The sequence below is a fragment of the Amyelois transitella genome, chromosome 20 (assembly GCF_032362555.1).
Source record: "Amyelois transitella isolate CPQ chromosome 20, ilAmyTran1.1, whole genome shotgun sequence".
Classification (NCBI taxonomy): Eukaryota; Metazoa; Arthropoda; class Insecta; order Lepidoptera; family Pyralidae; genus Amyelois; species Amyelois transitella.
This window is the reverse complement of record NC_083523.1, coordinates 8,901,405-8,973,493: the sequence shown is the minus strand read 5'-3', so window position 1 is coordinate 8,973,493 and position 72,089 is coordinate 8,901,405. Positions and strand designations below refer to the sequence as shown.

Below are 72,089 nucleotides of genomic sequence, written 5' to 3'. Positions count from 1 at the left end.
TAATCGCCATTGTTTTTCTTACCAATGTACAGAGACACTTTAGGGAGTGGCAGGTTTTGTTGATTTTATATAGTGAATTGTGTCTTACAACCATACATATGTTCACGTCTATATCCCTTGCGGGGTAGACAGAGCCAGCAGTCTTGAAAAGACTGATAGGCCACGTTCAGCTGTTTGGCTTTATGATGGAATTGAGATTCAAATAGTGACAGGTTGCTAGCCCATCGCCTAAAAGAAGAATCCCAAGTTTATAAGCCTATCCCTTAGTCGCGCTTAATATAACAACAGTGATAACAATAAAAGACACAAATCAAAATCTCAACTCTATCATCCCACGCTTACACCGAATTAACTTTAAAATAACTACATTTAAATAATGACACATCCAATATCCCCATGTTTTGTAGTAATAAACATCCTGTATGTAGTAGTGATACTAGTGATACGATGTGGAATCAATTGAGTGTTAGAAAAACCATTAAACATTGCTTAATATATATTTGACAACGCCCTCTAGTTTATACTATTTCAAATTATTCTGCAAGCGATTTTGAATTCTATTAGTAAAGGAATTAGGAGGGACAATTGATTGTATTACGGTAGATTTTTTTTTTAATTTTTCGCACGCGTATCTTCACACTAGAGTGGATTTGAGTCGTTTGTCATCATTATAATATTGTTGCCAGTTTAAAGTCAAAATTGTTTGTTAATCTCGTGAGAAAATATTGTCGAAATTGTTTCGAGTTAATTTTTTTTTTTTAACTGTGACATTTTTATTTGGGAAATAAATTTAGAAAATGTTATCTTATACACGACTTTTTTTATTTGTTTGTTTATAATATTTTTATTTCACAGAAACTTTTATTTTACGCGACCTATCAGTCTTTTCAAGATTTGTTGGCTCTATCTACCCCGCAGGAGATATAGACGTGACAACATTCATGTATGCATACATACATTGTCATATAAACATACATACATAAAATCACGCCTTTTTCCCGGAGGTGTAGGCAGAGATTACATCTTTCCACGGAAAAAGATGTGATTTTATGTATGTTTATTCCTTACATTTGCGACTAGGATTTAACTCAAATCCAGAACTAAACGATATCATGCTGATTTAAATAGCAACAAATCGGATTGTAATTAGTGTAACTCTGACAGCCCCGCAAAGCCGCGCTCTGAGCGGGACATCCAAATCCTTTGGCTTAGTTTGACACAAGCGCATTTGTACTCAATGTTTTGTTACATCTCAAATAGGCTTTATTAATTACATACATTATAATCACGTCTTTATCCTTTACAGGGTAGACAGAGCCAACAGTCACGCAAAAACTTAAAAGCCACGTTTATCGGTATGGATTGCTGATAGAATTGAGATTCCAATAGTGACATGTTTCAACCTGATAATACCTGGGATTCTTCTTTTATTTAATTTATTTATTTATATATTTATGCACATCAAAGAAAATAAAAATAAAACTTAAAATAAAGAGAAATTCAGCACAAGGGCTTACTTATTTCTAGAGAAATTTCTTCCAGCAGGCCCACGACAGGAAAGTGTAAAGAAAGGCATTGGCTTGTGTACATAATAATTAAGATATAAACTAACATAAACTTACTGATATTAATAAACCTAAAATATATTATCATAAAATAACAAATATCAAATAAATAAACATACATGAATACAATATAAAACAATATAAATGAATAGTGCATGCGTCACAACGATAGGTAGTGTTCTATCACTCCCCTTTTAGCCTATCTCAGTCGTCTTTTACGACATCCTTGAGAAGGAGAGAGTGTGGTTCTATTCGAAAGTGTCGTTATTCATACTACACAAAACCAAATGTAAATAAATCCTACAAATATTATAAATGCGAAAGTTTGTATGTCAGGATATCAGTATGGATGTTTGTTACTCTTTCACGCAAAAACTACTGAACCGATTACGATGAAATTTGGTATTAGGTAGCTGAAGACCAAGAATAACAAATAGGCTACTTTTTACCCCGGAGTTCCCGGACGAAGTCGCGGGCGGCCTCTTTTATTACATACATATGGTCACGTCTATATCCCTTGCGGGGTAGACAGAGCCAACAGTCTTCAAAAGACTGATAGGCAACGCACAGCTATTTGGCTTAATGATAGAATTGAGATTCAAATAATGACAGGTTGCTAGCCCATCGCCTGCATCGTACGCCTATCCCTTAGTCGCATTTTACGACATCAATGGGAAAGAGATGGAGTGGTCCTATTCTTTTTTGTATTGGTGCCGGGAACCACACGGCGGCGCTGTGGTTCCCGGTAATAAATCCCAGTAATACAATAGGTAATATTAAACTAAACTTAACAATCATGACACAAGATTAAAGACCTTTGCAATTTACCAAATTGCAATGTCACTTCCAGTCGACCGTCGCATCGAAGATTTGCTTTGTACCAATCAGATTTCACAGGATTATGAGCTTTGAACACATGCGATACGGTCGCATATCCTTTATGCACTTTTAATGGTTCAGCTGTCTGTCTGTATAAGTTCGAAATGGATTACCTTGTATTGTTGCAATTGCTGATACCAATATTATGCAGTTATTCTTTCTTGGCATATTATTTGGAATTTGAATTCAAAATGTTTTGTTCAAAGTAATAGTGTTTCGAACTTCTTGTACGTAGGTATGATTATTTTATATTTATATTTTTATATTTATGGTTCCCGGCATCAATATAATGGGACCACTCCATGGATGTCGTAAAAGGTGACTAAAGGATAAGCTTGTAAACATGAGATTCTTATTTTAGGCGATGGGCTAACAACCTGCAACTTGGCTGACAACCTGCCACTATTTGAATCTCAATCCCATCATAAAGCCAAACAGCTTAACTTGGCCTATCAGTCTTTTCAAGACTGTTGGCTCTGTCTACCCCGCAAGGGATATAGACGTGACCATATGTACATATGTATGTATGTTACAAATAAAAACCAGAAACCTAGTAGGAACGTTGAGCTAGATAATGAGACGACTATGTCATGACCACTCATCCAATCACGTTACGGATTTCTCAAAAAAATATCTACAACGAATTGAATTTCCCAAATGCAATCAAGATGAATTAAATTTTTGATGGATGGTGCGCACACGCGCTGATTCACTTCCGAATTGATGAGTGATCATTATTTGTTCAATTTTATATTGTGTATCTGTTATTTGATATTGCGTATTTGTTATTTCATTAATTTTAAAATATGATTTATTTATTTCATTATTAACAAACATTATATATTAACTCGTAAAATTATGCTAGTTATTTACAATTTTGTTTTTTAAAAAAACATTTCCACTTTATATCAATTTGTCAGCATCAAAAGTCGACAAAAAGCGCAGGTAAATTAATTTTCAATACGCCGTGTCAATAAAACAAAATAATTTTGCAGTTTATTTAAAAAAAACTCTATTTTTTAAATAAAAAAAAAACTCTTTATTTTATAAACATTTTTGCAAAGTTCGCAACATTATTTTTCTTTTTTAATTATTCGCTCTGCAAATAATGTTGCCATTTTACTCCAAAATAAATAGATACGTTTCAAAATATCTCTATCATATATATCCATCGAAACTATTTACTCACTAAATTAACTAACTTCAATCCGCTATTCATCTCCCAACAATGGAATATAGAGCGTTACTCCTAAACTGTCAAACATTTAAAACGTATGCTAATGTACAGAGCCCTTCGGATTATTGTTATGGCAAGACGCCTGAAACTCAAAAGTACAAGACGTTTGTAACACACTGTTTGTTAAAATTGCATACATACATATATATATAGCCACGCCTATATCCCTTGCGGGGTAGACAGAGCCAACTGTCTTGAAAAGACTGAAATGACCACGTTCAGCTATTTGGCTTAACGATAGAATTGAGATTCAAATAGTGACAGGTTGCTAGACCATCGCCTAAAAAAGAATCCCGAGTTTGTAAGCCTATCCCTCAGTCGCCTTTTACAACATTCATGGGAAAGAGATGGAGTGATACTTGACAACGTTTTAATGGTAAAAATAATAAAATACCCTATGTTTTCTTTACACAATTAAACACCCTTCCAGGTGTTTAATTGTTAAATATTCAATCTTTTCTATGAAGTTTGATCTCGTGATAATATTGAAATGGATATATACGTAACATTTGACATCTATAACAAATATTTTTTGACACGTTTTTACACTAATTAAAATTTATCTTTTGTCTATTCTAACTATGTGCCAAATTTCATTATAATATTTGTAAAAAAAAAAGAATTTTTTTTTCTTAAAAACTAAATTATAATTATTGTACGTCCTTCTTAACAGTGTGTCGCAAACCACCGAACCGTATCTAAGTGCGGGAGGCTCGGAGGCGAATGTAACAGAAATTCAAAACAGGCTGTTTGTCAGCGGAGCCCGAGGGCGCGATTTATTGTACCGGGATCAAAGGGAATTCCTGGATATTCGCGATTTTATAGAGCGTTGTTTACGATAATGAGTTAGACTGCTCCAAAAATTGGTATATGAAGTGTTTAATAATATTTTTATTAGACAGCCTTATCCTACATAACTTACATACATACATACATAAAATCACGCCTCTTTCCCGGAGGGGTAGGCAGAGACTACCTCTTTCCACTTGCCACGATCTCTGCATACTTCCTTAGCTTCATCCACATTCATAACTCTCTTCATGCAAGCTCGGCGGTTTCGGGTACTTTTGACTTGATCCTTTACCAGGACGTCCTTAATTTGATCAAGATACGTTCGTCTAGGCCTTCCCACTCCGACCTTTCCCTCCACACTCTCCTTGTATAGAGACAACATATAACATTCTCTCTAAAAAGGTGACTAAAGTAATGGGCACATTTATCTAGTGCAGCGTTTACTATGATCCAATATCGCTAAGGTGCTTCAGGCTCTACAGCTCCACAGCATGACATGCGCGACGACATTTTTATCGCGTGAAAAACTGTCACTGTTTAGCTTTTTGTTATAACGTGAAACGGGATAGCGATAGTTTGACGAGCTATATAAACGGCGTCGCGCTTGTCATGCTACGGGGACAGAAAAGATCGCTAAGGTCAGACACGAGTAAAGACGGTCAAACGGAAAATTGGGAAAATTCCCAATAAATGCCCAGACAAATGCCCAAAGGGAAGGAATATATCTATTGCGAATTTTCCCAATTTTGCTTCGGGAGTCGCTTCGTGGCAAGGTAACAGACATTACCAAATGAACCATGGTGAACAGTACATGGTCCAAATTACCTAAATTAAAAATTAAAAAATAAAGATGAATCATAGATAATCATTGTATTCCTCCCAATAAATCCTTCCATTTAGTATCAAAGATGGCCGACTACACAAATGGAAAGTACACTAAAACAATTCCCTGACAGCGCTCAAAGGCTTCTAAAACAATTGATTCCGAGTTGAGAAATGTCGAAACGTTACTAGCAAACTGTTCCATTAGTCAAATTAATTATTTACCATCCAGACATTTGTCGCTTTGACCAGGAGTTCTCATTTCTGTAATAGGTAAGTCTTGAAGGTATTGTTGTAAGGCTGTGGTTTGACCACGGCGTTTGATAGTAAAATATATCAGCTAGGATCAAAGTAAGTTGCAGTATTGGTTTAAAAAAAATTTGGTTGACTTAGTTTACTTAAAATATGATTCAAATTTTACTAAAAGAAATTTGTCTAAAGAGTCCTAAAATTCTTAAAAAGTATTATTTTAACCTGCTTTGACGCCATATAATTCATAAGTCTTTATTGTTCACTAAAGGAGTACATTACAAATATAAAACTAAAGAAAACTTAAAGATGAATCTACAAGTAGGCCTTAATATAAAACTAACACTTATTTACAAAAATGCAAGTCCCGGCAGAGAGTCTTGAGTCTTGTCCAGAAGGCTGGCAGCATTGCCACGTTGAAAGGAAATGCTTATCTTTTGAGCGTGATAAAGACCAGCTTAAGACCTGCTTTAAATGTAATAACTAATTTCACCAATTAATTCATAATGCTAGCCCATCACCTAAAAAGAATCCCAAGTTTGTAAGCCTATCCCTAAGTCGCCTTTTACGACATCCATGGGAAAGAGATGGTGAGTGGTGGAGTGGTCCTATTCTTTTTTGTATTGGTGCCGGGAACCACACACACCATTTAAAATGTATGATTTTATAAAAATGGAGTGGACTATATACTTTTCTATAGACGAAATAGCCACTTCACGCTCGTCGCGTGAAATCAAACCTCTGCCTTAGGGTCCACAAGTTTAGAGGTAAGATGACACAATAATCGCTTGAGAACTACTTGATAATTTAGCTTTGGGGTACCCTATAAATTATATGGAGTATTGTTGTGTTACAATACATTATTAAGTGGTTTGTCAGGTTACTATTTAGACATACAAACATTATAATATAATCACGTCTATATCCCTTGCGGGGTAGACAGAGCCAACAGACCGATAAGCCACGTTCAATTGTTTGGCTTGATGATAGAATTGAGATTCAAATAGTGACAGGTTGCTAGCCCATTGCCTGAAAGATTATATGTATGTATGTATGTATGTTGAATATGTTTAAGCGGTCCATATTTAATGATCGTGTAGACAAGAGAGTCCACGTAAAGCCGGAATTATTTAGTGTACAAGTTGATGTCAGACACTGAATTCGTGATTAGATTTACATGTTTCAGTACAGCTGAATTAGCTTTGTTTATTATTTACTAGCGACCCGCCCCGGCTTCGCACGGGTGCAAAATTCGGAAAAAATTATACATAAAAACCTTCCTCTTAAATCACTCTAACTGTTACAAAAAACCGCATCAAAATCCGTTGCGTAATTTTAAAGATTTAAGCATACAGGTCTCTGCCTACCCCTCCGGGAAAGAGGCGTGATTTTAAGTATGTATGTATTATTATTACGTAATAATATCTAGGTGGTCTCTGTCTTCCTCTCCGGAAAATAGATGTGATTTTATGTAAGTTTGTAATTTCAGGAAAGAAAGTTTAAAATGTATTACAAGAGTTTTCTCATCCCAATCAATACCGTTCCCGAGAATATCACAAATAACATATATACAACCACGTCATTATGCCCTACGGGGTAGACATAGCTTCGAGAGGGTCGCTGGTCGAATCGGTAAGGTGCCTGGTTAAAACGCGTGTTGAGCATAAAGTCACCGGTTCGAATCCCACCGCGGCATTTATATGGATATCAGAATATTATGATAAGCGTTATTACCCATCTATTTAAGTATTTAACTATCTGACATACCAATAAAAAAATTAATGACTTTATAAGCATCGAAAAACTTAAATCGCTTTGATTTGATATAGATTTGATTGGGTGTTTTATAATTTTGGTTAAAAAAAACAGTACGTCAAAAATTTGTTTATACAAAAATACATTTATGATAACACCTTGTACAGCATACAACGGAGAATAACCACGTGCGACTCTTCTACGCGTACGAAGTCGCGGGCAACAGCTAGTAAAGAAATATTATAATATACGCCAAAAATCCAGAATTTCGATCCATAACTCAGTTCCATATAATTAATCCCCCTATAAAAGTAGATTAACGGACACTCGGACAAATTGTGTATTAATATTTTATGTTCCCGTTCACACCAAGCTCCTGTGATGTCGTAAACCTGCCACGGATGCTGTAACTCTATACTTATGGGTGATTTACTGTGGATTAGTTAACGGATAACGTGTGGGGTAAGAAATGAATTTTGGCTCAAAGAAGGAAATCTTGTATTTATATCAATTGGAAATTGTCTTGTTTAATTTTATTCATACGTATTATCACGTCTATATCCCTTACGGGGTAGACAGAGCCAACAGTCTTGAAAAGACTGATAGGGCCACGTTCAGCTATTTGGCTTAATGATAGAATTGAGATTCAAATAGTGACGGGTTGCTAGCCCATCGCCTAGAAGAAGAATCCCAAGTTTATAAGGCTATCCCTTAGTCACCTTTTACGACATCCATGGGAACGAGATGGAGTGGTCCTATTCTTTTTTTTTATTGGTGGCGGGAACCATACGGCACCCGTTTAATTTTATACATACATATTATCACGCCTATATCCCTTGCGGGGTGGACAAAGTCAACAGTTTTGAAAACACTAAAAGCCACGTTCAGCTGTATGGTTTAATGATAGAATTGAGACTCAAATAGTGACAGGTTGCTAGTCCATTGCGTACAAGAAGAATATCAAGTTGTACATGTATTCACGTCTATATCCCTTGCGGTGTAGACAGAGCCAACGGTTTTAAAAAACATTGAAACGCCACGTTCAGCTGTATGGCTTAATGATCGAATTGAGACTCAAATAGTGACAGATTGCTAGCCCATTGCTTACAAGAAGAATGCCAAGTCCATAAGCTTATCCCTTAGTCGCCTTTTACGATATTAATGGGAAACGTAGTCTCATACTTTAGTGCCAGGAACCACACGGCCTTTGTTATACTTATATAAGTTAGTTATCATTTTAATTTAGATCTATAATATAATTATTACAAACCACATAGTTCTTAAAGGACGGCATTACCAAGTTAGGCAATGCATTATATAAACATAACATAAAATCACGCCTCTTTCCCGGAGGGGTAGGCAGAGACTACTTCTTTCCACTTGCCACGATCTCTGCATACTTCCTTCGCTTCATCCACATTCATAACTCTCGTCATGCAAGCTCAGCGGTTTCGGGTACTCTCGACCTGACCCTTTGCCAGGACGTCCTTAATTTGTCCATAATGCATTATATATAGGACTGATACATTCTATGCTCAAAGCGTGGAAAACAATTAGCACACTGCACATAATGCAATTCCCAATTGCACCAATGACTGTAAATCTTCAATTAATGGGGCCCTGTCACTCAACGTACAATTGATGGTTCAACACATTACTACATACACTATTTGGATACGATTACATTCTAAACCGTGCCGTGTGGTTCCCGGCACTAGTACAAAAAAGAATAGGACCACTCCATCTCTTACCGTTAAAGGCGACTAAGGGATAGGCTTATAAACTGTCACTATTTAAATCTTAATTCTATATTAATAGCCAAACAGCTGAACGTGGTCCATCAAGTCTGTTGGCTCTGTCTACCCCGCAAGGGACGTGATTATATGTATGTATGTATGTACTTTTAATCTAAAAAATAGAACTTAATATTCACTTGAATCAAATAGAAATTTAAACTCTTTATTATTTTACTTTTCATAATGATTATAGGAACCTATGGATGTCATAGAAGGCGACCAAGGAAAAGGCTACAAAGTAGGTTTGGAACCTGTCACTATTTGAATCTCAATATCTTCATTAAGCCAAACAGCTGAACGTGGCCTTTCAGTCTTTTCGAGACTGTTAGCTCTGTATACGCGCGTATATACTTAACATATATAACCAATCCTTATCTTTCCCATGGATATCGTTAAAGGCGGCTAAGGGACTGGCAAATAAACTTGTGATTCATCTTGTAGACGATGGACTAGCAACCTGTCACTATTTGAATCTCAATTCCATCTTAGGTCAATTCGCTTGGGTGCAATAAAGTTTATAATTATAGCTTACAATTCATACTTACTCGTATTAACACGTTTTTCGTTATGACTACTTTTAATCTAAACAGTATAACTTAATATTCACTTGAATCAAATAATATTTTTTCTTTGATTCAAGTGAATATATATTGTTTCACTTTTCAAAGCTATTTTGTGTTTTGTTTCCGGCACTATAGAATAGGACTACACCTTACCTTCCCCATGGATGTCGTAAAAGACGACCAAGGAAAATATTAATAAACTTAGGATTCTTATGGCAGGTGAATCTGTCATTATTTGAATCTCAATACCATCATTAAGCCAAACAGCTGAACGTGGCCTTTCAGTCTTTTCGAGACCGTTAGCTCTGTGTACGCGCGTATATACCTAACAAATATAACCAATCCTTCTCTTTCCCATGGATATCGTAAAAGGCGACTAGGGGATAGGCTTATGAACTTGGGATTCTTCTTTTAGGCGATGGGCTGGCAACCTGTCATTATTTTGAATCTAAATTCTATCAGCTAGATATTCTATTTCATTAAGCCAAACAGCTGAACGCTTTCAGTATTTTCGAGAGCTAGCTCTGTACGCGTGTATACCTATAACTAACATATATAACGAATATATTCAGCATTTGTCACCCTATCTATTGACAATCTATCACACGCAATGTGCATCCACGCAGCCGCCGGCAATGAATCTAATCAAATGCCCTTGCATACCATTGAAGAGTGGATTTGTACGTTCAGATGACTGGACTACCGATTGATATCATCCATTTGTTTATTTATGGCATTAACCTGATTTGGGTGTGGATTCCCGATTGATTGATTGATTGATTAACCGGACTAAAGTGACCGGTATTTTTTATTGACTGCCTAGCAATAATCTTTTATGGGTAAATGATACATACATACTTACATAAAATCGCGTCTTTTTCGCCGGTTGGGAAGGCAGTGGCTACACCTTTCCACTTGCCACGATCTCTGCAAAGTTCTTTCGCTTCATCCACATTCATAACTCTCCACGTACAAGTTAAAAGTGATTTTGATGGAAAATATAGTAAAAACAAATTTTAAAGTCTATAATCCCTTGCCGGGTGGACAGAGCCAATAGTCTTAGAAAAACTGATAAGCCAAGTTTAGCTTTTTTGCTTAATCATAGAAAAAATAATGACAGGTGCTATCGCACATCGCCTTAACGAAGAATTTTAAGTTCATAAGCCTGTCCCCTAATCGCCTTTTACGACATCCATGGGAAAGAGAAGGATTAATCCTATTCTTTCTTTTTATTTATGCCGAGAACCACACGGCACTATTTTAAGTAGATAGATTTACATATGTCACACTATGTGAATTGTATCCTACTGACATAGTATATGTACATTTGTGAGCGAAACAGAATTTAATTAAACAGATTAGTGATTTGGTATTTGACGCGACATCTGGTGGCCAAGGTGTAATGAATGGTACTGGAATGTTGTGTCGGTAATGAGATGAGTAAATACATACATACACACACATACTATACGGGATAAACAGAGCTAATAACTATTATATATGTATAACTATACAACAACACTAGAAGGCCATGTTGTGATTGGATGACTTTATAATGAATTTTATTTATTACTTTATTTAATGGATTTTGTAAAAGACGGCATTCTACTTTTAGGCGACGGACTAGCAACATGTCACTATTTTAATCTCAATTCTATCATTAAGCCAAATAGCTCAATGTGGCCTATCAGTCTTTACAAGACTGTTGGCTCTGTCTACCCCGCAAGGGATATAGACGTGATTACATGTATGTATGTATGTACCGTGTGGTATAAAGACTTAAGTTTATTTTCGTAAAAGTAGCAATTAAATGAAAATTGATTGAACAATTTGGTATTAAAACGGAGATTTCTATTAAGTATTACACGCATATCATACAAACATATCATCTATATATTAGTTTGTGTGATAACTGATAACCCAATGGTTGACTGATAGATAATATACATACATACATATAATCACGTCTATATCCCTTGCGGGATAGACAGAGGCGACAGTCTTGAAAAGACTGATAGGCCACATTGAGCTATTTGGCTTAATGATAGAATTGAGATTAAAATAGTGACATGTTGCTAGTCCGTCGCCTAAAAGTAGAATGCCGTCTTTTACAAAATCCATTAAATAAAGTAATAAATAAAATTCATTATAAAGTCATCCAATCACAACATGGCCTTCTAGTGTTGTTGTATAGTTATACATATATAATAGTTATTAGCTCTGTTTATCCCGTATAGTATGTGTGTGTATGTGTTGCGGGTCGAGGTGACAGTATAACCCTGACTAGGTACCTGCCTCCCCTAGCCTCCCCTTCACTTATAGGGAGTCCCGAATTCCGCTCCAGTAGAAGTCCGCCCCCCCCCGCTGGTATATGACGTCAACGGCTGCGGACGCGGCAGTGAGGCCAACAAAGAATCCTCGGATGGTAGGTTGTGTAGAAATGGGGTCATCAACCTCTTCCAAAAGCCTATGTCTAATTTCACTTGATTGTTAATAAAACTACTATACGTGGGGTCATTGACCTTACTCACTGAGTGTCTATTCACTATATGATCACTAAATATTGAGTCTCTCTCTCTAACCAAAGTCTATGTCACTTAATAAAGTCTGAATTACTCACGGTTTAATGGTTCAGTCACTGAAATCCAATAGCACTATCACTAATTGGAATACCTACTCACTATGTTCAAGTCTTATTAGAAACCACTAAACTAATTGAAGAATTAAAAAACGAAAACAATACACACAATTTGTCCGTCCACTAACCACGCACAACACCTTATACTAATTTCCTAACACTATTAAACTATTACACTAAGAGGTATTATTCCGACTTAATTTCTTGAAGACTTTTTCTTTCTTGAAGACTTTTTCTTCCTTGAGGACTTTTTCTTTCTTGAGGTCTTCTTTTTCTTGATTTTTCACTTTAAACTGGAACAATTGCACTACGACGCCCTCTGCCGCCGATTTTACTATTGTAAGTCGGAGTAATACCTTAACGCGAACCTCAAATTTCGTGACGATTTCTGGTGTTGTGCATAGCTTCGCTTAGGTGATATTTATTTACTTTTCTCAATTTTACATGAATAAAACATAACAATTTCCATTTTCCAAATAAAGTAACAAAAATTCTCATCATATAACATAATTTTCACATATGACAATTTCTTTCTCAAAGAGATTTTAACAAAAGTTTGTCTTCAACCTATGCTTTCATCAAAATTTCTTGTCAACTTTTAAATATTTCTCGAATATACAATATAAGATTCTAATAAATTCTAAGTTATACAAAAATACATATATCATACTTTCTTATTACAATACTTTCGTTTCTATAAACAATATACTTTTCGAGAAATTTACTTACATTTGTTGACATCAAAAAACATAATCCAATTATTGACCTCGTGTCCTTGACTTTTATAAAAATAGCGTTATCACTTGGCTATGACGGTCTGCGTTATCGTTTATCAATTAGGTTTCATAAATAATAATAACAATATCTAAAATATGCCTCTAAAGTGCTCATTCGCTTTCTAGTGTACTATCTAATGCAATTGACCGTCGTGGTGGGGGTATTGTTTGATCTCGCTTCTTTTGTTCTATACAATACAATACTTAATGAGTGTGCTACAATATGACAATGTTTATTGAGTGTGCGCTATGTTAAATTTAATGTGTCGCTAACAAACTCTCCCTCGTGCTGCGCACAAACTCTTGAAGCGACATCAAACGTTTCTTATTCTACTTATGCTATTACATCTTTGCTATAATGTCCATGCACTTTTATTTTCACTAAATTTCACTTTTGTTCTGCTTTGTTTTCACTATTCACTGGCACTATCACTACTAGCTTCGAAGCTGGCCGTCGCAGAATGCCACCACCGGTAGCCACATCAACGACTCTGGTCCGGTCGTCGGGGCCCGGCAGCGTGCGCACTACCCTCCCGCGAGGCCACGTGCCTCGCGGTAAGGCAGGATCCAGGACTGCTACGATGTCCCCACATCGGATGTCTCGGGTTGGCTGGCCGACGTTCCTCCGTGGCAGCAAGCCAGGAAGATATTCTTTCAGCCAGCGAGACCAGAAGTGGTCCGCTAGCCGCTGCGAAGTCTTCCACGAAGGTTTTCCGACAAGATCGGAATCGGAGAACGCGCCCAGCCTAGGCGCGCCGCAGGATCGCCCAATGAGGAAGTGGTTGGGCGTGAGTGACTCTGGATTGGTGCAGTCTTCCAGTTCTGTGAGAGGTCGAGAGTTGATAATGTGCTCGACCTCAAGCAGAAGAGTGTGTAGCGTCTCTTCTGAAGGATTCTTCTCTTTGAGCACGGCCGTCAGTGAAGTCTTAACGGACCGTACCAGTCTCTCCCACGCTCCTCCCATGTTCGGAGCACCAGGCGGTATGAATTTCCACCTGACGCCAATGTTGTCCGCGGCTGCCTCTACCTCTTCTCGCGGCGAATCTTCTCAGGGCCATGATCATGGAGTCGGTTGACAGCGATGTAGCCAACTCTACGTGCACTGCTCTGGTTGTGAGACAGGTGAACAGTGCGCCCCATCGTTTTTCATGTCTTCTCCCAATGGTAATGGTCATCGGTCCGAAGTAATCTACAGCTGTGCAAGTGAACGGGTGACTGTTGTGAGACAGTCTTTCTGGAGGCAGATCTCCCATCGGTATCGTCGTCGGCATGGACTTTCTTACTTTGCACCATTGACAGAGGTGCGCGATTGATCGTACTGCTGCTCTTATTCCCACGATCCAGTATCTTTGTCTTAATTCATTGATGACAGTAGCGTGGTTTCCGTGATGGAACACATTGTGGTAATGTTGGATTAGCAGTCGTGTTATCCAATCCCGTTTATCTAAAACTATCGGGTTCTTCTCTTGTTGTGTTCCTTCGACGGCGTTAATTCTTCCTTTCAATCGAAGTATTCCGTCGATTTCGACTATATCTAAATTATGCAGCTTCTGACTTTTCGTTAAATGTTGACCTTTTCTCAACGTATCTATTTCGGCTTTGAAACTTTCGTCTTGACTTCGTCGCATCAATAGTGCCTCTGCTTTCGCTAACTGATGCGTTTCCAACGGAATAAAGAGTTTTTGTTGCTCTTTTGAAATCTTTTTTAGAACAATTGGAGTCTTCTTCCTTTTTCTGTTCTTCCTCCATGGTTCATCTTTCTTAGTCGCGTTGACTTTCTCTTTTTCTTGCTTATTATTTCTTAATATTTCGACGAATTGAACCACTCTTGCCGTGGACCTCAGGAGTCTATTCCAACTTGAAAATCTTTTCGGATCTGGCGTAGAAAACTCTTTCTGTCTCGTTGTTGCTACTTTTTCAATCTTCTTGTCCTCTTCGTGCGGTTCTCTCTTGATTTCTTTCGGCTTCGGCCAATGTTCCTCAGATTGTTTTAAGAATTCAGGCCCTTCAAACCATCTGTGTCTTTCGTTAAAGTTTTCGGGCACATCCCTGGTTGCATCGTCAGCCGGGTTTTGGTTTGTCGGTACCCATCTCCAATCTTGTGGTTTCGAAAGTTCTTCGATTTCAGCCAAGCGATGTGCCACGAACGTCTTAAATGTCCTCGGGTCTGATTTGATCCATGAAAGAACCGTCGTTGAATCTGTCCAAAAAGTCTTTTTTACTACCGTCAGATCCATTTCTTTTTCAATTGCGCGCGCTAGTCTGCAACCTAACAATGCTGCTTGAAGTTCCAGTCTTGGAACGGATATCGGTTTTAGAGGAGTTACCCTGTTCTTTGCTGCGATCAACGAGGTTTTCGTATCTTCTTCTATCGTTTTCCAATATGCTGAGGCTGCATAGGACGTTTCGCTTGCATCCGTGAAGACGTGTAGCTCTCCCTCGGTGTGGTGAGGAGAGATGCATCGTGGTATTGTGAGCTCTTCTATTGTCTTCATGTGTTGTAGGTATTTACGCCATTCGTCTTCTTCTGATGCCAAAATTTCGGTGTCCCATCCAACTCCGCTTCTCCAGATATTCTGCATTAGTTTCTTACCTTGAATAAGAACTGGAGCTATTAATCCCAAGGGATCAAATGTTGACATGATTGCGCTGACCACTTGTCTTTTCGTAGGGGTCTTTTCTCCTCGTAAAATTTCCCTTGGTACGTTTCTCATTGCTACTCGAAATGAAAAGCAGTCTTCTTGCACTTTCCATTTCATTCCGAGCGTTTTCTCTTCTTGCTGACCAAGTTCTAATTCCTTTTCCAAACTATTGTCTCCGTTGATCCTTTTCAATACGTTAGGACGGTTGGATGCCCATCCTCTTAAATGGAAACTTGCTTTCTTATGTATTTCGTCGACTGTCGTGGCGACTTCTACCGCATGTTCTTCTTCCCAAAAACTTTGTAGATAATCGTCCATGTAATGATTCTTTTCTATCGCTTTGATGGCCTCCTGATGCCCTTGTCCATTGTCTTTCGCGTTTTTGTTTTTCACAAATATTGCTGTACTGGGTGAAGAGGCCGCTCCGAATATCACAGTTTTAAGACGATACTCCTTCATTGGTCCTGTCCTGTCGCCTCCTCTCCATAAGAATCGCAAACTATCTCTGTCGTCTTCTCTCATAAGGATTTGCAGGAACATCTCTTTAATGTCAGCTACGACTGCTATAGGACCTTGACGAAAGCGTATTAACACACCCCATAATGATTGTAGCAGATCCGGTCCAGATAAGAGCGCGTCGTTCAGACACTTCCCATTGGATCTTGCTGCTGCATCAAATACTATCCTTCTTTTCTTTTTCGTTGGGTGAGTGACGGCGAAGTGCGGTAAGTACCACAATCTCGTGGATGTACTATATTTCGGAGCTTCTTCTGCGTAGTCTGAATCCAATAAATGTTGTATCTGTTTCTCATAGTCGGCTTTCAGTTCAGGATCTTTATCCAGCTTTTTCTCTAAGTTTCTCATTCTGCTTTCCGCAGTTGATCGATTGTCTGGAAGAGTTTCGTCTTCCGCTTTCCAGATTAATCCCGCTTCGTATTTATCGACAGCAACTTTTCGCACGACTTCTTCCAATTTCTTTGTTGCTCTCTCTTCAATGTCAGACGATGGCTTCCTTTCAGTGACACCTAGTGCTTCTATTGCGAAGTGTTCTTTAATTATGGCATCCAAATTGTCGTCTTGACTTTTCAGATGCGCACATCTCATAAACTGTACTTGTTTCGTTATCCCACCATCGCAACCGTGTAATACCCATCCCAGCTTCGTGAATGAAGCAACGGGTTCGTCCTTCTTGCGTTTCCTAGTGTGTCTCGATACGATCAGTTCCCAATTGTCCTGACCTATTAACATTTTCGGAGGCATGTCTTCGTAACATATTTTGTCGATAAGAGGCTTCAGGTGTGGACAGGCTTCCAATCTCGCCCTATCCACTGTTTGCGGTGACAACTGGATTTCTTTAATTGTTCTCACGTTATTTATGTTCATTTTCTTCCGTTGGTGGACGCCTTTAATCTTCAAATTGATTCTTTCAGAATCCGTGTTTCTTATCGTATTTCCACCAACTGTTTCTAGAGCAAGGATTTCTTTCGGTCCTGTGGCTCCTATTTCTTTTGCTGTAGCTTCGTCCAGCAATGTGACTGTCGAACCTTCATCCAGAAGTGCTAATACTTTCACAGATTTCGTTGGCCCGTATAGCTGTACGGGCATTATTTTCAATAGCGCTTGTGGTGTTTTCAAAGTGTTGACAGTTCCAGTAACACTAGCTTCTTCTTTCCTCTTTTCATCTGTACTGTTTTCTTTCTTATATTCCTTATGAAGAAGCGCATGGTGTAATCTCTTACATTGTCGGCAGGGTCTAGACCTGCAATCATCTTTTCGATGTCGTCCTCTTAGGCAATTGAAGCAAACTTTTAACTTTTTTACCATTTCCCACCTTTCGTCGATACTTGCGTTTTTCAATTCTTTGCATTCCGAAAAATAGTGATCTCCTTTGCATTGAATACATTGAATTCCCCTTCTCATGGGTTGTTCAACTGCTACGTGTGCTGACTGCCTCTTTGGTTGTATCACTTTCTTCTTTTCGTTTGATAGCAGCACAACACTTCTATCGGCTTCTTTGTTCAGGAAGTTAGCTAATATTTCGAGATCAGGTTCATCTTCGTCGTATTGTGCGATATAATCACACCATCTAAATTGAATAAACGCTGGTAATTTTTCTGTGATTTGTTTCACTATTTCCGGTGAGTGTAGGTACTTGTTTTTCTTTAACCCTTTGATACTTGTCACACTGTTGTTGACTTTACATGAGAATGCACTAAGTTCTTGTACATTTTCACTTACACGAGGAAGCGCCCTTAATTTGTCTAATTCGGCTGTGACTAATAAGTCCGCTCTACCGAATCTTCTCCTTAATGCTTCCATGACGTCATTGGGTTGAGAATCCGAATATAATATATTTTTCACTGCTTCTCTTGCTTGTCCCACGATGCTTTTTCTTAGTCGAGCCATATTCTGAACTGCCGAAAACATAGTAGATGTTTCGGTGTATACTGTTAGGAAAGCTAGCCATTCTGCACTATCTCCATTAAATGTTGGTAACTCAAACATGTACTTCGGTGGCAACGGTTTGTGTTTCGAAGTAGCTTTTTCGAATGCCGCTGCTATAGCTGAAGCGAGGTTGTTCATTGGTAGATCTTCATTTCTGTTGAATGGAACTTCCATACATGACGCGTTGTCTTGTGTGCCAGCCATCCAACTTCGTACACGATCCGCCCTGTCCTCTGGTTCCTCTAGGTCGGAATCAGATTCTTCCTCAAGAAGTTTCGCCTCTGCTTCCCTTTTCGCGGTTTCTGCTTTTATTTGTTCCAATTTGAGTTCCGCAATTTCTTTTTCCAATTGAAGTTTCCTTCTTGTTTTCACTGACTTGCTTGTTCCTGCTCTCTTGCTCCTAGATGGGGAGCGCGTTGTCTGCGTAGGCTCGCTATCTCTCGGTTCCATTGGAACTAATGTCATCGTGCTTCCCGGTAGTGCTTGTTCTCGCGTTCCAGTTTGCATGCTTGTGTTTGTGGAGTCCTCAGTTCCACTTGTAGTTCCTCGACTTGTAGGAGTTCTATGTGTTGTGCCTGTTTCTTCACTTGTTGTAGTAGGTGGACGTAATGGTTCCATTTTGCCTTTCTGGCTTCTCGTTACTGGCATTTTGAAAGGTATTGAAGATCCGGCTCGAAGGACCACGCCTTTGTTGCGGGTCGAGGTGACAGTATAACCCTGACTAGGTACCTGCCTCCCCTAGCCTCCCCTTCACTTATAGGGAGTCCCGAATTCCGCTCCAGTAGAAGTCCGCCCCCCCCCGCTGGTATATGACGTCAACGGCTGCGGACGCGGCAGTGAGGCCAACAAAGAATCCTCGGATGGTAGGTTGTGTAGAAATGGGGTCATCAACCTCTTCCAAAAGCCTATGTCTAATTTCACTTGATTGTTAATAAAACTACTATACGTGGGGTCATTGACCTTACTCACTGAGTGTCTATTCACTATATGATCACTAAATATTGAGTCTCTCTCTCTAACCAAAGTCTATGTCACTTAATAAAGTCTGAATTACTCACGGTTTAATGGTTCAGTCACTGAAATCCAATAGCACTATCACTAATTGGAATACCTACTCACTATGTTCAAGTCTTATTAGAAACCACTAAACTAATTGAAGAATTAAAAAACGAAAACAATACACACAATTTGTCCGTCCACTAACCACGCACAACACCTTATACTAATTTCCTAACACTATTAAACTATTACACTAAGAGGTATTATTCCGACTTAATTTCTTGAAGACTTTTTCTTTCTTGAAGACTTTTTCTTCCTTGAGGACTTTTTCTTTCTTGAGGTCTTCTTTTTCTTGATTTTTCACTTTAAACTGGAACAATTGCACTACGACGCCCTCTGCCGCCGATTTTACTATTGTAAGTCGGAGTAATACCTTAACGCGAACCTCAAATTTCGTGACGATTTCTGGTGTTGTGCATAGCTTCGCTTAGGTGATATTTATTTACTTTTCTCAATTTTACATGAATAAAACATAACAATTTCCATTTTCCAAATAAAGTAACAAAAATTCTCATCATATAACATAATTTTCACATATGACAATTTCTTTCTCAAAGAGATTTTAACAAAAGTTTGTCTTCAACCTATGCTTTCATCAAAATTTCTTGTCAACTTTTAAATATTTCTCGAATATACAATATAAGATTCTAATAAATTCTAAGTTATACAAAAATACATATATCATACTTTCTTATTACAATACTTTCGTTTCTATAAACAATATACTTTTCGAGAAATTTACTTACATTTGTTGACATCAAAAAACATAATCCAATTATTGACCTCGTGTCCTTGACTTTTATAAAAATAGCGTTATCACTTGGCTATGACGGTCTGCGTTATCGTTTATCAATTAGGTTTCATAAATAATAATAACAATATCTAAAATATGCCTCTAAAGTGCTCATTCGCTTTCTAGTGTACTATCTAATGCAATTGACCGTCGTGGTGGGGGTATTGTTTGATCTCGCTTCTTTTGTTCTATACAATACAATACTTAATGAGTGTGCTACAATATGACAATGTTTATTGAGTGTGCGCTATGTTAAATTTAATGTGTCGCTAACAGTATGTATGTATTTACTCATCTCATTACCGACACAACATTCCAGTACCATTCATTACACCTTGGCCACCAGATGTCGCGTCAAATACCAAATCACTAATCTGTTTAATTAAATTCTGTTTCGCTCACAAATGTACATATACTATGTCAGTAGGATACAATTCACATAGTGTGACATATGTAAATCTATCTACTTAAAATAGTGCCGTGTGGTTCTCGGCATAAATAAAAAGAAAGAATAGGATTAATCCTTCTCTTTCCCATGGATGTCGTAAAAGGCGATTAGGGGACAGGCTTATGAACTTAAAATTCTTCGTTAAGGCGATGTGCGATAGCACCTGTCATTATTTTTTCTATGATTAAGCAAAAAAGCTAAACTTGGCTTTATATTGGCTCAATTGTGTTATACATTTTATTTTGTACAATAAACAAATTAAAAAATAACCATATTCAATTCCATTCAATTCAGATTCAAATTTCCCGAGTCTTAATAAATGTCATGTTGATCATATTATTTATACTGACATAGGTACTTACATGTGTGAACAGGTTTTTGTTTTCCTTTGGAAGATCCACAATAAATTAACCGAATTTTTGTTATTTTATGTATGTACTTATATGTATTTATTGTTGTATGTATGTGAACTTTATCGCACCACCAACATAAAGTTTTTCTGTTTGGTCAGCTGGTTGACTGGTAGAGAATGCCAAAAAGTATTAAATCCGCCTTTTGTACGATTTTTTTGTGCAATATACTTAAATAAATAAATAAATGTGAAAGTTTGTTAGTACCTCTTTGACGCATATACTACTGAACACATTTTCATGAAACTTTACAGCAATATTAATTAGACATAAGAATAAAGCCAAAGTCGCAGATAGCTAGTTGAAATACATACATACATACATAAAATCACGCCTCTTTCCCGGAGGGGTAGGCAGAGACTACCTCTTTCCACTTGCCACGATCTCTGCATACTTCCTTCGCTTCATCCACATTCATAACTCTCTTCATACAAGCTCGGCGGTTTCGGGTACTTTTGACCTGACCCTTTACTAGTTGAAATAGGTCTGCGAAATATCCAATCACAACGTGCCAAACAAAATTAACGTTTAACTTAACCACGCGTTAACCAACACGATCACTAATCATCATAATTAATTCAATATACACCGCGCACCGACCAAAATTAGAATTATGCGGAAAATTCCATCAAATTTGCATCCTGGCGATAAATACACTTTGCACTTAGCTGATTAAAATGGTGCAGTTAGCTTTTATTGTCTCGCGGGTTTGATATAAATTCATCACGTACATACATATAAACACGGTTATATCCCTTTCGGAGTAGACAGAGCCAACAGTCTTGAAAATACTGATAGGTCACGTTTGGCTTAATGATAGAATTGAGATTATAGTGGCAGGTTGCTAGCCCGTCGCCTAGAAGAAGAATCCCAAGTTTATAAGCTAATCCCTTAGTCGCCTTTTACTACATCGATGGGAAAGAAATTGAGTGGTCCTTTTCTATTAAAGTACCGAGAACTAAGTAATAATCTAAAAGCTCATACATACATACATATAATTAGGTCTAAATGCCCTGCGGTGTAGACAGAGCCAAGTATTTTGATCTATTATTTAAAAGTAATTTGCTTAAAAACTAAAGTTAACGGTTTGATTGCAATATGTAAAAACCAGTTATAAAAGTCGTTTATGCCGCACCTCGAGTCTAACTGCCAATCAAAAGGTTAATGCTGATGGCTGGTTAGTTAAACCCGCGGTTAAAATAAAGTTTATTTGAAACAGAATACGGAATGGGTCAATGACCTGAGAGAAGTATAAGTAAGTTCCTTAATATCTTAATCCTAATTTTGTAATTTGATTCGTTCATTCATTCATATAGTCACGTCTATATCCCTTGCGGGGTAGACAGAGCAAACAGTCTTGATACGACTGATATGCCACGTTCAGCTTTTAGATAGGTAGAATTGAGATTCAAATAGTGACAGGTTGCTAGCCCATCGGCTAAAAGAAGAATCCACAGATTATAAGCATATATCTTATATCTTAGTCGCCTTTTACTTCATCCATGGGAAAGAGAAGGAGTGGTCCTATTATTTTTTATTATTGGTGCCGGGAACCATACGGCATGAAGAGGGTTATGAATGCGAATGAAGCGAAAGAGGTATGCAATGAACGTGAAAAGATATAGTAGTTTATGTATGTATGTATATATGAAACAATAAAAACAAACGAATCTATCTCTCATACAATTTAAAAACATAACACAAAAATGTGCCAGTATCAAGCAAATAGCTTTAATACTTAGTTACTTTAAAACACCTACAGGGTGCTTCATCTTGGGATTCGATTCTTGAGTCCATTTTGTGAAATTTACAATGCTTTTAGTCACACGCCAGCGGTCCCCACACGTTTGCTGCCGATCCGTTTTGAAAACATTCAGTTAGTAAATTTTGGATGTGGTAAAAAAAATATTTCTTCTGTCATGTGAATAGCTGAAAATTTTTAAAATTGATGTTGTGTTATATAAATACTAAGCCCATTTAGACAGTTGGCACTGTCTACCTCACAGAAAAAAAAAATGTGATAGAGATTATTTATGTTCAATGAAGTTTTAAATAAATCAAAATAAATCGAATGTTAGTGACATTCGATTTATTTTTATTTTAAATCTTAATTCTATCTTTGGACCTAGCAAGTGAGCGTGACCTTTCAGTCTCTTGATGACTGTTGTCTCTGTCTACCCCGCGGAGGATAAATACGTGATTATATGTTATGCTATAAATGAAAATGAATAAAGAGATAATTTTCTTTGTTATTTACTTCAATGTGAGAATAGGAGTCTTTTATAAAACATTTTTAAGTACTTCAAATGCTTAGAAGAGATTTGAAAATGTTTGACGGATAGAAAAAAAATCAATAGAAACGGCATTTTTTTTAAAAAGGAAATATAAGAAAAAAGCGGTTATCTATTTTAGTTAACATTGATGATATACTGTAATTTTTTTTACTGTAACATATAATTGCAATAAAACAAAGCCATTAAAATAACAAAAAACTCATACACGACTTTTAATTGAACCATAACTTAAAAACGTTAAAATAAATACATAAATTCAAAACAAACAAATTCCGTTGCACGCGACAGTTCAAAAGTAGTTCAACGTAAAATATCTCGAATGCCTCATCCAAATTATTTTTTTCACGACTCAATGTTTCCCAAGTCAGCACTATTAAAGGGGAAGATGTAGATTTTCCACGACCCATTATCATGTACATTGCCTTTAATTTATCGACGAGACCTTTTGATGGAGAAACGTTCCATTCCCCAATTTGTAAAATATTACGTTCGTTTGTTTCGAAAACGATTTCGTGTGATTTTAATAATAGTCGCTTGAGTTTGTCGTAAAATGTTATGTGACACGATTTGAATGGGTGTTTAAATATATTTTGTTTGCGAAGTCGTACGTTTGATTAAATCTCAAATTGTTGGAGCGTAATAAAATAAATGAGTTTTTTTATCTTTATTAATAAGAATGTCAAAAAAATAATATTCAATAAAATAGAATTAACAAGAAAGAACCGTGTGTTTTCCGGCTATTAAGAATAGGACCACTCCACTTTTCCATGGATGTCGTAAAAGGCAACTAAGGGATAGCCTTACAAACTTGGTATTCTTTTTTAGGCGATGGGCCAGCAACCTGTCACTATTTGAATCTCAATTCTATCATTAAGCCAAATAGCTGAACGTGGCCATTTAGTCTTTTCAAGACTGTTGGCTTTGTGTACCCCGCAAGGGATATAGACGTGACCATATGTATGTATGTATGTACAGGTAAATTGGCAAACTTTTTGTATATTCTTTTTTGTATTGGTGCCGGGAACCACACGGCACAATTTACCCGTAAGATAGCTTAATCCTCTTAACGATACTGTTAAATACATCCGTAAATAAACGAGTCATCAGCTTAATTTGTCACCTCCGAAACTCTCATTAAACAATCTCCAATTTCAATGCAATTCCAACGCAATCACGTAAAATCCAGAATAAACTACCATTGTAGAGAAATTCTACTAACCAACATCACGAGACCTGCTACCACTTTCAAGTCTAAACAATTGCCGAACAAACCTAACGAGGCGTATACAAATTGAGAGTTCTTCATAAACTGGTGGCTTGAGGGTAAATGTAGGAGCATATTTTCGGAGAACGAATATCACTTAGCAAAAGAGAAGTTATAACAATAAATTTGCGATACCATTTACATACGGAGGCTTGAGTGTTGGAGGGGCATTTCGAAATGGGTCGCTTAACACGGTAATGCTGGCTGTAAAGATTGTATATCTATGCTTGGATTTGGTTGGTCAAGTGTCGCTTGGAGTGAGGGCTGATAAAAAAATGTGATTTCGCGCCATTAATTCTATATTACAAGGAATATTTTCCTCAAATGTTGTTTGGTTTTCATTTTATACTAGTTGTGCCCGCTACTTCGTCCGCGTGGAATAGTTATTTTGGGCATCATTGAAGCCCTCAAGGATGAATAATTTTCCTCGTTTTTTTACATTTTCCAATACTTTTTCGCTCCTCAAAGATGCAGCGTGATGTTATATAGCCTAAAGCCTTCCTCGATAAATGGTCTATTCAACACAACAATAACTTTTCAATTCAAACCAGTAGCTCCTGAGATTAGCGCGTTCAAATAAACAAACTCTTCAGCTTAATAATATTATAGTACCTATAGATAATTTGGATATATACATAAATAGTATCATATCACCAAAGAAGTACGAAGGGATATAGTCACGTCTATATCCCTTCGTACTTCTATACTTCTATATAGACGTGACTATATCCCTTCGTACTTCTTTGGTGATACTTGTTTAATAAAACTGTGTTCATCCATTGTCCAAAATGACAATGAACCACAATCTATCACGCCTCATCACCCCTTTCCATTTGACACGAAAACTGTGCGACTTTCGCTCGGAAATGACCGCATATTTTGTCATTGTCAAATTTGAATACCCAGAACGGATGTGGAAAAACGAATCTCGTCTGTACGAAACTCTGTCTAGATGTTTTGCGAACGGTCGCGAGTTTTGACAAATGGAGTAGTATTGTTGTTGTGCTTGCATTATCAGGGTTATATCTCGTTCTTATTTCGTATTGAGAACTTACAATTCATTAAATGATTTTAAATTTTTGCGTTGCATTATACTTTTTATAAACAATACAGGTAGTAAAGCTTATAAAATAATACTATTTGTAAACGTTACTGTCGCTCGTTGTCCTCAGATCGTTGTAACATGTTATAAATTAGTTATAAATTATAATAGTTATATTATATTTACTTGTTACAGGGTAAAACGTGGAAAATGATATTAGATCTTAAATCGGAGAAAAATGTGAAGCAAAAATACACAATGGAAGTTAAATGGTTAAACATTCCATTAATAAATTTCACACTAAATCTCCCCATACCTGAATCCGTACACAATAACATAGCGATATTAAAAAAAATATTAACATTCATACATATGGTCACGTCTATGTCCCTTGCGGGGTAGACAGAGCCAACAGCCTTGAAAAGACTGAATGGCCACGTTCAGCTATTTGGCTTTATGATAGAATTGAGATTCAAATAGTGACAGGTTGCTAGCCCATCGACAAAAAAAATCCCAAGTTTATAAGCCTATCCCTTAGTCGCCTTTTACGATATCCATGGGAAAGAGATGGAGTGGTCCTTTTCTTTTTTGTATTGGTGCCGGGAACCACACGGCATAAAAAATATGAACCAATATCTTATTTTCGTCTGTTCCAGTGAGTAATGACTCGTCTCGATAATTCCTGCCGGGCTTACACGGCTCATCTATTATTTAGAGCAGGCTTACCTTAGATTTACAGGCTACGGTTTAGATCAGAGAAAAAAGTGAATAAGTGTAGTCGTCTATCGGTGCATAAGTTAAATTTTTTCTGAGAGCCAGCAACCAACGGCTTATCATCTTGCATACGTAAGCAGATACAAGTTCGTCTTAACTAAAATAAAAAAAATAAACAAACAATTTAGAGAGCTTTCTAAAAACGACGTTAAATAAATGGAACATAAGATTTACTCTAAATGTTTACCTGTCAAACATAAACCGTCCTTGGAAACGCCTAGTAAAGACTTTACCAATTATTTTCATGGCCATTATTGCCCATTCAAAAGTAACTTTTATTAATGGACTAAATATTTGACATCCCAACTAATATATGTATACTTATATATGCAACTATAAATGCTAAAGTGAGTTTGTTTGTTACCTCTTCACGAGTTAGCTATTGAATTAATCTTCTTGAAATATCACGTGTGTATTTAAGGTCTGGAGAAAGACATAGGGTACCTTTCATCCCGGTAAAAACTATAGTTCCCGTGGGATCTGCGAAAAACATGCACGCTTTTGCAGGTGGCGCTAAATTCGTCGATTTTTGAAGATGGCGCTAACTTTGTTGCTTTTTTTAGACGGTGCTTATTTCATCGCATTTTGATTATGGTGCTAAGTTCACGCGATTGAAGCTGCGAGTAAAAGCTAGATATCAGGTAAAACATAAAATTAAAAAATATCTATATAAACATGAAACACATTTCCTACCCTCCCTGATCTAAAACACCGATGCAGACTCGGGGATTAGTCATTTTTTCGACTTTGTGCATTTGTTTTGTGCACCTGTGCGGTGTATTATGACTAACTGACTGCATTAAACAGCGATTACATGCTTTACCTTGTGTTTTGATGCAATTTGGTTATTGCATAAAGAACGATATTTCAACTCCTGATGCAAAAAAGGGTATTGTAGATTTATGCCGTGTGGTTTCCGGCACCAATACAAAAAGATGGGACGTTTCAATCTCTTTCCCATGGATTTCGTAAATGGCGACTAAGGGATAGGCTTGGAATTCCTTTTTTTAGGCGATGAGCTACCAACTTATCACTATGTGCACCTATAAATTTGTGTAATTTATCCATTATTTATATTATAATAGAGGCCGCCCGCGACTTCGTCCGCATGGAAACTCGACCAATCCCGCGGTTCAGTAGTTTTTCGTGAAAGAGTAACAAACATCCATACTGACATCTTATACATACAATCTTTACATACAAGTATATTCTCATATCACTTTTCTATCATATTATACATGTATCGCCAAAAAAACTTTCATTTATAACATTACCCCTGTCCAACTAAACAAACACACAGTGTTCATTGAGTATGCGCGTACATTAATCATGCTTGTATGCAAATTTGGTAAGTGCCAGTGATAAATGGACGATGGTCAAGATTTGAGTGACTAGTTAAAGTGTGAACTTCCGACAAACTCATTTTATTTGTATAGTTTTATTGTGTGTTATTAGAATTTATAAAGTTGTGCCTTGTAGTTCCCGCCATTGATACAAAAAATAATTGAACCACACCATCCTATGGATGTCGTAAAAGGCGACTAAGACTTAAACTTGGGATTATTTTTTTTAGCCAATGGCTAGCACTTTATATGAATCTTAATTCTATCATTTAGCTAAACAGCTGAAAGTGGCCTATGAGTATTTCCGAGACTGTTGGCTCTGTCTACCCCGTGAGGGATATAGACTTGACTACATGTAAGGAAATTAAGAGATTACCCCAACTCTCTTACATACATATGTAAGAGAGTTGGGATGGTCTCTTAATTTTTCTCTGGCTAAGTTTGTCCTAAGTTCACAGTCACAGCATGCAAACCATTAGTCCGTTCACTTGATTTCATTTTTCATTCTTAAACAGTCTTGTTGGACGAGGGTCCGAAGACCAGAACTCCATTGAATGTTGGTTTTTGTCCCTGTATCATCAGTTTTATGGGCCTTCCCAGTTTATCATTAACAAGGATTTACAAAACCCTTTCAGTAGTTCATAAATTAATGTCGGGACCGTGATGGAATCCGGTATTATTTTCATACGTAAATTGTTTTGCATGTAGGTACTATCTTTATGCAGTATGGTTCCCGGCACTAATACAAAAAAGAATAGGACCACTCCATCTCTTTCCCATGGATGTCGTAAAAGGCGACAAAGGGATAGGCTTACAAACTTGGGATTCTTTTTTAGGCGATGGGCTAGCAACGTGTCACTATTTGAATCTCAATTCCATCATTAAGCCATACAGCTGAACGTTGCCTTTCAGTCTTTTCAAGACTGCTGGCTCTGTCTACCTCGCAAGTGATATTCACGTGATACGCGATTCACGTACATAGGTACATATAGTATGTACGAGTATATATAATAATTATAAATACGAATAACTGAACAATCAATTTGCCCGCACAATCAAGTTTTCCCAGTAAACGAGACTCCATCAAAGTAATTGACCACTACATCACTGGACTATACAAACGACTCGCCCTGCAGGTCGGATCGGTTGTATTTGTCTGAATACACGTCTCTCAATCATAACTGCATATATTGATGGTCATTTGTTAACATTGACTACTTAGTTAATAGAGAACAAAAAAATTGGGTAAGAAATTTGAATGTTTGAATGTTTGAAAATGGAATTTCGTTTTTACTACGCTTTTATTAGCTTGGGTTGTATGTATGTATGTATGTAACGGAATCTTTGAGCTTAATTTTCATGGGTTTCTAAACGTCTGATCAACTTGGAACTTTGCACACGTATCATTAAATCAGATACCTATGCGTTCCATCACAGAACTGTACCATGGTACTTATGTCAACGAACGATTAGATTTATTCCAAAAAGATTTACATACATAAAGTCACGTATATCCCTTGCGAGGTAGACAGAGTCAACAGTCTCGAATAGACCGATAGGCCACGTTCAGCTGTTTGGCTCGATGGCAGAAATCAATTCAAATAGTGACAGGTTGCTAGCCCATTGCCTAAAAGAAGAATCCCAAGTTTATAAGCCTATCCCTTGGTCGCCTTTTACGATATCCATGGAAAGGATAAGGAGTGGTTGTATTCTTATTTTAATTGGTGCTAGATGAACGACAAAATAAATGAAACGAAAATGTTTTTACCAGAATAAAGCTTCGTTTGCGATTTTTTTTAATATTCATATTAATATTGGACACATTTATTTATTTTATAAAGGTAATAATAAAGTTTTTATTTATAAAAAAAAAACAAAAAAAAATATAATTAATCCAGCGTTAGTTCTGTCTGTTACATATATTAAATCTACTTCAGTAACTTACCTTTGGGACAATCCATAAAAATTATGAGCCGAGACAATCATAATGTGTAGGAATAAGACTTAAATTTCTTCTAGGGGCTGTTAGGGTTGTCTACTCGTATGAATAACAGTCAGGGCAAAGGGGTGACCGGTTAAACTATTACTTTTCGAAATATCTTTGTGACAGCAAATTCATTGTAATTTGATACACATAGTTTGAAATATTGTTTTTCATCTTCTAACTAGATACTTATATTTTTTGTGTGTGTATGTGTAAAAAATTAATTAAAAAAAAATGTTTATGGTATTTGGCACGAGATTAGACCTTAGAAATTTCTTCATGATTTTTTTTTTGTTGCGTAGAACATAAGACTAGGTAGATTTAAATTGATGTACCTATTTCAAGATTTGAACGTAAAAGTAGAAAAATAATAATAGTAACCAGTGATAGGTACAAGAAATAATTGTCATTTCGCTAGTGAATTATAATTCCAATTTAACCCCCTAAATATTATGACACATTTTAATTACCAGTCGCCATTTTAATTTTAAAACAGTAATCCGCTTACCGCGGCGTTAATGCTTGGTTTAAATTATAAATTTAGTGTTGGGACGCATTTTGAATTAAATAGTATCGATTAGAAAATAACTATTATGAGTATCGCAGTCGATTTTCTTACATAAATACATATAATCACGTCTATATCCCTTGCGGGGTAGACAGAGCTAACCGTCTTAAAAAGACTTTAAGGGCAACTTTCAGCTGTTTAGCTTAATGATAAATCTCAATTCGATTTAAATAATTAAAGGTTGCTAATCAAATCGTCTAAAAGAAGAATCCCAAGTTTATAAGCCGATCCCTTAGTCGCCTTTTACGACATCCATGGAAAAGAGATGGAGTAGTCCTACTATTTTTTCTATTGTTCCCGGCACCAATAGAAAAAAAGAATAGTATTAGATTAAAATCAACATAAATTAATTTTATCGATAAACATGTTCGATCGCTTGATCAAGTGATAACTTCGGCCGCAGTACAATTAACAGTGACTAATCCTACCACGACAGGTTTCTTATTAACGCCATTTGTCAAGTTCATTAGATAGGGCCAGATATTAACAACATCTTATCTGGGACACTGATTGTATGGTAGGGGATTAGGTAAGGGATGAAAAATGTATTTCATTTAACATTTTGTGATAGCCGTGTGGTTTGCAGCACTTTGGAATGGAACTTAAGAATGTTTCCCATGGATATCGTAAAAGGCGGCTAAGGGATAGGATTCCTCTTGTAGGCGATTTGCTAGCAACCTGTCACTATTTGAATCTCAATTCAATCATAAAGCTGTACGTGGGCTTTCAGTCTTTTCAAGACTGTTGGCTCTGTCTACCCCGCAAGGGATATAGACGTGACCATATGTATATAGTACAGAAAACGCCTAATAAACTTGGGATTCTCCTTATAGGCGATGGGCGAATCAATCAAGCAAGTTATACTAACAGAAGAGTTATAGGATATACATACATACATATAATAACGTCTTGAAAAGACTGATGGGCCACGATCAGCTGTTTGCCCTTATGATTCAATTGAGAGTTTTATGTAAAAGATTTAATCTTCAAAACTTCATTCACCTATCCGAACAGATTGCGAACTAAAGGGTGACACCCACTAATACTCGTATAGTCTACTTTGCACGGCTTATACGGTATTGTAATTAATATTTTGCAGTTTTCATTATACGGCTATCCCGAGGGAGAGTGATTTAATTGGTGTAGGTACCTCAGAGGGGTTTAAAGTTTTACTAAATTAGGCATCAGAGTGCGCAATGGAATAACACGCGAAATATAAATTTTTAAATTTTTGAAATAAACTCATTCAGTCTTATCGTGGTTGTTGTTTCTGTCTTACCCGTAAGGAAAAAAGATGTGATAATGTAAATGTATGTAGAAAAGAAACGTTGGTTTATGAAGAAAAGAGTCATTAAGCATATACCTACTACGCGCTCTATATATTATACATATACTATATACAAATTGGTGTTTGTTAATCACGTATATCAGAGACCCTTAAATTATGTGGAAGGATTTAGTTCAGATTTGAATTTGGTCTAATTGGGTACGTGATATTCATTTTGAACTTATTTTAAGAAAATAAGATAAATTCTCAGCCTTGTTGGCGCAGTTTATAGATGCTAGTTTCTGAGTCAAAAAGGTGCCGGGTTTGATCACCGGTCAGGTGTTGATGGAAAAGAACTATTTCTGATTGGTATGGAACTTGGATGTTTATCTATTTGAGTATTATCTATACTAATATTATAAAGCTGAAGAGTTTGTTTGTTTGAACGCGCTAATCATAAGAACTACTGGTTCAAATTGAAAAATTATTTTTGTGTTGAATAGACCATTTATCAAGGAAGGCTTAGGCTATATAACATCACGCTGCAACTATAAGGAGCGAAGAAATAATAGAAAATGTGAAAAAAACGGGCAAAATTATTCATACTTGATGGCTTCAATGATGCCCAAAATAATTATTCCACGCGGACGGAGTCGCGGGCACAGCTAGTTTTTTAAATATAGTGTCGTTGAGTTAGTATCAGGACAAGTCTCGAACTTACTACCTAGAAGCCTACTAGCCTATCTTTGGGTTGTCAGTAGTTGTTAGCTAAAACTTAATTTAATTTGACGATAAGTTTATAGTTATAAGTTTTTTATTTTTCTTTTCTGCAGTTTTTTGTCACAGCGTGAATCAAATAAGCGCCTAAGAGAAATTTGTTAGCAAAGTCACGATCAAACATATTGTGTAGTAATTATTATAATGTCCTCCATTCATGAGAACACGGAACAAAATATTAACTTTATATAATTGTAGTAGGTACATACATACATAAAATCACGCCTTTTTCCCGGAGGAGTAGGCAGAGACTACATCTTTGTATAATTGTAGTTAAGTATAAAATACTTAATTACCCAGTATTCTTAAGAACTTCAAGTTTCATAAAAACAATAATTATGTTTTTGCATAATTAATTACAAGCGACACTTAATGATAAAGTTTACTGTTGTATTATGACAAAATAAATGTGATTTTAAAAATACTAGCCACAAGAAATCTACTTACATTAAAATATTAAAATGTGGACAAAAAGTCAACATCACGTGGTGTTCCCAGGCGGTCACCCATCCAAGTACTGACCACGCCCGACATTGCTTAACTTCGGTGATCAGACGAGAACCGGTGTTTTCAATGTGGTATGGACGTTGACAAATGTAACTGTGGAATTATGTGTCACAATGTTAATATCAAGGCATGTAAATTTATAAAATTATGTCACAATTAAAATGTAAGCCATGTACCTAAATCTATGCTAATAATAATCTAATTTTATGGATGCTAAAATGTAAGTGTGTTTGTTTATTTGTTGCCTCTTTGTGCGCTCTCTACTGAACCAATACATATTCTTTAAATTTCGCATATACGACTAGAGGCCGTAACAAACATCCATACTGACATCCTGACATACTCACAAACTTTCGCATTTATAATATGTATTAGTAGGATAAAGAGTCTGGTCTGGAGAAGTACATAGGGAATTATAACGGTAAAACTATATTTTCAGTAGGATTTGCGAAAACCTTGTATTCTTATTACTATTTTGTTTACCGCTGACTGCTTGATTTTTCAACATTTAGCTAGGTCCAAGCTCAGAGATATAAAATGCTTGAGAAGTGTAAGATTACCTATTAAGATAGGATCTGAAATTCCGGCAAGATATTCAGATATTTCCTTTTTCACAGACGTAAAGGTACATATAAATTCTATTCATTCAAATCTGAAATTACATGTCATAACAACAAAGACTGACAATCAATTTCGGTCTCCCTCCATTGTTAAAATTAACGAGGCCATTATTAAAACGGTTTATGTTTTGTCATGTTTAATTACATGACTTCTCTTTAGCACACACACACATATACACACATATAATAACTTCCTTATATCTTACGGGCTTACGGGGTGATAAGTCACGTTACATGATGACCAGTGACCACATAAGTACATATGGTCACATCTATATCCCTTGTGGGGTAGACAGAGCCAACAGTCCTGAAAAGAGTGAAAGGCCACGTTCAGCTGTATGGCTTTATGATAGAATTGAGATTCAAATAGTGACAAGTTGCTAGCTCATAAGATTTTACGACATCCATGGGAATGATATGGAGTGGTTCTATTCAAAAGTGCCGGAAACCACACGGCACTAAAATTTTCATCATTATCAACCATTTAAACCAAACGTAATTCAGCCATATGAGTTTAATTTTAAAAAATATAATAGGGGGGCTAACTGATTTTAATAAAAAATATGCAGTTTATCTTTATATGTATAATATATTCAGCAAAAAAAAACTTACTGAAGAGACTGTTACGCCATTATTAAATCCCTAGGGACTGTCTCGAAAAAACCGTGACACTAAACTTCAAACTCCCATCAATTTTAATTCACCGTATGAATAATGATTTATTGAGGTGCACTTAGAAAAATCGCGTTAATCAATGATAATAATGAGCGGTGCTCAGCCAAGTGGAAAGGGGGGAGGTTTTGGTGGGTCCCTTGGTGTGATAGTATAGTGATAATTGTGTTCTACGGAACAGACTGAGGTTCTTATCTCGGGTCTGCTGGAAGAGATTTCTTTAGAAATAAGCAGAACTTGTGTACTTTCGTTTCGTGTGTTTATAATGTTTTCTGTGTACATAAATTGGTAAATAAATAAATAAAATTACATTTACATATATCGCTCGAGTAAAGCCCAATTTAGCCTCATGGGCTCCCCTACTAATATTACTTACTTATAATCGCGTCGTTATTCCTTACGGATTAGACAGAGCCAATAGTCTCGAAAAAACTGAATTGTGTTTGCATCATCATCTGAATATCGCCTATGTTCATCAGAATGACGGAATTGATATTCAAATAGTAGCAGGTTGGTAGCCAATCGCTTTAAAGAAGAATCCCAAGTTTAATAGCTGGCAAACACTGTATTTTTTCTTCTTTACCACCAGTGTAGATTACTCTAGATGAACGATGATGAAGCTCGCTCTATTCTCTTTGTCGCCATTTTGAAACTCATGAGTGACAAATGCAGTGGTCCTATTCTCAAGAACCACACGGCAATGCAGAGAGACGCGAAAAAGTATCGAAAGGATGCACTCGTGCGACGCATGATTAGTGTTACCAGCAGCGCCATCTATTTTTATAGACCTACAACACGTTATAGAACAGTTCAATAGATTTCCAATAGATACCGCATCATTCTTTGTGTTTGTATCAAACATACTATACGTAGTTGGCGCTAGTTTAAGTGTTTTCTTTTGAATATGTCATACTGACAGCCAACTTGTGACTCGAGTCAAATTTCTTTCAATACGACTTACATGGGTGTATGCTATTTTTTATTTCTCTTGAAATTACCCATAAAGTAAGTAGAAGCGTAAACAATTAGGAAACCCGACACTGTGCACATACATACATATGGTCACGTTTATATCCCTTGCGGGGTAGACAGAGCCTATAGTCTTGAAAAGACTGAATGGCCACGTTCAGCTATTTGGCTTAATGATAGAATTGAGATTCAAATAGTGACAGGTTGCTAGCCCATCGCCTAAATAAGAATCCCAAGTTTGTAAGCCTATCCCTTAGTCGCCTTTTATGACATCCATGGTAAAGAGATGGAGAGGTCCTATTCTTTTTTGTATTAGTCCCGGGAACCAGCTTGCAAACTGATACTATTTGAATCTTAATTCTATCATTATGTCATATAGCTGAACATGGCATGCCAGTCTTTTCAAGACTGTTCGCTCAGTCTACTCCGCAAGGGATATAGACGTGACCATATGTATGTATATGACACGGTAGTTCAAAAATTTAAAAGTATATTATGCAGTGACTGTAAGTTACTAGTCACGCCGTGCTCCAGATTTTACTTATTCCAGACTTGTATCTAAAGCTCCTGTTAATAGCTGAACTAGTATAATACAAGTGAACCTTCGTCATTACTAAAGGCATGTCCATCAAGACATATAAACAGTATTACAATAATTACTCCACAACCCCAAAACAATAAACAATAATTAACAGTAACCCGTCACATAACCTCTGAAACGGACATGAGCCAAAATTGTAATCCTTATTATTAGGTCATAACCAAAATATTAACTCCAGTTTCAATAGTCCAAAAACCAGAAACTTGGCCCCAAGGTCCTGTTTGCATAAAGAGGTTTACACATAAAATCTTACAACCAAATATTGTATTTAGAATTTGAACTTTACAGTTATGTATATAAGCGTCACAAATCCATCGTTACGATTGGGTGAAACGCTTAGGGCTGGGCCAAACACAGACATATATTATAAAAGATAGCGCTAGTATACCAATTTGTGTAAAAAATTTAGCATGTGAAATTATTTTTGCTAATTGTGTAACCAACAATGCGATTACATTTTTACAGGCACATATAACAAATAGTAGTTCAGTAATTCAGGATGTACTTGATTATTGTTAAGAAAAACTTAAACGAAATCTAATAATGATCAAATCGCGGACGTCCTGGCAATAAGTAACGTCAAAAGTTTCCTAAACCCAATAGCTTGCATGTAAATTAATATAGAAGAAGCAAAAGAAGTATGCAGGGATCATGGCAAGTACAATGACGTAGGCTTTGAATAACCTTCAGGGAAAGATGAGTGATTTTATGATTATATACAAACATTATGAGGCTTCCGATATCGAGGTTCACCACGAATACTAAAATAAAGAAAAGTGAAGTCAAACTTCAACCATTTTCCTAACGCTGTATCTACATCGAACTATGTCTATGTAAAGGGCTGTTCCACGTTTAAATTAAACGCAGGACAATGGTCAGCGGCGTCTGAGCGCGTTTAACGATCTATATCCTAAGTTATGTGAGGATTAGCCCTATCTTAATAACTGGGAGCATTAACAAGGGTCAGATTGCGAGGTACCTACGGTTGAGTGGATGTCATTGAGAATGAAGGTTTGAGGATTGACTTTTCATATATAAAGGTTTAGGATGTGTTCCTAACATATGAATGGTTTATTTTGAAGAATTTATTGTATGAACTCTGACAGCATAAGTTATATGTATTGATAAATCTGTACTTGTGTAGTCGCATTGCATAGATATTTTTCCAGCTCAAAGTATTTTTATCTTACTTTACGACATTTTAATACTGATAAAACTTTTTTTGACAGATGAACAACAAAGTTAATATACCTACCTATCATTTTGGAATGAGCAAAATTATAACTACAACTACCTATAAAAGAGAAAAAAAAATATGATTACAAACTAAAATTAAATTTACAAATTGAACAATAAAGTGAAAACGATCATGAAAAGTTTAATAAGTATATATTTTTTTTAAATTAAGTACATTTTGATGTATATCCTGTAAAATATTTAAATAGGTAACTCCACCAAAGACACCAATATTATAACTCGACTATGGCATGTTGAAAAATATCGTAAATAATTTTATTCAACCCTAACGATAAGAACTTTAAAATTTTTCAAATCTAAATATTATAAACGTGGAAACTTACTGTCTACTTAATTGACTGTCCTATCATCGCATATAAATAAAATCTTGACATTCGGCATTTAGGTCCATAAGTGGCCTATAGGTGTTAGGAGAAGAATTCCCGAAATTCCCACGGGTACTGAATTTTTTCCCTTTCGAAACCAAGGGTAATGTCTACTCAGTAATACATTAGGAGTAAAAATTTTTCAATCGCTACAGTTTTATGCACTTAAATAAATACTTAAATAATTTATTCAACAGTTTAAACAGAGCCTGTCCTCTAGTCACTTTTTACAACATCCATAGGATTGCTCCTTTTAAAATCTGCCCGAAGTCCAGTAACAGTTAGACATATTTTTTATACAATTTATGCTCATAGTACGGTTTAAAATTAATAAAAATAAATTCAAATATGAATAAAATGAAAAAAAAAAAACTCCGCCGTAACAGTGTCAGACACTGCCGTGACCAGGATTCGAACCTGGGTTACTACGGCCACAACGTAGGGTCCTAACCACTAGACGATCACGGCTATCGGAGCTGTGTGTGTGATGTCGAAAATACCGTTCGGTAGCTGAGGCCGTGACGTCACTGTAAACGAATGGCTGATGCAATGCAACAAAGCGTCATGATTTTTGTTTATTTTTTCTTGAGACATTCTTGAATAGGTATTTTTTATGCCAAATTACCTAAGATTGTGTAGTGAAGATTTTGGGCGTACGATGTCAAAAGATATATTTTTGTAAATTATATAAGTAGGTACTTCATGATTTTTGTAATTTTTTTTTTATTCTTTTAAATTCGTGGGACAGGGTCGGCCTCGTCCAACCTTCACGGATCAAATTTAGAAAGTCATAAAAAGGGAGATATTAGGAGTACCCGTAATCGTCGCGTATGCATGAAAAGAGTATGGAAACTGGAGAGGTCTGTAAGGATCTTAGCAAGTCTCTGTCGTCTCTGCCTACCCCAGTGGGGGACATGCGTGATGTATGACCTAATTAATTATTGATTGTACCAATTTAATTAATTTATACCTGCAAGAATGTTTACATTATTATTATAACTATTGCTTTTTAAAACATTATTGTGTTGCTTGTCTTCATTCAAACTCATTTAAAATATACTTATCGGGTATTACTACCTAACAAAATAATATTTCACTCGCTTATTCCGTCTAAAAATCCTATTTAAATAATTTATTGGACCAACAGAAATTATTGTAACGATCAGAATTCCCCCCCAAAAGAAAATAAACACAAAGTAGTCTATGACAATCATAGACAAACAATTTGTGAACAATTACTCAGTAGAACGAACAAATTGGTGGATGCCATTGACAAAATTGGTGTGATTTGAATGACGCGTGCCTGCGTCTGACATAACAAAGGAAATAGAAATAAAAATATATAGGGAGTTCATTAATTATTTTTTGCCGTGTGGTTCCCGGTACAAATAAAAAATAAAACAAGAACGAGACTGCTCCATCTCGTTCCCATGGATGTCGTAAAAGGTGACTAAGGGAACTAAGGGAAGGCTTATAAACTTGGGATTCTTCTTTTAGGCAATGGGCTAGCAACCTGTCACTATTTATTAGAATCTCAATTCTATCATCAAGCCAAACAACTGAACGTCTAGTCAGTCTAGAAAAGGTCTATCAGTCTTTTCTAGACTGTTGGCTCTGTCATCCCCGCAAGGGATATAGACGTAATTATATGTATAAGAAAATCGACTGCGATACTCAAAGAGGTTATTTACTAGTCGATACTATTTAATTCAAAATGCGTCTCAACACTAAATTTATAATTTAAGCCAAGCATTAACTTATTTGAATCTCAATTCTATCATCAAGCCAAAAAACTGAACGTGGCCTATCAGTCTTGAAAAGACTTTTGGCTCTGTCTACACCGTAAGGTTTACACACGTGGCTATATGTATGTGATGTATGTGTAAAGGTACCGTAGGTTCAGAGATAGCTATGTCATCACGCCTTGATTGGTGTATGGAAGATGGCCGAGGTATCTCTTGAGCTGCGTGTACTTAATTCAAATCACTAGATACTCATAGAAAAGGCCGGAAACGACATACCCAAATGTCCAATCAATAAATATTTAATTCGAAACCACGCATTAACTAGATAAACATTACAAATTACTCAGACAATTGTTAACAAATTACTCAGAAAATTGTCATTTCCAAAAGCATTTCCTTGTTACAGACACAAATTGGACTTTTGATTTGTAAGTAGACCGCAGGGTAGCATGCGATGTTAGTTTTTATATCTGGCTACCAATTAACTGTTCTTTATTTATTACAAGCTTTTAACCGCAGCTTCGTCCGTGTGAATTTAGCGCCATCTATACTAATATTATAAAGCTGAAAAGTTTGTTTGTTTGAACGCGCTAATTTCAGAAACTACTGGTTCGAATTGAAAAATTCTTTTTGTGTTGACCATTTATCGAGGAAGGCTTTAGGCTATATAACATTACGCTGCAACTATTAAGAGCGAAGAAATAATGGAAAATGTGAAAAAATGGCGGGGAAAATTATTCATCCTTGAGGGCTACAATGATGCCCAAAATAACTATTCCACGCGTAATTCCACTTCCAAAATATCTATAAAAAAGACGAATTAAACGCCATACCTACAAAAGGCAACGGAATAAACGCCACATACAAAATGCGACATATTTAGCGCCACTTACAAAATAACACAGGTTTTTCGCAAGTACCACGGTAGCTATAAGTAGTTACCGAGATGAAAGGTACCCTATGCCCTTCTCCAGATTCTTAATTAATACGTTGTATTTTATTTTAGTGTCGTGTGGTTCCCGGCACAAATACAAAAAAAAATAGGACCACTCCATCTCTTTCCCATGGATGTCGTAAAATGCGACTAAGGGATAGGTTTACAAACTTGGGATTCTTTTCTTAGGCGATGGGCTAGCAACCGGTCACTATTTGAATCTTAATCCTATCATTAAGCCAAATACTTAGCTGAACGTGGCCATTCAGTCTTTTCAAGACAATTGGCTCTGTCTACCCCGCAAGGAATATAGACGTGACCATATGTATGTATGTATGTATGGTATTTTAAGAAGATTAATTTAGTACCTAGATAACTCGTGAAGAGGTAACAAATAACTCATTTTTGCATCTGTTATATTAGTTCGGACTAGCTTTTTTCTTGCGCGGTAGTAGTAATTATAATTAGATTTAAGTGATGTGACGTCAATAAGTGATACCTTGTGTCCAATTTTGAAAATAAATCTATTCTTTTCTTATTCTATTCTTGAAGAACGATTCCATTCCTTTAAAATCTTTTAAACATTATATTGTTAAAAAAATAACGTTCTTGTGAGCCCTCAGCGAGTTCTCAGCCCATGGCCCCGAAACATCCCGTTACTCTTAATTTCCGTTTCCGTGAGAATTTGGGAATACATAATCTCGTCTATCTTTAGACTAAGCGGTTCCAACTTGATTATATGGTAAAGTTTGCTCCAACTACCGCCAATGTCCATACCACGTTGAAAACACCGGTTCTCGTCCGATCACCGAAGTTAAGCCACGTCGGGCGTGGTCAGTACTTGGATGGGTGACCGCCTGGGAACACCACGTGATGTTGGCTTTTTGCCAATTAATTTTTGTATGTTCAATGGTTTGATAAAATTAAGGTTGCCTCAGGTCTATTTTACTTATTTCAATAACATTACGTGATGTAAGCTTTTTGCCCTTTTTGGCATTATTCTTATTTCAATGTTTTGTTATAATTCTATTTTTCATTGATTTCAATACAGACTTACATAAAATGCACCGGCCAATTAAAAATGTCGTAAAAAGGGACTAAAAGACAATCAACTTACAAATTTTAAATCGTAATGCGGGCTTTATAGACAAACAGCCGACCGAAATATTCATACTAATGGCACTTCGATGTTGTTTTAGCCAACACGAAGTTTTGGAGCTAATAAATCATCCGGAAATACTTGACTATCATAAAAGAAATAACCGTGGACCTCATGATAGCTATCAATTCATCACAGTCATCAAAAGCACAAACAAAATGTATAAACAAGACGCGAAATTTATCGCTTACCATTGCTTCTCTTTACCTATCGCAGCGGGAAGGTTATGGGCCAAGTTGAGAAGCTAGAACTTGACAATAACAACGAAAATGAAACAATACATAAACAGAATGTAGATCCTAATCATCTAGATAATAAAGACGAGAATTCAACTGGTGTAGATTTCAACAATGGTAAAATAGATGTTGGTGATGCCGTAATGCGAGTCATTCATAACGTATTGTGTTTTGATTGCTGTCAGTTCGCAATAGTTTCAGAGGCTATGGCACTAGGAAATGGTTATGTCTCCCAGTTTGATCCAAATGGCTGGATCCGCTTCAATGCCCGTCTTGAATGCTCAGTTTTGCGTGAAAATTGAACGGGATTCAAGATGGCTGGAAATTGTTTTATGTTCTACGGGATGAATGTCTTTGCGGATCAAAATTTTCCCTCAGATGATGTCGAATTTATGCAGTTTACGAAACTTATCCAAACTTCTCATTCGCAGAAAATTTGAGTGCTTCAAATATTTTTGAACATTCCAGTCAATTATTTTTACATAAACACACGATGTAAGTATGTAATTCTGCGTTGTAAGATATAGATTGCTAACTTTTTCTGATATTTCGCCTGAAAATTCACGTTTTATATAAAAACTCGTAGTTAGATAAGTAAAACAAACAGTGTACAATTTTATTAGCTTGTTGTATAAATAAAATCAAATACGATATTGGATTGTTGCATAGCTCAGATTCCTCCGCTACCTATTACCATAAGTAACAAGGCAAACAAAATGACAACATTTTTCTGTACTTACATACCAGAGTCTGACAAAGACAACCCTCAGCCGAGGCAAGTATCATTTTAGATGAAACACGTGATAATAGCTGTAAGGGCGCCCCTATTATTCGATACAATAAAAGTGAAGTGCCAACATACTCCGAATTCTACGCCAAATGACTGCCGATGCACTGACCAAATTGATGATAAAATCAAAATGAAACTTCAACCTTTTGTAGATCGCAATAAAGCTGAAGTTGCAACAGTCGATGATGAGATTAGGGAAAGATATTGGGGTGACAGAAGCAGGACGCATGGTATCGCAACAATGAAAAGGCTCACCAGATACGAACTAATGGTGATTGAGAAAAATATTGTTCGTGTACTAGCATCAATTCGCGGTTATGTCTCTCCGACTGAGGATCAGCAGATAAGTCCTAATTACTATATAAATAAAGATCATTTTCCGATATTGTTGGAAGTGTTAGGTATGTGCGTAATGTCTTCATGAATATTGAAGATATTGTGATATTTTAGTGATACAGTTGATGAGGCTCGTAAATTATTGATAGGTGTGCGAATGTCTGTTTTATTTTCGCGAATAAAATTGGCAATAACTGAACTGGCTGGCTGATCCATTGTTATTTTGTAAATTGAACGGGTCTGGATTATATCAAGTGCTGTGTTTTTTGCTCACTCTGATTAAAAAGATAAGATTAATTTAAAAAATATTGAGTTTAGACTTGGCCAGCCCTAATAAGGTACACCCTACAGTGATATTTTAAAATTTATTAAACATTTACACAACACAAAATTCTTTAACAATACACTTTACACTTCATCATCATAATTCCAAAGAGATAATGAAATTTTATTTAAATATATTACGATCTAATATATTATTTTCTTAATTCTACTCATAGCAACATTTGTTATGACCTCTTCAGGCATGTTTTATTCAAGACAGACATATTTATCACAACAATACCAGAGGTCAAAACAACATCCACCAAGGCATGTAGAACATTAATCGCGAAGATTGTTCTACCGAAAATCCGCATTATCCAGCCATCCAAGAAGGAAGGGGTGAATATTAACGATTGTCAGCAACGCGTTAACTATTCGATATTAATAACCCCTGTTTGAAATGAATTGGCCACTTTCAAAAGGATTCTAATTAGAATACTGAAAGCAGGAGATGTATGGTAATCTGGCTTGATGAGTCGTGCAAAGATTACAGTGGATTCAAATTATTGTTCAAAGATTGTGTCATATTAGTGTCAATGTCATTGTCAAGAGAGATAGACTAACAGTTTGTAACGGCCATACAAGACAATAAATCAGTTGGGATTGCGTCATCATGCAAGCGAAGCTCGAATGTGTTTTATTTATAAATATCCTAAATAATCATAAATTCCTATATGAAACAAAGATTGATAAGTTTTGCACATAATATTGACTCATGTTCGTAAAAATTCTTAAAAAACAAATATAATAGAAGCTTTTGCCCCCTTTGCCTGCGTGAAAAGTATACCCTATGTGTTCTTCCGTGTTCCACACTTTATGTATGAAAAATGTCATGGAAATCGGTTCATTGGTTTTGACGTGAAAGACGGAGCAACAAACACAAAAAATCACTTTCACATTGGCTGTACTGAAATATTAAAATATTTCTTTCAAAAGTTAAATAAAAGGTTACAGTTTCACTAACTTTTTAGATCTTCATTTTCTTCATAATAATATACAAAAATTAAATGACGCTTCTTTCCCGAAAGGTTGGATTCCATATTTCCACCTTTTTTATAAATGTCATTGTATAGATAGATTTATTTTTCCTCTTATACAGAATAACTTTTAGTCATTATTGAATTAGTAATCGTATATGTTACAAATTAAACATATAACGCATTTGATTTAATCGTCCCCAAATTGGTATCCTTTTTCTAATCCCCATTTGAAATTTGAGGTATCGGTTTTATCTAAAATCTGTCGTGGCCAAACATTGCCATATGTACGTACAGACAGACAGACAAGTTAGCGCCATTGATGTAATATACGTATTATGATAGTAGAGAGTATACATTGATAAAAATATATATTAAATTGTGTCTGTTTTTTATTTTTTTAATGCTAATAATATTACTATTATAACTCAAGCTGCTTCTAAGTTCACCTAAAATTGAACATCATTTGATAATAAGTTACTGTCTAATTCTTTCTAAATTAGAATTCAATCCATATTATTAAAACATTTAAATGAAAATTATATTTGTATTAATATGAGTCGAACAATAATTATTTTACAAGCAATTTTACGACAATGACTTGAAGAGATACCTCATAACCCAAATCCTACATCAGTCACCCAAAACCCTGACGGTAGGGGTGAATATATTACAGATTCCAATTCGAAAATTGTCAGTCCTAATATCGTATAAGCTTTGGACAATCGAATCCAGCGTAATGGAATTACTATGCGATTATTTCCTATTAGTTATATGGTAAACACTGCGACAGGATTCAATTTTTGGCCGGCCTGCAGGGAATTTCAATTTGGATTTAATTTGTTTTCGGGTTGAAAATACGAGACAGACACACTGCTGGTTGATAATTTCTGATTAGACTGAAATCGGTTAAAATTTGCTTTACTTGATGATCTTCTTAAGTTCCCGATTTCCCTGTTCGGAATATGTATAGGACCACTCCATTTCTTTCACATGCATGTCGTAAAAGGCGATTAAGGGATAGGCTTTTAAAATTGGGATTCTTCTTTTAGGCGATGGGCTAGCAACCTGTCACTATTTGAATCTCAATTCTATCATTAAGGCAAAAAGCTGAACGTAACAGTCTTTTCAATACTATTGGCACTGTCTACCCCACAAGGGATATAGACGTGATTACGTGTATCTATGTAATAACAACGTAGTATTATGATCAAGATTTAGGATCTAGCTCTTCGGCGAGGATGCCAACTCTTCGTCCTATTTTTCTGTGGCATTATGTGAACCGACAATGTTCACATAATGCCACAGAAAAATAGAACTAAGTACTTATTAAATTTGCGTGTATAAAATTACTATGTACTTATTAAATTTGAGTGTAACATTATAATTTGTTGTTATACCTGTAAATAAATAAATTATAAAAAACGATAAGTGATATATTAATAAGGATTATTGTTGTTTTTACACAATCTATTATTATTGGGATTTATCTTAGTAATTATGACCTCAAAATTGAGACTGTTGTTATCTGACGTAATCCAACAATGTTTTTAATTAATCTATTTGACAACGTGGCGTGTCCCTTATCTGAGGTTGCTAATAGAATTTTTAAAACTGCCTGTCTCTATAATTAGCGTAAAGATTGATGCTATGTTTAACAGTAATTTGTGAACATTACCGTTTAATAGATGGGAAGTGTTATTGAATTAATAAGGACAGTGATGTGGGATGGAAAAAAAATTACAAAACATTTGTTCTGTCTAAAAGATAAATTTTGACAAAAAACCAACATCACGTGGTGTTCCCAGGCGGTCACCCATCCAAGTACTGACCACGCCCGACGTTGCTTAACTTCGGTGATCAGACGAGAACCGGTGTTTTCAACGTGGTATGGACGTTGGCAAATGAGCTGTTTAAATATATGTTGTGTATTTTCAGACATTACGAAAAAGAGTTTGAAAAAAGAAACAGGTATTTTCATACATCTGTACATCTTATATAAATTAATAAAAAAACTAGCGCATGATTTTTTCGACACTTGGCACTCGTATGAAATATTACGTCAATGCTTAAGTTTTTAACCGAGTTGAGAGATGTATAATTGTATACGTTATGTGTTACGCATGTCAATGCTATCTCTAATTACAATATCACTCATTATCGGATAATTATCAGAATTTACGACTAATCACATTCACGTCAATCGCTATCTGCTAATCTGTTTGTCATGTAGTGATAGAATCACTTAGTAGGTACCTATGTATAATTATTTTTAATACATAAGTAATTATATGAAAAATTAAAAAAAAAATCTGTTAAAAAAATATATTCAAATATATTTTTTTAATTGTTTCATCGATTATTTTTTTCTACTTCTCTAGCTAGCCTAGAGAAGTAGAAAAAATTTATCGATGGCAACTTAACACGACTTTTGAGTCTCACTTTCTATGAGGCGTGAATATGTAGGTATGTAATGTATATTTTTTAATTTTTTTTTCTTTTTGTAAAAAGTGTGCAAATCTAATAATAATTAACAAATATAAAAATTTTAAAGACCGATGTATACCAAAGCAGCCGTAACGAATGGAACTTTAATATAAAGATAGTAGTATCAATCAATCAATTCCAATTTGCCATGGGATTGTGATTAATCGATTAACGATCAGCGTGACAATAAATTTTGCAATAATTGTCGAAGTATAATACCATAACTTTCATCCGGGCGAATATTAAAAATTTATGTTTTTTATCAGTTATAAAAAAATATTTATAAAAACTTTAAATAAAAGAACAAATTATGCCATTAATAAAAAAAAATAAAAAAAATCCTTTTTTATTTTTTTGTCCAATTTTTATTTTTTATTATTCGCAAAAACAAGAACACTATTTAAACCAAACAGGCATCATAATTCGTAACTAAATTGTAAGAAATCATTAAAAATTTTATTTACAAAAAATAAACAATTTTCGGTTGTAGGTAAGTACATACTTATTTTACATCTAAACTAGATCTCATCTCGCACTTTGTCAATTGAACAATTTAAAAATTCAAAGGGCTATTTCACACTGCAATTTTCTGGGTGCGTATTGTTTGATATAGTAACAAATTATATATTTTCATTTCAATAAAGTTCAAAAGATATAATATTAACTTGACATAATCATTATTGATTATATTCTTAAAAGCTATAATATTCATAAAATTTTCAATTCAAAAAGCATAAATCAATTTTTTATAACGTTTATGAACAATAAATATCACTTGTTATACAACTTGTGCAGTATACATGCCAAAATGTATGCCATTCAAAAAGTATACTATTTAAAATAAATATCAATCAAAATCTATATCAATCAAAATGTATAGAAATCAAAATGTATAACTATTAAAAATACATAACTAATTCGAATTGGCGCAAGCTTATAAACTTTCAATTTCTTGTAAAAAATGCAGAGTAGCTAGGAAAAGGTGCATCATTCAAACAAAGATGTAGGTAATCGAGTTTTATTAGTAAAGAAAACGGAAAGTAAAACAAAAATTAATTAACCTCATAGGATTTTAAAAAACTACAACAAACAAAAGAACTTTGTATGTAAATATTAAGACAAAGTATGAAATAAATAAAAAAAATGTGACATACAAAATACGCGCGCATTTTGTATGTCTGCGCGCGTATTTTCGCGTATCACATTTTTTTATATTTAAATTATATTTTTTCAAAATATTTTTTACTTATGTACATTTATAAGTGAAAAGTTTTGAAAAAAAAATGTATGTAGGTATCACATTTTGTTTATTTATATACCTATTTTTAGGTATCCTGCCTTCTCGCCGAAAATTGTTTAGCGGATTATCACTTGCCAACCAACGGTTCGCCTGATTTTCACTTTGACAACTAACGATTGTCAAATTTTTGTATGATAACGTTTCATTTGGTAGAATTATTGTTAAGCTCATTATTATAATGACAGAACACGTTTCGGGCATTAATCATTTATCAAATCCTTCACTAGGCCAGACAACTTTTAGACGAATAACGTTTCGTCTGTATAACAGTACCCTTTTCGTACATTTATATTTGACGGCCTCTGTGGCGCAGCGGTAGTACGCTTGTCTGTGACACCGGGGGTGGAACGTAGTTGAGGTGAAATCGAAAGAAATCGGTTAGGTTAGGTTAGAACTGCGACCATCAACGCACGAGCCGAGCGAGCGAAGCGAGCGTGCCGCGGCAGCGGCCGGCGAAGTGCCAGAACCGAATCGCTTTTGTTTCACTACACAGGGCACTTGAATATTAGCTACAGTAGAAAAATAATTATATTATTTGTTTTTTCCTTATGTTATTTCCTTAATATATTATTTGGTAAACAATACATAAAATTAAATGAATATTACTCTAACTGAAACGTTCGCTACTTGAAAGTTGGCCTTGTGAAAAGTGTCATTATAAAAGCCAGACCAAACGTACAGTTGGCAATAGTTAAGTTGGGAAATGAAACAAAATTAAGTGATATAGTTGGCAAATGATTATTCCGCGAAATAAAATTCTGCGAAACGTTGATTGGCAAGTGATGATCTGCCAAACGATTTTCGCCGAAAAGGCAGAGAACCCTATTTTTACCTTATTTTGAAAAAAAACTTGTGATACATACAAAATGCGCGCGCATTAAAAGTTATCATGAACTAAATTGTCTGTTTATGAATATACGTACGTGAAGAGTACAAAATTTGATTGATACACAATAATATATTTTCAACCTACCTACTACTTACATTATAACTACTTTAAGTAAAATAAGTATAATATTACTTTCGTCGGATTGCTATACATTTTTTGCTAGGCGTTCTTTAAAAAGAAATAAGATAATTTATTAGGTATGTATTGAGAATCTTCTACCAATTTAATCGTATAACCAATGATGATTATTCATAATAATATGTATATATAACGTTTATTATATATAAAAACTAATCGATTTGTTAAATTATATAATAATAAAACGGTATATTAAAGGTTTGATATGTTAAATAATTGTTCTAATAAAAGATTTTAGTTTTATTAAACTTATTTCTTTCGATTTTTATCTTATTTGATAATTATACTGACCGAAATTATATGTTTCGTTGATATTTATCTTAAAATATATTTTTTTTGTGTTTATATGTAATATTACTTACCCCAATTTTCTTTCTTTCAAGTGGACACCTAACATGAAGATGCGGGCACATTGTGTCATGCATCTTACACGATCGATCAACATCACTCTAATTCAGCTCATCTGCATATTAATTTGTTAGTAATAGCAAGGGGTATTCTAATATAGAATGATGTGTACAGTTAGTAACATTGAAATTATATTATTTTCTATTATATTTTATAATGGTTTCGCAATGCCGTGCCACGTGGTTCCCGGCACCAATAAAAATAAAATAGGACCACTCCTTCTCATTCCCATGCATGTCGTAAAAGAGGACTGAGGGATAGGCTTATCAACTTGGGATTCCTCTTTTGTTTAATCATGCCCCTAACTTTGGACACAGAGCATATTCCGCTATTTATTTTTTTATAAGAAGAATAAAGGTACAATACTTTAGTTAGATTATTCATTCATATCTCAAAACCAATTTCTGTGATTTGAATATTTATTTATAGTGATACCTAGTTAAAGTTAGCTATTTTTTTTTGTCAAACTCGTTATCCTAAAAAATTAAATTTAAACTAATTAAAATTTGATTAATTTGAATTTATTCTAATTTTAAATTTAGTTTTTAAAATAATATACCCATAGCATGTTTTTCCATTATGAGTGTGCAAAAAGCTTATGACAGATGGGTCAATGTGCCTGAGCTGAAGGCATTCACTTGATATCGGTATTTACTAGCACAACTGTACTTACAGTAAGTTAAATAGTTGGCTCAAATTAGCCATGCGGGTTATTTATCGGTTTGAACTATATTAAGAGGACGTCGCACTTGCAAATTTGGTCATCACAATTATAGAATAAATATTGTTAAAAATAATTTTAATTGAATTATTGATACCTCAGTGACGCTGATAAACTGAATTGCTATGAGTAAAATATAAGGCGGTCAAAACTTAAAGTTCAATTACTTCATTACACATTTTACCAATCAATTTCAATATTTAATTTTAATATTAATAAAACCCCTGAATGATAAAAAAATGGATACTTATTTTTTTTGTTACGTTTTTGGTAAATTTTGGTGTGTATTTGTTATAGGTACCTTACCATTCCATGATGTCCTCACATTGACATTAAAATAAAACACGTCAAATCAAAAACATGATAACCTTATACCAATTTTATTTAAAGTGATTTTTTTTTCAAGACAAAATAAACAAAGATTGTATTAAAAAAATTTTTTTTCAATAATTTACTTATTATTATAAAAATTCAAAAAAATCAAAATTTTTATTCATTATTATAGGATACTTCATATTATCGCTTAATAATTGTCAAGTCTTTTGGTTTCACAACATTGGTTGACGTCAATTAAATTATTTAAAACTAAGTTTACTGCCGCTTCCAAGGCGTCGGTACAGAAGAAGCGGTAACAAACTGCATTGCAGCATTTTCTTCAGCAACGTCAATTTCACAAATATCCAAACTTAGAAAAGAATGTGGAATACATTGTTCAGATTAATTTATTTATATGAGATTTTAATAATAAATAAAAAAAGTATATACCTATTTTTTATGGATTATACTTGTGTGGTATCTTTTCATTTTCCTCAAAACATCTTTACAGATTGCTTAAGTCGCAATTCATCATTCACAAATCTCTATTCAATCCCCCAGTAATTATTCGCATAGAATCACGCCCATCAGTCAGGAATACCCGCCAAAATTAAATATGCATGGAAAGGGTTAACGTTTGGTCAGATTCGCCACGCTCTCGGTATTAATATCTTGATCCATCAGCGGTGACGGGTTAAGATGAATCAGTGCCAGTCATCGGAAGGGGAACAGTGATACCGAAATGTTGAACGTAACGAAATTAATGTTTTTTAAACAATTGATTTTCTTTTATTGGTAAAGGATTAGAATAATAATAGTAGATTTATTTTTGAATATTTAATTAGGTACCATGATGAAATAAGTAAAATAGACCAGAGGCAACCTGAATTTTATCAAACCATTGAAGATACAAAAATTGGCAAAAGCCAACATCACGTGGTGTTCCCAGGCGGTCACCCATCCAAGTACTGACCACGAGAACTGATCGGACGAGAACCGGTGTTTTCAACGTGGTATGGACGTTGGCGACAGAGTCACAAAAGTTATCTAACATACATGTATTTTAGCCATTAAATAATAAGAGAAAGACTTTGTATGACGTACTTAGTCGTAAAAAATCTTTCATTATGATTTTGAAAAGAATCACTGATGTTAGTATGAGTAATTGAAAAACTATATCACCTGATTTTCTATCGTCTATAAAAATGACACATTTTCAATGACTAAATAAACACAAAATATACCAAACCTCCGCAATTGTAACTTAAAAATAAAAAAACTTGCAAAAAATTATCAACGAAATAAAAAATTAAATAAAAATAAATTAGTAAAGTTTTAATAAAAAAGGTAATTGAAAAATTAAAATACAGTTTGAGAACAATAACATTTTTGTGATTTATTCGACGTCACAGACGAAGGGTTAAGTTGCCATTAATTAACGGGTTTCACTCGCGAACACTCGCCGCAGAGAAGGGTTGATTGCGAGTTGAGTTATTGTGAAACTGAATTATTGTACAAATTAATGTTTTCTTTTTAAGAGAATAATAATTGTCATAATTTATCCATTAAACAAAAAAAAAACAAAATTACAAAAGATAGTCTGATCTAGTATTGAGGAATACGTAAATATTATAAGTATACAAACTAAATTCATGAAAAAAATTTTTTTTTATACTCGTATATTTTTACCACTACTTTTTTTAAACCTAGTAAGTAGTAATATACCTACCTAAGATTTTTTTTTTATAAACCTGACTATCTTTTTTAAATTTAAAAGGGCAACTACCTTTTTGGTGTCGTAACACCATAGTAATGTATTTAAAAATGAACGTGTTATTCAATTTAACAGTCAGTGTCCTCTTGTATATATTAGATTCCTTATTCATCTGTAAATAAGGTGCATTTTAATTATCCTCGTTCTCCTTCAACAGATCAGAAATTGAATCCAAAACGCAATTCAGTGTCCAACAAAGCAGGTTCATTTCATAAAGTGTTAAAAATTGTCATCAATCTCTCCCCGCGATCAAAATACAACTCGACAAAATCAAGACGGCATGAAATTGTACCCACCCACATAGATTAATGATGGCCTCACAGAATGGCCTCCTAACAATAGGCTTAGCGTTTTTGTGATCCCATTCCGATTTAACAGCAATTAAAAAGTTCTACAAAGGGTTAACTTCATTTGAGTATAATTGGCGCGATTCCATGGGAATGAGACGAGATTCCTTGGGAAATTTGATTAAGGACGATCGAATTTCAATGTAAAAAATTTGGGAAAGAATTTCAAAAATATGTGTCCTCTTTTGATACAAGTCTGATCAAAATAAGTTTCAAACACTTCAAAAGTTACAGTGAATTTTATTTTATTTTCTTTTATTTATTACCAACTCATCTAAGTTATTTTTGGTTGTTTGTTAAAGTGAGGTAATAAGTGATTTTGAAAATAAGAAAGATTTTAATTTTAAATGTACTTACTATAAATACTAATATGTATAAATACTTACTACTAAATTTTATAAAAGTATTTGTTTTTTCAAATACCTATCTCATATCAATTCCTTAATTATTAGAGGAAAGCTTAGATTATTGCAAACTAAAATCATTATATAAAATATTTATATAAATAAAACAAGTTTTACAAAGATTTCTTCTTTTCTTAGATCTAATCATATAATTAACTCATACAAAAAACGCGAACATCTTCATTACGACTCCAATTGTCACAAAACTCTTTTTACGGAAACTTTTTAATTTAATTCTTATTTGGTACAAAAGCGCCCTCTGTAATTGATTCTACACGGTTCACAATACGACTGCGGTAAGGGTTAAGATGCGTTTAAATTTCCTGAAGTGGAACAGAATTGAATTTCGAGTTCTTAATTTGAAATATATTTTTTTTCGTGTTGCCTGTTCCATTTTCAATTCGTTGATTATTTCGTACTTATTTGAATTAAGAATCTATCAGGCGTTGTTAAATGTAAGAAGGTGTGTACTAGGAACGATAAGTAATTATAATTATTAGGATGTTTGTTTGTTTGTTTGTTTCTTTTACAATAAAAAACCAAAAATAAATGTTTGTTTTTTATTGTAAAAGAATTGTGTTCTTCTTTTATACCTCCTATTTATTTTTATTTGTTTTGTTCGAAAATTGTTATCATTTTTTATTTATTTCATGGTTGTATTATAGGATCCTTCAAAGCAATATTCTTCATTACAATTGATGGTAACGCACGCATGTTAATTTGTGAAAAAAAGTAAAAGAAAATTCCTTCGAGCCGGATTTGAACCAGCGACCTATGGATGCCAATTCTAAACCAACTACAGTCCACCGCTCTACCAACTGAGCTATCGAAGGTATGAGCTGTGATCTGAAATTACTCAATATATTCTACTGTATATCACGTGACCATGATGGTAAGCTACCAAGGTACGGAATGGTTTGTGTATAACCATTTCAAAGTTTGGGAAAGTTCTCTTTTGAAGGGAAGTTTCTCTTTATAGGACTATTGGCTCTGTATACCCCGCAAGGGATATAAACGTGAAGGGGCAAACTGTTGATACTGTTAAATGTAATTCCATCTATAATACATGTCTACACAGTTATGCAATAAATATTTTTAATTTGAGTTTGAGTTGTGTATGTATAAATAAAATTAAGTAGGTAGGTACTATTATTTACACTATAGTATGTACGAGTATATTGTTATCGCATAGGATTTTCTGTAATGATAATTTTTATAAATAATAAAATAAAAATTTCCATGCGCTGTGTTGACAAAAAAAACGCCATTAAATTATGTTTATTGAAACTATATTTTACGAACATGATTTTGACGAAATGGGCGGTCTTATCTAAAAGGGTTGAAAAAAATTCGTAAAAATGTAGCAATTTATTTTTATTTAACATTAAAAAAAAACACAACTTGTCTACAAGAAAATAAAATTCTTTTAATGAAAATATATAGGTAACATTGAAAAAAATTTTTTTTTAGTGAAATCTTGTTATACTGAAGCCGAAAACAAAATGGACACGGAGATAATGCAGTTTGCAATCAGCGTCTTCTGGTAAAACGCTCAGGATATTTCATCGTGATGAACCACTAAATTATCTAAATAGAAATCGCCCCCCAATCAGACGACATAGATGGAGAATAGGATGGAAGTGACATAAGACTTTTGTAACATGAAATCTCAAATACTTGTAGTAAAATATTATATTATGCTCTACTTAATTTTCATAATAAACAAATAAAAGTAGATTTTATTTTTTTAAAGAATCTTTCTTTTATTTTTTTTAATTTTAAAATTTAAAAGTGTTAAGTATCACTTAACGCGAGAATAAGTCTCATTTTAAAATTAACTCAACCAAGACAATGCTAAGGTTATTATGGCTAATTCAAATACAATATACAAATATCACGTCTCTATCCGTTGCAGGGTAGACAGAGCCAGTTAACTACACAGATAAATTGAATAAGCAGAAAATTGCTTCACATACGAGACCTTTAGTCGCTGCATACAAGAAATTAAAATTAAAAAAACAAGTCATATCCAGTAAAAATAACGAATAAATCCCAAAAAACCGGATGTCGCGCGTTCAAAGATGGCGCCGTATCGCTGTCATGGCGGGCGGAAGTGCCGCCATTTGATAAATAGTTCTTCAAGTTTTTCACATGCAAATCAGGGGTGGGATGACGAATAACGATTGTCACAATTTTCTGGGATGAATTTAATTTCAAGGGGACTAATATAGGGCTGGGTGGCGCTGATTGCGCAAGATTTGTTGAACTTGTCGTTTTTTTTTGTTCGTAAATTATTCGGAATTTTGTGGTTGAGTGGATGTATTATGTATGATAAGGTAGTCTTTGTTTGACGTCTTAGTACACGTATATACATATTATCACGTCTATATACCTCGCGGGGATGACAGAGCCGACAGTTTTGAAAAAACTGAAAGGCCACGTTCAGGTGTATGGCTTTATAATAGAATTGAGATTCAAATAATAACATGTTGTTAGCCCAACGCCTACATTATTATCCTACAGCCTATCCCTTAGTCGCCTTTTGCGACATCCATGGTAAAGAGATGGAGTGGTCCTATTCTTTAGCGTCCGAAACTACATGGAACTTGTTGCAATAATTTGTTTTACGCTTTACAAAGAATTCTCCGAAACTTAGCTATATTTATCATCCAAAGTTATTGTCAAAAAGATTTACATATTTTTTTAAAACATATATACATAAATCCACACCAATTTCTCAGAGGGGTAGGCAGAGCATACGCATATTTCCACTATTAAAAAAAAGAAAAGGTTTATTGCTAACACTTTAAATACAGTAACAATTTTGAAATGAAATCAGCGTAATTAAGTATTCCATTATGACGACCTCTGTGGCGCAGCGGTAGTACGCTTGTCTGTGATACCGGAGGTCCCGGGTTCGAATCCCGGCCAGGGCATGATGAGAAAAGAACTTTTTCTGATTGGCCTGGGTCTTGGATGTTTATCTATATAAGTATTTATTATAAAATATAGGATCGTTGAGTTAGTATCTATAGGAAATATGCTGAAAATAATAAAATATTTACGCTGGTAAAGAAAAGATGATGCACGCTCAAAACAGACTGTCATTTATTTTTCTTATTTTAAATAACTAAATGTTTGTCCTTTACAAAGGAGTTTGGAACACTCTAAGGAGTTCGTAACAGTATCAGTATGTGCTATGCTGTAAAGCTATTTTTAAACCCTACCATATTATTTTAAAGCCAGTTGGTTGTAAGGATTATTTCCTTGTTTTTCTAATGTCAATGACCATTTATTGACCGCGCGTGGTTTTAATGTGATTCCTACGTTAAATTCCGTTAGCTCAAGGTGCAGTGCTAAAGGTCAAGCAGATGTGTCGCATTTTTTTTGCAATCCAGACATGTGGCATAGGATATGGCAGGAAGTGTTTTTTACAAAGTTATAGGGGTTAATAACAGTAGTTTTTTTTTTCTATACGTGCATTATGGCACCTTTGTACTTTATGTGCCGTGTGGTTCCCGGCACCAATAAAAAGAAATAGGATTTCACTTCTTTTCTTTCCGATGGATGTCGTAAAACGCAACTTAATTATAGGGTTAAGAAACAGTAATTTCTGTACATTATGTGCCGTGTGGTTCCCGGCACCAATAAAAAAGAAATTGGATTTCACTCCTTTTCTTTTCCATGGATGTCGTGAAACGCAACTTAGGGATAAGCTTATAAACTCGGGATTCTTCTTTTAGGCGATGGGCTAGCAACATGTCGGTATTTGAATCTCAATTAAATTATATTATCAAGCCGCAAAGCTGACCGTGGCCTATCAGTCTTTTCAAGACTGTTGGCTCTGTCTTGCCCGCAAAGGATATAGACGTGACTGTAGGTATGTTGTACATTACTAGCTATCTGCCCCGGCTTTGCACGCTTGAATAACTCTATCTATTAAAAAAACTGCATCAAAATCCGTTGTGTAGTTTTAAAGATCTAAGCATACATAAAGACAGACGCGGGAAGCGACTTAACTTTATATTAAATCTTACTAATGTTAATACTTCATTAACATTAGTAAGATTTAATAACAAAACTAGCTGTGCCTGCGACTTCGTCCGCGTGGAATAGTTATCATTGGGCATATATTGGGCATCATTAAAGGCCTCAAGGATGAATATTTTTCCCCGTTTTTTTTCACATTTTCTATTATTTCTTTGCGCCTTATAGTTGCAGCGTAATGTTATTCCGATGCCTTCCTAGATAAATGCCTAAATGGTCTATTCAACGCAAAAATATTTTTTCAATTCGAACCAGAACTTCCTGAGAGTAGCGCGCTCAAACAAACAAACAAACAAGCTCTTCAGCTCTATAATATTAGTACTAAAATTTTTTTCTTCGTCCAAGTCCACCCCGTCGCGCTTGTCCTTTTTTTTTTTTTGACCAGGTGTATACCATTCACGGTCGGTAAGGTAACGTTAAGGGTGCATAGCTGCATATTTTATGACTCACTCGTGCCCTTAAGTTCAGCACGTGGTCAGTGTCTTACCTTTATATTTAATGGCTCGTGCGAATTTGCAAAAAATGTGTTACGGTTCACGTCAGCTTATTTTTTTTTGTCTATGAATTTATGGAATGGCAAAGAAAAAAGTAAGTAAGTATATGCGCCAGCTGCTGCTTTTTACGCGCGGCTCGTCAAAGTCAATGAAGGGAAAATCTTATGACTTTGAGGTTCTTCTTTAAGGCAGCAGGCTTGTAAAAGGTCATTTTTTTTATTGAAAATTGCAGTGCTTTTGAAAAATACACGCTTAGGTACATCACGTTTTAGCCCGTGCCATGTAAACAGAGTCAAAAGTTTCGAAAAGGCTAAGGCCAGGTTCAATTGGACTAAAGAAAGTCGTAAAAGGCGACTAAGGAATAGGCTTATATAATTGGGATTCCTCTTTTAGGCGGTGGGCTAGCAACCTGTCACTTTTTCTAATCTCAATTCTATCAATAAGCCAAACAGCTGAACGTGGCCTTTCATTCTTTTCAAGACTGTTGGCTCTCTGTCTACCCCGCAAGGGATATAGACGTGATTATATGTGTAATAATTATATCTATTTCTAAGTACCGGGAACCGCAAAAATCAGTCACAGATATTATTTTCACACACTTTTTAATGATGGTCATTCAACAATCCGCCCCCATGAGGTCCACTTACGCCTAAATAATGCAAAACAATATTATCAAGCCATCTCCTTCACCCCATTGAGGAAAAAGGAAGCCATCAATAATTTTAATACAAAACATTCACATCACATTTTGATTTAAATTATACGGTCCTAGATTTAAGATTGAAAATCCTTTAAAATAATTCCAAAATTTTTTAACTCAACGCATTGAAGAATCGCGAATTCCCAAAAAGATTTTCGTTAGATACGACCTCTATGGTTAATGGAATAAAGTCTAATTTATCATTCGGATGTACAATATTAATTCGGTAATTTCAGAAGACCGGTCAAATAAGGCACGGTTAAAGTCAAAAGGGTAATTTGCATAATAATAGAAGTATTTTAAATATAGAACGTACGCCGGCCCTTAATTGTCGGATGCTGGTATCACTCGCAAAAGCTGTCCAGTCGATTGGGCGACTCGAGTTTTTTTGTTTTTGGAATTTTCAACAAATCTATGGAGTAGAATGTTTTTTTTATTTTTTATTTATGCATTAAAACAATTCGTTACTACAATTTAACAATCAATGTGCCGTAAAACTCATATAGGTATTTATCTATATACATATGTATTTTCTAAAAGAAAAAAAATACTTTTATTTTTGGTGAAATCCAATCGATCTAATAAAATAATATATTCATTGATTTAAAGTTAAATGTAACCTATAACTAGCAATTCACAATACTTTATGTTCTATAGTACCTATCGAAAATTCAGTTTAAGCCAAATATTCGGTAGTGTATTTTTTATATTTCTAGTTTGATATTAAATGACCTAGAAAATTGGATTTCACATAAATATATTCATTTAGTAATTTTATTTGTAAATATGTATATTACCAAATACAACGTATAAAAATTTGTGTACAAAATAAATATATTCGTGTGTATATATTTTTTAGCTCAATGACTAAAGATGATAATAAATAAAGATATCTAATGAATAGAGACATTATAATATTATTTCTTATGAAAAGAAATCTTTATTATTAAAATATTGAGTCCGCTCCACCGCACTTGGAAACTAATAATAAAGGGGTACACACACGATCTTTTGTTCGTGTCAAAATGACCGGTCCATTTTCCCAGATAGAATACGGGCACTGATTTGTGACTTCAATGAATGCGTTTGAATTACAGTCAATTAATGTTCATTGAAGTCGGTAATTATTCGAATTTCGAATTTGGTAGTTTGCGAAAATTCGCCATAGGTGGCCTGTTATTAAAATATGCTTTGAATTATTTAATTAAAATGTGGTTCAACCCTGTCTGTGGTCATCTTTGTGTTAATGCAATATATGTATATGTGGAATTTGGCGCTATTCTAATTAACTATACTAATTATATTTATTAAATAACTCTCATTGATTTCAACGCTTTGATTAATTGTGTATTTGAAGTAGGCATTTCGAGTTTAAAAAGTTATTAAACTGGAGGATTTGACTTGATTTATAAAATATCTACTCAATTCAACTTTACACAAACAGGTTTTCGATATTTTTTATTATTTGGGATTATGCTTTTGAGAAATTTAAATCTTTTTAATTATTTGGAATTAAGAATTATTGTATCGCAACATTTAGGCACTTCCCAAAATATTTAGAAAAAGAGATAGACCGTTCCTGTATCTGTTTATTTTACTACATATCATTCTCTCTCACACCTTATTTCATCATTATGTTTCAAGTCACGAGTTCTTTCCAAAAATTTTCAAAAGTTTCCATTTTGGAATACATGCTTGTGTTTGAGTTCGTGTGCTTTATCCTGTAGCGTGTCATGTTTTCTTCAAACTATTAAACGAAGTTCTAGCAACTTGTCACTTTTATAAACCTTAATTTCACTAAGCCACCCTTGGGTTTACGTGAATTTAGTTCTTTCATGACTGGCTCTGTCTACCCCGAGAGGGATATATGTATTGTCCTGTATGACTAAATGAGTCGTCAATATTATGTCTCTGCAGATAATCCGCACGGCGATTAATATAGCCGCGTGCGTCGTTAAGCGTTTACGATCGGTGCGCGGTGCATTCGTAAAATTTCGGAAACGCGTTCGTAAAGTTTCGGGTAGATAGATGTAGGGTTGACAATATTTATTTATTTATTTAAACTTCATCGCACAAAATGCGAGTGTATAGCACAATTAGCGGACTTAATGCTAGAAGCATTATCTACCAGTCGACCATTGGGTAATAATTAATATCAGATTTTTGTTTGTTAATTAATCTTATGACAGCTTTTACAAACTTCTATTGAATTTTTTTGGACTATTAGATTTCGTTTTTGTAACTAACTATATTTTTTTCAGAAGCATATAAGCAGAAGAATATATAGGTGCTTTAAATTTTAACTTCACTTTAGTAGGTAAGCTATTCCATACCTATTAAAAAGGAGACCGCAATTATTCTTTTGAATTGGATGTGACTAGAAACAGATTAGATTTGAGTTAGTTTAGTTAAGTTTGAGAGAACATGTTGTGAATGCATTACGCTTGCAAACATTTTGACAAATCATATTAGAGAATACCTACTTTTTAGTAAATCGTTTGATAAAACATATTGCAGGTAACTTTTTTGTTTATATATAGACATCGATAAATAAATTTCTTCTACCAAATTAAGTTACCGTTGAAATTTGATAAAAAGACAGGCGTGGCAGCCCTGGCCGGACGCATGTTCGTTCGGAAGCGAATGTTACAGCCGTGACGTCATTGTACTTTTACGTCCAGCAGTAAACTAGTTAATGCGTACAAATGTGTATTAGTGGGGATAGTGAATTGATATGTTGAAAAGACAAGTAAGTATATTGTTCAACGAAAGAGTTACCTATACATAAATACATACATGAAGAGTTATATGTGAAAGAAACAAAAAAAGATTTATTAATTGCAAAAGGTTTTGCTGATATAATCATCACTACATAGTATAAAGCAAAGTTGCTTTCCGCGTCTGTCCTTATGTCTGTATGTATGTACTCTTAGATCTTTAAAACTACACAACGGATTTTCATGCAGTTTATAAAATAAAATGATAAAAAAAAACAGTCTTCACTTCCAATGATTCTAGCAATTTGCGTCAATCCACATATTTATAATCGTGTGCTCCCTCTTTATGTCCGGGACGAATATTTACGGCGCGTGTGTCCGCGGCTTTATGATTATGTCCGATGTTGATTGAATGGGAACGTTTGTAGAACGATCATCGCTCTATGGTTTTATTGCTCATATGTAGTATTTCATGTGTTCTGGGGTTTACTGTGTGTATGAGTGCAGCCTGTGTATTGTTTGTCTATACAGACTAGCTTTTTTTTTTAAATATATATAGTATATTTGTATATTTTGATCAAATGTCTTAAATGAGACATAGGTACACGGGAAATGAAAATTTTCTAATTTGTATGGGTTGGAAAAAATATAATATGTTCTTTCACATTTCTTGGATAAGATGTTTAAAATTGGCCAAAAACCTGCATGATAATGACACCTATGGTGCAAAAGTTTTTTTTTTATTATTTTCTAGCCTGACCTCAAAAACCCTCTTATAAAGCCATATCTCTTTGTTAAGTCGGACTTCTTTTCATATTTAAATTCTACTGGAACGAAGTTGCGGATACAACAGATCCTATATAAGATTAATACACAAAAAGGAAATCTTTATCCTGCTTTCTTTTACAGGTAAAACAAAAAAACATTCATCGTACCCACTCACAAATGTCTTTGCAACAATTACTCGCACTAAACCCTTCCGATAACAAAAGCGCATAATGATTTATACGTCGGATATATTTTTACAAGATTTATGCGCGGGCGCGACACTCGTATTACTTCGCATCGTAATTTTCAGTTAAAAGATTTTTCCTATTTACATGTTCAGGGCTGGCACAATCGAGATATTTAAATGTTCCGCCACTTTTTTTACATATGCGCTTTGGAAGCGGTAGTACCTTGTTATAATTAGATTTAAGTGATGTGACGTCAATAAGTGATACCTTGTATCTAATTTTGAAAATAAATCAATTCTATTCTAAAAAAAAAAATACATCGATAAAATCAGTCATTTAGTTGGTATTGGAATATTTTCAAGAAAAAAACCTATTTCGGTGATGGCATATATTATGAGAAAACCTGAGGATGTGTGTTTGTCTGTAGAGTTATACGATGATACGGTTAGGATAGGATACTGGATTAACTGTAGAGTACCTACTTCTTATCCAGAAATTCTCACCAAACCCCGGGACACAGCTAGTATGCAAATTAAGGAAAATTAGGATTTAAAGAATAAATGGTTGTCAGATGTTTTAAAATCACATACTATTATTATCATCAATAATTGTACATTTTTCTTATACATTATACCACTCCATCTCTTTCCCATGGATGTCGTAAAAGGCGACTAAGGGATAGGCTTACAAACTTGGGATTCTTTTTTTAGGCGATGGGCTAGCAACCTGTCACTATTTGAATCTCAATTTTATCATTAAGTCAAATATCTGAGCGTGCGTGGCCTATCAGTCTTTTACAAGGGATATAGACGTATATGTATGTATGTACATTCTAAGAGTTATGTATGCTTATTACATAAAATAATTTTTAAGCAAAAAAATGCCAATTTTAATAAATTCTCCATCACAAAAACAAAACCTGAGTATTCCAGTAATGCATACCTGTTACTGGAATTGTCCGAAATATTTCCGTTCTATCTCAATTTTTCACGAGAGGCAGCCCTGAAAGAGCTCAACTTTTCATAAGTATGACGAAAGACGGTGGCCAATTCTTTACAACTCTTCCTTTTTGCGTCGAGAAAATACAAGTCCTAGACAAATGTGCTAAAAAGACAAACGTACAGACGTATGGTAATGGCGGCCCTACTACGGTGACACGTGTCACTCGATACTCGATCCAGAAACGCGGGTGATTTGCGTCAAATCAATGTCTGTCAAAAATACTTGCGAGAACAGCAGTCTTTTGGCGAAATGGCGAAGTATTATTGTTATGGTTGCTTTATCGTATGTATGTATATGTGATATATTTAGTGTTCCAAATTTGAAAAAAAAAAACAAATAAAAACGATCAGCTTCTACGGTTTGGGGTCATTGCTTTAGTTTTTTTTTCTAGAGAGATTGTAAATTAAAAAAACTAATAAAACATGTTTTTTTTAGTGCAACTAATGACTAATTCAGTTTATAAGAACTAATGAATATGAAACATGAAAGTTAAAAATACTTTACGTCGGCGATTATTAAAAAAAAATCTTCGCGGAAAAGTAAGTTACAATAAAAAAATTATTCAACTAAAATTAACATTTTCTTTTTTCATTTTTCTTAATGGCCAGCATTAAAATAACTGTCCAAATTGGAAAACCGTTTGACTACAAACAGTAGGGACCATCTTCTTAAGAACGCTTTGAGCTAGACCACTCCCAGGGGAATATTTAGTGAACTTCGTGTAGTTATAGTTTATATTCCCGAGTTTATGCAGTCTTCAGTTTATGTTACAGGGAACCCGTTTCTTCGGTCCACCATTTCGACGCTGGAAACGGGATAGGAAATATGTCTTTGTTGGAAATTTCCGTCGCATTCTTGAGTGCCGTGTGGTTCTCGGCACCAATACAAAAAAGAATAGTACCACTCCATCTCTTTCCCATGGATGTCGTAATAGGCGACTAAGGGATAGGCTTACAAACTTGGGATTCTTTTTTAGGCGATGGGTTAGCGACTTGTCACTATTTGAATCTCAATTCTATCATTAAGTTGAACATGGCCATTCGGTCTTTTCAAGACTGTTGGCTCTGTCTACCCCGCAAGGGATATAGACGTGACCATATGTATGTTCATGTATTCCGTCGCATTTTCGCTAGAGTTCTGAAATTCTTTGAATAGTTTGATCATAATTGATACTCTTTTTCCATTTGATAAGTAAGCATAGAAATAGTTCACTTATTTGAATTGTTTTTTATATAGGTAATGAAATGTTGGGTTTTGGGTGATTATTTATTTAAAATAAAATAAATATTGAGCTAGTATCCCGTAACACAAGTCTCGAACTTACTTCGAGGCTAACTCAATCTGTGTAATTTGTACCGTATAAATTTTTATATATTTATTGTTCATTTTAATATTAATATTTCTACGAGTATCTTTAATTATGAGGGTTTTCATAAAATAATAAACCATGAAAATTAATCTTTTTTCTAATCCGCCATCAAACCTGCCAGCATTAATTAAACCAATCAGTTGAAGTAATTAATAATTAATTAACAATTCAAGCAACGGCGTCAGATTACAGTCAATTAGTCAGAATTGATTCCTGTACAAGCCTCGCTAAGCTTCTAGAATAATTAACTTAAATTAACAAACTTATAATACTTGCCGTGGAAGGGTAAAGTTACTGATAAATCTATGACTGAGCACCCGAGTTCGAATCCCGGCCAGGGCATGATGAGAAACGAACTTTCTCTAATTCATTGGTCTTGGATGTTTATCTATTTAAGTATTTATAATAACATATAGTATCATTGAGTTAGTATCTCGTAACACAAGTCTCGAACTTACTTCGAGGCTAACTCAATCTGTGTAATTTGTCCCGTATATATTAATTTATGAGAGTTACAATATATGTACAAATGAAGATGCACTGAAACATAAAAGAAAAATAAAAATTACATAAACAGTGTGTTTATTATTTCTCTTATAACAAAAACAAATTATTCTCGCGAGTTCCTCTTATACGCGTGTAGTTTGTGACCATCTCGGTGTTTCATTTTTTTATAGAAAGAAACGACTTAATGTATTTTTAATTACTTAAACAAATACTCAAAAAAATCATTTATTTCAGGTTTAAACTATACTGTGTTGGTAACAAGGATACTTTAAACTATGTTAAATTGTGCCGGGTTTAAACCTATATTAATTGTCAATTTATTTCATTTTAAAATTATAATTTAAATTACAATATTTTTTCTATAAACTTGCTTCGCTCTCTTGGGAATATTCACGGTCTTAGGTCGATCCAAAAAATAACTTATTCCATTTCGACCTAACCAGGATTCGAATCCTCTACTTCATTTTACCACTTTATCACTACGCTACAGTTCTAAAATTTAATTGCAAGGAATAGGCCAGTCTCATCACCCGTTCCGGAGATTAGCCCGACACACCCTTTGCCAATTAATTTGACGTGACTTACTAGGCTTAGTTCATTAGCAACCCTTCAATCTGTATCGTAGTGATAATATTAGCTATATATGTTTGTATGTATGTATGTAATTGCGTGGTAGATTATGATTAAATTAATTGATAGTGAGATTTGTGAAAGATCGAATAAAGATTTCTGAGTATTTGTTTTTATAAGATTCTTCTTAGTATATATTCATAGATATGTACATACATACATATATACATATGGCCACGTCTATATCCCTTGCGGGGCAGACAGAGCCAACAGTCTTGAAAAGACTGAATGGCCACGTACAGCTATTTGGCTTAATGTTAGAATTGAGATTCAAATAGTGACAGGTTGCTAGCCCATCGCCTAAAAAAGAGTCCCATGTTTGTAAGCCTATCCCTCAGTATATAATATATATTTTTTTAAACTTTAATAATACGTATAATTTTTTAAATTTAGGTTTAAAAATAATAATTGAAATGAACTCAAATTAAAACTAAAGCTTAAACTACTTATAAAAATGAAAGAAAAAAGAAAAGATGATTACAAAGTAAACTTAAAATAGATAAGAATTATGTACATAGATTTGAGACTTATAATGTGGTGTTTATACCATTATCCTAGACATGTCCAACCAAACATGACTAACAATATCCTGCTATTAACAATGGCCACTCAAATGGTCAACCTCACTTGACGGTCAAACGGAAAATCAAAGGGCCCCAAGTGAGTTTGGTTGTGACGCTATAACGCCTGAACGCTAAAAAGGGACGGTTCTTGAATTTGATGGTAAAACTATTGAATCGTTCCGGCTTTGCACGTGTAAATATTTTGTTGGGTAATTCACAGAAATAAACGTATCAAAATCTGTCGTGTGATAACGGAGAATTAAACAGTGAGATGTAAAATGGTAACTTTTTTGCAATTTTAAGCTACAGATTGGATTCCTGGTAAATACTAGCTATCCCGGCAAACGTTGTTTTGCCTTAGAAATAATTTTTAAGTAATTTTTAGTAAAAAAAAAATGTTTAGGATGGACAACCCTTATCACTAAGGGGTATGAAAAATAGATGTTGGCCGATTCTCAGACAACTCATATCTATCTCTCTCTCTACTCGCAATAAATGCATGAAACCCTGACTTTTCACGAAACCAACAGTTAATTTGCGGGCGTTCTAAATTTGATAACGTTACTGGAAAAAAAAATTGCATAAAACATTCCCATTGCCCGCGTCGCGATATCCCTTCATTGATTCCTAAAGTACCTTTTACTTTTAGATGCCAAGTCAACGGCATTTCAAATACAAACAACGGAACGACCATAATCTTAACCCATATCCTCGATATCTCCAATATCCTGAAGTGGTCCTTTCCAAACCCCCATCCGACCAAGATGAATGTGCACACGGGATTGTATGCAAATTATAACGTTACATACACTCCTGCGATGATTCAGAGATGTGATTTATTGCTCTGTTGACGCCTTAATCGATATATTTCCTAATAGACATTAGCTTTCCATCTATTTCCTATGGATGTCGTAAATGGCGACTAAGGGATAGGTTTATATACTAAGGATTCTTCTTTTAGGAGAGGGGCTAACATCCTGTCACTATTTGAATCTCAATTCTATCACTAAGCCAAACAGCTGAACGTGGCCTATCAATCTTCTCAAGACTGCTGGCTCTGTCTACCTCGCAAGGGATATAGACGTGATCATATGTATGTATAACGTTACAGACACTCCTGCGATGATTTACGGATGTGATTTATTGTTGTGTTGATAAACTCTGTTGACGCCTTAATCGATATATGTCCTAATAGACATTCGCTTTCCATCTATTTCCCATAGATATCGAAAATGGCGACTAAGGGATAGGTGTATAAACTAGGGATTCTTCTTTTAGGAGAGGGGCTAACATCCTGTCACTATTTGAATCTCAATTCTATCACTAAGCCAAACAGCTGAACGTGGCCTATCAATCTTCTCAAGACTGCTGGCTCTGTCTACCTCGCAAGGGATATAGACGTGATCATATGTATGTATGTCGTTACAGACACTCACAGAGAATATGTGAAAAAAACGGGGAAAATTATTTATCATTGAGGGCTTCAATGATGCCCAAAATAACTATTCCATGCGGACGAAGTCGCGGGCACAATTGGTCTAAAATAATCTTCTTCGCAAGAAGATTTTAACATAATGTAAAAGTATGTAAATAACATCAAGTCATACAAAGTCAACAGGTTTCAAGATGCTCTTGTAAAAAAGGGATCAGAATTGAATTTGCATAGTCTAAGATGTACTTCACAAGTCTTGATTCACGAGTATGCGGGTATTCTATGCGTTGAGTGCTATCGAGTTTGCATGCAATATTGTAAATATATAACACAATGTGTAGTACTTTGTATTTTAAAACCTGAATGTATATTATATATAATGTATATTATGATCGTGGCAAGTGGAAAGTGGTAATCTCTGCCTACCCCTCCGGGAAAGAGGCGTGATTTTATGTATGTATGTTTGTATATTATACCGTGCTGTGTGGTTCCCGGCACCAATAGAAAAAACAATAGGACCACTCTATCTCTCTCCGATGGATGTCGTAAAAGGCGACTAAGGGGTAGGCTTATAAACTTGGGATTCTTCTCAATTCTATACATACATACATTAAATTCCCGGAGGGGTAGGCAGAGTCTACCTCTTTCCACTTGCCACGATCTCTGCATACTTCCTTCGCTTCATCCACATTCATAACTCTCTTCATACAAGCTCGGTGGTTTCGGGTACTTTTGACCTGACCCTTTACCAGGACGTCCTTAATTCTATCTTAAAGCCAAATAGCTGAACGTGGCCTATCAGTCTTTTCAAGACTGTTGACTCTGTCTACCCCGCAAGGGATATGACTTCGACTGACTAAGACTTGACCATATGTATGTAAACTATAGGGTGACCGTAGTATGAAAATTTAATTGGTCGAACACAAATTTTGCACTTTGGTAAATATTGTAAGTACCTATCCCTTAATTGCCTTTTACGACATCCATGGGAAAGAGATGGAGTGGACTGGTCCTATATTCTTTTTCATTATGGTTCGGGGAACCACACGGCTAAAAAAAAATAAGATTTTTTTCATTACAATCATATTTCCTCAAGAATCTAATACAATTAACACTTCCATACTGATGATATACTGCAATGTTATGACAATTAAAAGTAAGAAAACATACAGTGTACTTTCCTGTCAGTGTATCAAATGTTTTTGTTCCATTTTCCATGTTTACGGTGTACTGTCGAGACGAATATGAGTGCTTCCGTATTTTCGTAACGAAATGAGATTGCGGGGATATTAATCCCTTGCAGTGCAGTGTGTAGAGGTGTTGTGTTGTTAGTTTCTTGGATGACTTTGTTATTTAAGGTTGGCAATAAAAAATACACGTAAACCTTTTTTATGTGAAAATTTGTCGGTTACAGTGCCGTGTGGTTCCTGGCACTAATAACAAAAAATGATTAGAACCACACAATCTCTTTCCCATGGCTGTCGTAAAAGGCGACTCAGGGATAGGATTATAAACTTAAGATTCTTCTTTTAGGCGATTGGCTAGCAACCTGCCACTAACTTGAATCTTAATTCTAAAATATGGTTAAACTAGAGGCCGCCCGCGACTTCGTCCGCGTGGAATCAATCCCGCGGAGACTTCGGGATAAAAAGTAGCCTATATGCGTGAAAGAGCAATAAACATACACACTGACCTATTTACAAACTTTCACATTTATAATATTAGTGGAATACTGCAAGAACTTAACGTTTAGAAATAATAATTTAAATTGCTTTTTTGTTATCTCATGTTACAAAAAATAGTTAATTTGTTATAAAGTTTGTTTATTTATATATTTATGTACCTACATCAAGGAGAAAATAAGAATAGAACTAAGTAAGGTACTTTACATTAAGGAGAAATTTCGTCCAGTAGGCCCAAGAAATATAATTTTTATATTATGTAGGTACAAAGCGTTGCAGCAAGATTTCGCGACATCAAATGAAAACATTTGGTCAATCAAACTCTATAACATCAATACAAACACGCCATTACGGTCCGTAATACACGTCAAATAAATTTAAAAATTAACAGCACATCGTCGAATCACCAAAGAAAATGCATTGTGTCGGATTTGATTCAATTTGTAATAAAAAACGGCTGCATGAAATTCAAAAAAGGGTGCGTTGGTACAACACATCTTCACCCCATCGACATATTGACGATACGGATGCACAAAAGGATTGACAATAATTCGACATACCATTAAAAATATTGCTTTAAAAATCAGCCGAGTACGAATTCATGCGGAAGATGTTTGAACTAACGGCGACAATAACACCAAATGACGTAATAAAACAGCAATTTATGATGGCGAATATTTTTTTTTCCAAACCCCTAATGAATTGATTAACAGGTAATTTGCATAAAACGAAACATCACTGATTGATCGATCGTCGTAAAAATAAATTCGCGACGTAAAAAGTCTTTCAAAAAATTTAATGACGCAGTAATGTTGACTGACTTTTGCATAAACTATTATACGGATAGCTAAAGATGACACGAGTTTTCATTGAATAATATGCTAATGATGGTAAACATTAATTTGTAACGGTTGATTTGTTAATACGACGACGATTTGCATAATCGGAAAGAATCGTTGGCGATGACTTTTACTAGTTATTTGATGGATAGGCAGTAAAAATAATGCAAGTTATTAATAATAATGTCTCTATTTAGCAAAACATCTGCGGTTTTATTTGTAATCGTAAAAATTTTTATTAGGAGAATGAAAATAATTATAAATATGATTAAATTTAATCCCAGCAAATGTATGATCATAATTTTAAGTTCATTGTTAGTAAGTACGAAAAAAATACCCAAATCTAACGGCAGAATTGTCATTAAGATAAAGTAGGAAGATGACAACAACCAAATGAAGAATCAAATATACAATCAACTTGAGAGAAATATGACCCTCTTTTTATACGAACATACATACATACATACATACATACATATGGTCTCGTCTATATCCCTTGCGGGGTAGACAGAGACAAAAGTCTTGAAAAGACTGAATGGCCACGTTCAGCTATTTGGCTTAACGATAGAATTGAGATTCAACTAGTGACAGGTTGCTAGCCCATCGTCTAAAAAGGAATCCCAAGTTTGTAAGCCTATCCCTTAGTCGCCTTTTACGACATCCATGGGAAAGAGATGGAGTGGTCCTATTCTTTTTTGTATTAATGGCGGGAACTACACGGAACCACACGTTTTATACGAACTATGTATAAATACAAGTTTCTCTGCAGTTGACTGTACATACTCACTTTCTCAATTACTTTATTAGAGTGTATTGAATTTTCCTTCAATCCTTCTTCTCCCTTGATCCTCGAATTAACAGATATTTTTTGTGCCGTGTGGTTACCGGCTCCAATAGAAATCCTATTACCGTGAACGTGGCCTTTCAGTCTTTTCAAGAATGTTGGCTCTGTCTACACCTCAAGGGATATAAGTGATTTTATAAGTAAGTATGTAAGTTTTTTTTTTACTTTTTCTTTAGTTTTGTATTTTCCTTTTTTATTCTCTTAATACTCTAATTGTAAATACAATTTCAATCTTTCCCACGCCGGTAAAATAAAATTTTCTCAAAGGGTTAATGTCTATCCTGTTTAAATTCGCCAAGATTCGTCACAGTAGGTAGACACTTTGAAGTTGCGTCATTTTTGACTGACAGTTGACGTGTGACAAATCGGAACTCGTGCGAATTCGACGAAATTAATTTCGTCGAACACTGTATGACTAATTAGACATTTTTGCTGGTTTTGTAATTGTTAATTATTATTATTATGTATTTGAACAAACTAGTTTAAAGTTGAAATGTGATGAAGGTATAAGTAAGTGACGAAAGTAAAAGTTATTTGTTTGTTTGTAAACTCTTCATGGCACATAAAAGTAAATATAACAAATTACAAAACAGTAATTAGATTTAGAATAATATGTTCAATTTGTACGTTTCTTTTTTTAAACAAAAATATTATAATATACGTAATATCTTTATTATTTTTTAAGCTTATTATTTTGACGAAAATTTAATAATTAAATAACTTTAACTATCTTAGAAATAAGTTCAATCAGATGCGTTTGTAGCTTGAATTGTCAGTTTAACTTGACAAATACTTTTCATATATTTGCAAATTTAATATTGAATTTAAAATTCACAGGTATACACTAATGCTGCAGTGAAGTTTGTACCGCCGTTTCTTCTACACATCCTCTTTGGAAGCGGTAGTACATATAATTAGATTTAAGTCATTTAACTTCAATAAGTGATATATTATATCCAATTCTGATAATAAAATTATTCTTATTATATTATTAATCTTATTAATAAATCTGTTCCCGGGTTCGAATCCCGACCAGGGCATGATGAGAAAAGAACTCTTTCTGATTGGCTTAGGTCATAGATGTATAAACATCTAGATAGATAACTATATAAGTATTTATTATAAAATACCTATAGTATCGTTAAATTAGTATCTCGTAACACAAGTCTCGAACTTACTTCGAGGTTAACGTACTCTATGTAATTTGTCCCGTATATATAGATTATTTTATTTGTTAATCTATTATAATATAAGTTGTGTTATCTTATTAAAGTGTTATCTTATCTTGTTAATGCCTATAATTGTTTTTTACATTATCTGAGGTAGATAAAGACGGGTGAAGCTAGTAAACAACATTGTTTCTCAAACAAACAAAGACATAAAAATATTTAATCCTATTAGCGAAATAATTTAAATGAATTAAAATTCATAATTCTCAGGAATAAGACGCTCGCGACAATAAGATGAGGTGGTCGTTAAAAATTAACGACCTTCTGTTCGAGTTAATGGCAAGAAAGGGTTTATAGTGAAATGTTTATGGGAATTAAGACAAATCTTATGTTAAGACTGTTACATACGCACATACATATAATCACGTCTTTATTCCTTGCGGGGTAGACAGAGCCAACAGTCTTGAAAAGACTGAATGACCTCGTTCAGCTATTTGGCTTAATGATAGAATTAGGATTCAAATAGTGACAGGTTGCTAGCCCATCGCCTTTAAAAATAATCCCAAGTTTTTAAGCCTATACCTTAGTCCTTTTACGAGATCAATGGGAAAGAGATGGAGCGGTCTTATTCTTTTTTGTATTGGTGCAGGGAACCACACGGCAGTATACAGACAGATAGAT

At 34.7% G+C, this 72,089-nt stretch overlaps 1 protein-coding gene and 5 non-coding genes across 6 annotated transcripts; 1 reads left to right on the top strand and 5 right to left on the bottom strand.

The window, feature by feature from the left end:
- Positions 1 to 13,460: 13,460 nt before the first annotated feature.
- LOC106136784 (uncharacterized) lies at positions 13,461 to 18,807 on the bottom strand. The gene is made up of 2 exons (XM_060950157.1): positions 14,013 to 18,807; positions 13,461 to 13,894 (listed from the first exon to the last, which is right to left on the bottom strand). The coding sequence occupies exons 1-2, from the start codon at positions 18,805 to 18,807 to the stop codon at positions 13,461 to 13,463; spliced, it is 5,229 nt and encodes a 1,742-aa protein (XP_060806140.1).
- Positions 18,808 to 32,655: 13,848 nt separating this feature from the next.
- Positions 32,656 to 32,774, bottom strand: LOC132903005 (5S ribosomal RNA). The gene has a single exon (XR_009657294.1). It is a non-coding gene; the product is annotated as a 5S ribosomal RNA (ribosomal RNA).
- Positions 32,775 to 37,569: 4,795 nt separating this feature from the next.
- On the bottom strand, positions 37,570 to 37,641 carry Trnah-gug (transfer RNA histidin (anticodon GUG)). The gene has a single exon. It is a non-coding gene; the product is annotated as a tRNA-His (tRNA).
- Positions 37,642 to 40,615: 2,974 nt separating this feature from the next.
- On the top strand, positions 40,616 to 40,734 carry LOC132903012 (5S ribosomal RNA). Its single transcript, XR_009657301.1, has one exon. It is a non-coding gene; the product is annotated as a 5S ribosomal RNA (ribosomal RNA).
- Positions 40,735 to 45,457: 4,723 nt separating this feature from the next.
- Positions 45,458 to 45,576, bottom strand: LOC132903011 (5S ribosomal RNA). The gene has a single exon (XR_009657300.1). It is a non-coding gene; the product is annotated as a 5S ribosomal RNA (ribosomal RNA).
- Positions 45,577 to 53,201: 7,625 nt separating this feature from the next.
- On the bottom strand, positions 53,202 to 53,290 carry Trnay-gua (transfer RNA tyrosine (anticodon GUA)). The gene is given in 2 exon segments: positions 53,202 to 53,237; positions 53,254 to 53,290. It is a non-coding gene; the product is annotated as a tRNA-Tyr (tRNA).
- Positions 53,291 to 72,089: the final 18,799 nt, after the last annotated feature.

Excerpts from the sequence above, each read along its gene's own strand:
- LOC106136784 (XM_060950157.1), bottom strand. The coding sequence starts at position 18,807 with ATGCCAGTAACGAGAAGCCAGAAAGGCAAAATGGAACCATTACGTCCA. Across the intron at positions 13,895-14,012 it reads GAGGAGCGTGGGAGAGACTG|AACTGGAAGACTGCACCAAT; the intron begins GTACGGTCCGTT and ends GACCTCTCACAG.